This window comes from Cornus florida, unplaced genomic scaffold (genome assembly GCF_030987335.1).
Source record: "Cornus florida cultivar Cherokee Brave unplaced genomic scaffold, ASM3098733v1 CherokeeBrave_3.0.0_Hap2_Chr06, whole genome shotgun sequence".
NCBI lineage: Eukaryota > Viridiplantae > Streptophyta > Magnoliopsida > Cornales > Cornaceae > Cornus > Cornus florida.
The window spans coordinates 78,327,768-78,399,856 of NW_026775576.1; the positions used below are offsets into that span (position 1 = coordinate 78,327,768).

The 72,089-nt window shown below is 34.8% G+C and overlaps 1 protein-coding gene and 1 long non-coding RNA gene across 2 annotated transcripts; both read left to right on the top strand.

Annotated features, from left to right (window-relative positions):
• The first annotated feature begins 15,496 nt into the window (after positions 1-15,496).
• Positions 15,497-25,826, top strand: LOC132312225 (uncharacterized). The gene is made up of 2 exons (XR_009483222.1): positions 15,497-16,212; positions 25,608-25,826. It is a non-coding gene; the product is annotated as an uncharacterized LOC132312225 (long non-coding RNA).
• A 36,454-nt stretch (positions 25,827-62,280) lies between these two features.
• On the top strand, positions 62,281-66,433 carry LOC132312226 (zinc finger CCCH domain-containing protein 1-like). Its single transcript, XM_059810505.1, has 3 exons — positions 62,281-62,433; positions 62,538-63,379; positions 66,166-66,433. Exons 1-3 carry the CDS (start codon positions 62,397-62,399, stop codon positions 66,268-66,270), a joined length of 984 nt encoding a protein of 327 aa, XP_059666488.1. The 5' UTR covers positions 62,281-62,396; the 3' UTR covers positions 66,271-66,433.
• The last annotated feature ends 5,656 nt before the right edge of the window (positions 66,434-72,089 follow it).

Here is a 72,089-nt window from a genome sequence, read left to right on the forward strand (position 1 = left end):
TAACTTTTGAACTTCAAAGCTTCACTTCAAAACCCAACACATACTCCAAAAACCCATGTAATTTCACTGGAGTATTATGCAGAAACTCCAGAGTATCATCCATAGATCTAAGCTTTATTCATATAAATCTCGATTTTTAGTCTGTTTTTTCTTATCTGATTAAAGAGCACAAACATCACTGGTTCGCACTCTTTTTAGTAGAATTTTGTTGGGATTTTACTTATAACATAAGCATGAAATATAGTTAGTACTGCTTGGGATACAAAATACGTATTGTTTAGGTTGTTAAGTAGGATTATGCTGGGATGTTACGTATAACTTATACTGACTTAAATTACAAACTGTTAGGATGTTATGTACAAATAATCTATTAGGATTATGTTAAGATGTTGTGTACAACTTATATTGACTTAAATTACAAACTGTTTGAGATGCTGTGCAGTACACAAATAATTAAACAAAAAAACATACTAGTCCAGATGTTGCTCTGGTCCAATATTGGTATGTTAATTTGGAATAAAATGACCTCGTATACGAAGAAAAGGAAGTAAAAATTTATGGAAACAAATGAATGGAGAAATTTATGGAAACAAATGAATTGAGAAATATTAGAACAGAACATCTGGATTGGCATCCGAATTTATAGAAACAAATCTTTGGAATAAAATGACCTAGTATACGAAGAAATAAAAGTAAAAATTTATGGAAACAAATGAATGGAGAAATTTATGAAAACAAAGGAATTGAGAAATATTGGAACAGAGCAATATCCCAAACATCTGGACTGGCATCTGAATTTATGGAAACAAATCAATGGTCCTTCTCGCGTTCCAAATCTCCACGCAAACAGCAAAATCTGGGTTGCTGAAATATTTTGGAAAGAAATAATATTTTGGAAAGAAATCAAAATCTGAGTTGCTGAAATGGCGGGATTTTGTCAAAATCAATATTTTGGGAGAGAAGAAAATGGCGGGATTCGGATTGCTGAAATGGGTTGCTGAAAATAAGGGAGGGAAGAAGAAAGAGTATTTGTGAACAGTGTATACATATATATATATGAAAATTGTGTATAAAATAAAGAAAATGATAAGAGAACCGAACCAAACAACCGAATAAAAGGTCGAATTTAACATGGTTGAGCCACGTCAGATTATTTTCTAAAAAGATAACTCCTACCTCTTCCCTTCTCTCTCCTCTCTTCCGAATTTTCTTTTATATTCAATCTTATCTTTGATTTTGGTTTTGTCTCTCTTTTGCTTTCGTAAAATTGAAGATAAAATAAAAAAATTTAAATTTCTTCATGTTTTGCAAATACAAAATCACAAAACCAAAACAGAACAAAAAAGAAAAAGAAAAAGAAAATAAAAACTACAACTGTTGTTTCTCTCCTTCAGACTTTGTATCCATAAAAATCAAATAGAAACTTTGAGAAGATTCATCCGTTTCTCTTCTCTAGATTAATGACAACTCTTGTGTGGATATTTACTTACCCAAAAAAAAAAAAAAATTCTGCATAGTTTTCATCTGGAATTGGAAAGATTTATTCTTGAAAGATTTATGACTAGAGAAAAGTAGGTAATCTTGAAAAATGAGCTGAGGTAAAGAATTTTGGATCTTGTCTCTAGAATACTTCCGATATGTGTATTTCAAGAGAGGAGATCTATAAGAAGAATTGGTGAAGAACCAGACACAGATAGGAGAAAGAATGAAGAGGAAGAGAGAGAAAAAGGAAAAACTGGGAAAGAAAAGATCGATGATAAGGAGTTAGGTAATGAAATTATTTGACGTGGCGTTGTCCACGTAAGATTCGATGTTTATTTCAGTAGGAACGTTCGGTTTCTCTATCATTGTTCATAAAACAAATAAACATTTTTACCCATTCTAGTGACTACTGTTCATTGACACAAAAAGAAAGAAATGGGCTACTGTGAGACTGAAGGTGATCCTAGTCCATATATCCTCGTGTTATTAACAAAAACCAAGGGGAACCTCCACAAAATCTACCATGAATCCAAAAAAACTAAGGATCTAAATAAAAAGCCGAATCAAAAGGATCTCCTATTCCTTTTCTGCCAAAGGTCCCACCTCAAACAAAGATCGGCCACCCTCCAAGCATCTCGAGCTTGCTTCCCCACTATACAACTTTGGCAATCTTTGGGAAAAGGTATGACTCAACAAACACCAACACGGACGCAAATCCTAGCCCTCTCGAGCTACTGGACAATGGAAAAACAGATGATTGATGGACTCTTCATCTCTCTTGCACATGCAACATCAGTTAATGATGATTTGTCCTCTTCTCCTTAGGTTGTTTATCGTGAAGATCCTCACCAAGACTGTTCAAAAGGCGCCTCTGACTAATTCCCCCCTTCTTTAATAGTACTTTATCAAGTTTGGTCCATTGGATCAAAAGCTTACTCGAATAAAAAAACAAAGACTTGTTGGATCAAAAGCTAAACCAAATAAAAAATAGGAGGCTGAAAATGTGTTACTTTTTCTTGTTCTGTTCAAAAGACAAAAAAAAAGAAGAAAAACCCTACGATTACAGAGAGCTATGAACCATCACGTGATCATTAATTTTATGATCCTTTGACCTGGCCGGAACTGCATTCCCATCAAACTTAACCTTTAATTACATTCAATTCTCACCTGTAAATATCTTCAATATCTTCTAAATTCAAAATAAAATATTTTTATTGCTTGCAAACCAATGAACCATCACTTGATCATTAATTTTATGATCCTTTGACCTGACCGGACCTGCATTCCCATCAAACAACCTTTAATTCCATTCAATGCTCACCTGTAAATATCTTCAATATCTTCTAAATTCAAAATAAAATAATTTTATGTTTTATTTTTAGACAATCTCTATCAACACATTCTTTGTTATCCTTATATATTTGTTGCTTTATGGATCTCCATTGTTCATCTCCCACTCCCCTTTGCCTCCGCTAGTCTGCCTGAGAATTTGAGAAACTCTGTGCTTCTCCTCCTCCTCCTTCTCCTTCCGTCACCGCAAGCCCCTCGTTCTACGTCTCTCTCTTCCTGATACATGCTTAGGTGCACATCAACCTGAAAGATTTTATGATATATATATATATATCCTTTTGAAGTTAAGATTGGCTTTGATCTCTGTTCGAGGGGTCTGATTCTGAAGATGTCACCTCAGTCATCAGGTAACTCTATCTATTATCTTGCTTCTTCTTGCAAGAATGTTAGTTTGTATTGTTGGTTTGTCTAGATCTATATATGTTAACATGAGAATATATATATATATATATATATATATATATATATATATATATATATACACACACACACACACACACATTATTATATGTTAAACATCTTATTTTGTTCCCATGGCACATTATTTAAATTCATCTTGGTGGTAGAGTTCTAGGCCCACCATTTTCGAAATTGTTTTGGTTCCTTACAAACAAAGATATATATGCTATATATCCTTGGAGAGGGTACCAATGAGAGAGAGAGAGAGGAAAAAAAAAAAAAAAGGAAGAAGAAGAAGAAGAAGAAGAAGAAGAAGAAGCTTGGTAATAAGACTAATTAATGTTTCTTATTATTTTCCCCTTAATTGTATTACGGCAGGGTTGTTTATAAACATATAAAACAAATCCAGTTATCAGCTATGGTTTTTGGAGGTTACAAAACAAGATGTGACTCAAATGCACGAGATGTACGTGATCGGCTTCTACTTCTGAAGGAGCAAAAATAGATAAAAGGGTCTTTGGCCTAATGGTATAACCTCCTCATCTTCAAAGAAGAGGGGAGAAGAGGGGAGGGATTCGAGCCCGGTCGTGAAAGTGTGTGTTTGCATTACTATCCAAAACATATATATATATATATATATATATATATATATATATATATATATATATATTTGTTTGGATATAAAATTAGGGTTAATATTTTCTTATTTTAGGTTTTTATTTTTTGGTTAGGGTTTTATTCATTGCCTATATATGTAGTGCCTGGTTCATTGAATTGGAGATTTTTTGATGGTTGCTGATTAATGAACATATTGATTTAGTGGTTCTCTCTCTCTCTCTCTCTCTCTCTCTTCTGTCTTTACTCTCTTTTCCTCTTCCTCCTGGTTCTACATCAGAGCATTCCCCTATGACAAGTAGTGTCAAAACCTTTCTTGCCTTACATACGTCACTCCAACAACATTATACAGGTGGCGGTGTTGCGAGTGGTTGGCTAGGCCTCAAGTGCCCCCCACCCAATGCTCATAGGTTCGAATCCCCTTTCCTTAACCCCCACTAACTCTTAACTCTCTAACCATGGCCAGGTTAAAAAAAAATGAAGATCCATACTTGCGGCTATATAAATGTGGATCATTTGCTTCATGGGTTGTAATTTAGGAAATGCTCCGCTTTTTCTATTCTTTTCATTTTTCAATGTAAATTTTTTTGTTAATCTGTAAGAGATTTAACTCACTCCCTCCCAACTTTTAGTCTCTTGCTCATTTTATTCACTTTTGATCACTTTGACTATTTCAAGATCCAAGAGAGAAGATACTTTTGGCATTGGCTTCACTTTGACATTTGTTGCTTATTTTCGTCGGCTCAATGTTTTGGACTAACATTTGACGAATCAGCAGGGCCTGTTTTTTTGTGGTAATTTTAGATCTTACTTCATTTAATGTTCCCGGGCTTCTCAATTAAAGAAATGCCCTTTGTTGATGGTGAGAAGGGAATACATGTTATTTTCTATAATTTGCAGTCTTATAAATTGTTTCTACAATTCTACATTAATGATTTGCAAGACTCGGGTGACACCATTGTAAACTATAATTTATTCGTGTTAAGCCATTCAATCACAAATAAACATGAACCCTAAGATCTTTGAACTTCATTATTTTCACATTGCTATAATGCATAAATAAAGTACCTCGATCTCTAATTATAAATATCTTGTTGAGGTTAAGTCCAATGTCTAGATCCTTTAGCCACGAACTAATCTGCAACTCTGATCAACAGGCAAAGGTGGAAACTGGTTTCTCTCTCTTGGCCTTTTGTACACATAAAACTTTTATGTGTTGTATCATTAATTGTACATAATTGATGGAGTATATGCACTTTTACAAAGGCAGAGAGAAGACCAATTTTCCTTTTAGTAACATAATTTTACTTTCCATCAGAGTAAGGAATATGAAAGGAAAACACTACTCCAATAAGTAATTACCAAAAAGGTAATTATAAGTTGACCAAATAATATAATATAATATTAATCTGATATCTATTTACTTAGGCACCAAGTAATATGTCATATGTCCAAATCATGTGGGCCACAATTAAATAAATAATCTTACATTCTCCCACTTGGCACATATGATAATTTCTGTAGTGGTTTAGTAAAATAGTCATTAGTGTGCACCATAAATCAAATTAAGGTATTAAGTTGGTCATCATAAATACCATGGTAAACAAACTACTAATGTGAGTCATGGCGGTTGTATGTCCCTAAATGACACAGTCCCTTCCATGTACCACAACACCAGTAACCTATTTAACATAGTCTATAAATGAGAAGTTTCAATAATGATCTAACAATAATGTCTTTTCCAAGACTATTCATATTACCTCTTATTAAAGCAATACGTACGTGTACATTAATTAATAGGAAATATCAGAAACACATTTAATCAGCGCAAAATGTCAAATATATATAAGCACTATTTAAGCAATCCACAATTAAAAAATAATCATCATTGACTACATTTAAGACCCATTCTTTCAACATGTTCCATAAATGTCTTGGATGGTAGTCCATTCATTAATGGATTGCAATCATAAGTTTTGTACTTATAATTTCAATAGGCATTCATTGTTTCTAAATATCTTCTTTAATGATAAAGTATTTCAACTTTAGAATACCTATCATTTTTCATACAAGAAGATCAACAATTGCAGCATAAATTTTCAGCAATCTGAAAACGGTACCCATAGCTCCAAGTCCTGAAATAAATTCTGCAACCATAAATTATAACCTCAAAGCATGCTACAAATTAAAATTTCATAATAGACAAAGTAATCATAAATTACTTTGCGCTTTTTCATAATATTGTTCCTCCAACCAAATCTTCTAGAACTCTTTTAATATATGCTTTATGAGACAATTCTAAAAACAAATCAATGTGATCTATAATGAAATATTTCTATTCCTATCACATAGGATGCCTCATCCATATATTTCATTTCAAAGTTCTTAGAGATAACTTTTAGTTTCATATAATAAACTAAGATAACTACTAACAAATAAAATATCATCAATATATAGAATCAGAAATATAAACTTACTCCCACTAACCTTCTAGTATATACACTGATCAACAGTGTTTTTCTTAAAACTAAAAGAAATAATGGTATCATTAAACTTAATATACCATTGTTAGGAAGTTTGTTTAAATCCATATATTGACATCTTAAGTTTACGGACCATGAATTCTTTACCCTCTAATATGAAGTCTTCAAGTTGTTTCATATAGACTTCCTCTTATAAACTCCTATTCATAAAAATTGTATTCACATTCATTTGATGTAACTCTAAATCATAATAAGCTATTAATGCCATGATATTTTAAAAGATTCCTTCTTAAATACTAGAGAGAAGATTTCTTTATAATCTCTTCATTCATGACACTAATCCATTTAGTAAAATCATTACTGTTAATGGCTTGTGAATATGTAACCGGATCCGTATATATCTCACTATATATCAAAAATAGATTCTTGCAGATATATCACATAATCATCCGGAATAGCAGATCTCCTTTCTCTTTGAGATCGTCTTAATATTATTCCTTATAATTCTTCTACAATCTATTCATTGGTGACAATCTCATTATAGAGTTGTTGATCATTTAATTGTTCTTCATTGTTATACAATTCAACAACTGAAGGAACAATTATTTCCTTATAAGTTATGGGTAAATATATGTGTACCCTAACTTCTGAAATGATCAAATTCTTATTTTTATCACTCCCACTAATTTTACCATTCTTAATGAATCTGACATTACCGGTTTCAATAATTATCGTACTATGTTTCGGATAGTAAAACTTATACCCTTTAGATTACTTAATATCCACAGCATTATGGGTAACGAGGAATTACTTAACATACTCCTAATCAATTCCATAAGAATACGATTACGCCTTACAGCTACACCCTTCTGCTGTGGCATGTATAGCAAAGTGTATTGAACACAAATGGCATACATTTCAAGGAGTTTAACAAACGGTTAGAGTACTAACCTGTTTCATCATACTTTATATAATATTCACCACCTCTATATGACCTTATGATTTTCACTTTCTATCTAGTTGTTTTTCAACCTCATTTATGTATACTTCAAGAGTACTCACTGCTTGAGATTTTTCATACAACAAATAGATATATGCATAACATGAAAAATTAACTATAAAGGCGATAAAATACTTTTTTCCTCCAAAAGATGGAATATCAGAAGGTCTACAAATAATTTCAAGAAGCTATGTACTTATTGTGGCTCATTTCTTTGTGCGTTTAGTTTGTCTACCCTTAATACAATCTACACACACATCAAAATCAGTAAAGTTTAGATTCATAAGAATCACATCATTTACTAATTTTCCTAACCTTTCACTAGATATTGACCTAGTCTTTTATGCCAAAGATAAATTTTCTATTAATTGAGCTACGCTTAATTCTAACATTATGATACAAGATCAAAAGGATTTTAATAAATAAACCATTAAATTTGAATTTACAGAAATCAAAAACAATAATTCCATAACTCACAAACAATAATATCAAATTTAAATGAAAAACCATTAGCATAAAGTTTTGAAATAAAATCAAATTATGGGAAATTGAATAAACATAAAAAATTTTTAAAAAATTTAAATAAAATCCACGGTCTAACATTAAACATAATGTTACAATAGTTTCAACAAATTTTTTTTTTCCAATTATCATAAATAAGAAATTCTTATTTGAATTTGTAGTTTAGGCTATAAAAAATTCTTGCATCTATTAGAAACATAAATATTAGTACTTAAGTCAACCTATCATGTATTAAAAAAAATTTCAACAAGTAATTTGCAATATACAAAAGCCAAAAGCGTACTTTTCTTTTTCGAATCATTCTTTATATGTCATGTAATCTTTCTAAAAGTGTTCAATACATTAATGATACTTTTTCATTATTACATTACTTTCTTTTAGTAGATTGACCTAAATCTTTTAATTTTGGGTGTTGCTCACTTAATGCCTTTTCTGACTTATTCCCAAATTTCTTTTTAACTTCTTGAGTCATCAGATGAACATAATGATTACCTGCTGCTTAAGCTTTGTCTCCTCCTAAATTAACATAATGGTCAATTCTTTTACTTTCCACTTGTCTTAACAGTGTTAATTCGAAATGACCCATACCAAGTAGACAAAAATTGAGATAAATTGAATAAGAAAATTCCCATTCACAATCATTCAGAAGTTTCTCAATTTTGCAGCAACATTAGTCATCTAAAAATACGATCATACATGGTACGAGTACAACAAAAAATCCACAGTAGTTATATCAATTAATAATTTTCGTTTTAGATATTTATCTACAACACGAAAACATTCTTATAATCAAATATTCCTTAGCACTATCACTACGAGGAACAATTATTTGCATAACCATAATGCTTAATCTGTTCGATCTCTCTCCAAGCTTTATAAAGAATCTTTTCTTCCTCACTATTTTTATCAGTAATAACAGTAAGTTTCTCAATTTAAAATGTTAAATTAAGATTTAACACATTTAAATTTTAAACTTAACTTACTCATTTCATTATGAGAAGTTAGTCATATTGAGAATCAAAACAGATGTAGCATGCGCATTAAGGGATGTAATAAAACAAATATAATAAGATAAAATCTTAACAACAATAATGCTTTGAGTTAACAACACGTATGTATAACTCAAAAATATAAATACAATGTATAACTATAGTACCCCTTTGGGTGGCAACTATAAAATACTAATAATGATGCTTACATGTATTTATATGTATACCTTTATTGGTGATGCATTATTTAATTAAACAAATAAGTTACCTTTGAATATCCTATATTTACCTAATTAAAAAAAAAAACATACGACCCTTTAATTTTTATTTAATTACTTGAAAATCAATTCTCTTTGAGGAATTATTTCTCATAATTAAATAAAATCAATATTCATGAATATCACAAAAAATTATAAGCATCATAATTCATGAAATATCATGAAATATTGTAGTTATGTTTACTACTAAAATTAATATTTATCAACTATTATGGTTAGGCCACTTTGGTAGCTACCAACCTTTACATAATATGAATATTAGATTAGATAGTAACTAATTTATGATTAATACAAAAATTAATATTCATCCATCATTATTATTGGGCCACTTTAGTAGCTACCAATCTTCACATAATATGAATATTAAATTAGACAGTAATTAATTCATCATTAAGTTATATTTACTACTAAAATTAATATTCATCTACCATTATGGTTAGGCCACTTTGGTAACTACTAACCCACACATAATATGAATATTAAATTAACTAGTAATTAATTAATTATTAATTTACCCATTTAACATTATACACACATACTCATAATTGTCGATTAAAGTTTAAGCAACTTCGATATCAAAAACTTAATAGTCCGAAATTTCATAGAAAATATCTTTTTATTTTATATACATAATAAAATATATTATTTTATTTTCGGACTTAAAGATCATAATTGAATCAATTTAAAATTGATTCTACAATATGTATGTATGTTTGGGTACGAAACAACAAATTATTTGCATGTCTAATTTATTAGATTAAATTTCTAAACTCACAAATTATTCTAGAAATTCAAATTCCTAAAATAAATAAATCAATACATATATTTTATATATTCAATAACTTTAATTTTAATTTATTTTAAATTAAAATCAGAATATTCAAATCATTGGACAAATACTTAAAACAATAATTTAAACCTCTTTAATAAAATAAATAAATACACAAACTTTATGTATTTATTAATTTTTAAATAATAATAATAATGAGTCTTTGTAATCCTTTCACAACTGACTGTTTCTATAAAACAATAGCAAGACAAATGCTATTATTATTATTATTATTATTATTATTATTTTAATTCAATGTTCTTTATTAGTCATGCACGAAAATTAGTAACCTATAGCATTGAAGTTGTTTGTTTTACACACATTATGCATACGTTTGTACTATAACACATATGTAAACTATGTATCAGTAATCAACTTTCATAATTCAATTTTGGCTCGGAAATTGAGGTACCCAAACCCAAAAACCACACGGACTGATCTAAACATACGATTCTAAAAGAATGGATTATACAATCATTTAATTTTAAATTTATACATATTATTTATGCAACTTCAATGAAAAATAATGAGTTCCTAAACCGTTAACTCTGATACCACATGTAAACTATAATTTATTCGTGTTAAGCCATTCAATCACAAATAAACATAAACCCTAAGATCTTTGAACTTCATTATTTTCACATTGCTATAATGCATAAATAAAGTAGTCAGATATAAATACCTCGATCTCTAATTGTAAATATCTTGTTGAGATTAAGTCCAACGTCTAGATCCTTTAGTCACGAACTAATCTGCAACTCTAATCAACAGGCAAAGGTGGAAACTGGTTTCTCTCTCTTGGCCTTTTGCACACATAAAACTTTTATGTGTTATATCATTAATTGTACATAATTGATGGAGTATATGCACTTTTATAAAGGCAGAGAGAGGACCAATTTTCCTTTTAGTAACATAATTTTACTTTCCATCAAAGTAAGGAATATGAAAAGAAAACACTACTCCAATAAGTAATTGCCAAAAAGGTAATTATAAGTTGACCAAATAATATAATATAATATTAATCTGATATCTATTTACTTAGCCACCAAGTGATATGTCATATGTCCAAATCATGTGGGCCACAATTAAATAAATAATCTTACAACCATTGCAAAAGTTGTTTATGATTTTCTGTCTAAGAACCAAGCTAAATTTCAAACATCTTAACAAAAACCTTCATGCGGAGACATGTTATAAACAACTTTTTGCAATGGTGTCAAAGAAATTTGAGATAGGATTGTTTAGAGAAACAATTTATACGACTACAAATTGTCAGAAAGTAATCATGTATGCCCTTCTTGTCCATCAACAAATGGCTTTTTTTTAACTGAGAAGCCCGAGAACTTTAGAAGTAAGATCTAAAATTACCACAAAAAAAAAAAAAAAAAAAAAAAAAATTGTTTCAATAGAGTTGCCAAACTGCAGACGCTCGTAGCTCATTTGTGCGAGACTGTTGTAATTATAAATAGATTATTGACTGTTGTATAAAAACTTGAGTATAGTAGTCATATTGTAACATACAGATTGCATAGACCATACATATTGCATAGACCCTGGTGGTGGTGGTTCCGTTCTTATTTTCTTTTGTTTTCACTTAAGTCTTACTAAAATTAAAAATAAAATCTTTTATTTATAAGAGTTTTATATCGTGATTAAGTGAATGGAATTTAGATAATTTGAATTAATTTTAACTTAATGAATTTTATTTTATTTTGTTTTATTTTAAATTTCACAATAAATAGGAAAAGGAAGTGGAGAGTATACTTTTTTTATTATACCAAGTTGTTATATATTGGCTTGAAATTTCAAAATTATATATATATATATATATATATATATATATATATATATATATACATATAAAGTGAATTATAATTTCAGTTAACTTAATTATGAAACTGCAACGCACGGTTTTTATAGATTCTTTCGAACCAATGAATTAACAGACTAATTTCTTTACTATATTATGTTTGAATGAAATAAAAAATTCTTTGAAAATTATGGTTCAAGAGCGCTGAGTCTATGCAAAAGAATATATGCAAGCTGAAAAAAATACGAATTATTTTTAAATCTTTTTATAACAAAATTTGCACAATTGATCATGAAACAAACAAACATATAAGTATTTGCAAACAGAAGTCTATTCTAAAACTATTTTAGAATAAAGTTTATTTATTGGGGGACATGTAAGTTGTAAGGTGTGGATTAAAAGATGATTTGTCTTTAAATTTTGAGTTACATAAAAGCCATTTAGTTACTAAACCCTTTATCTCAAATATGATTTACGGTAAGCAATTGTTGTTATGAAGATATTCATCATCATTTTACCTTTATCGTGTAAGTTTTGGTTGGCTTATCTTTGGCACAAATTACTCTTTCACTTTTAATCAGTGTGTCCTCCGGTTTAAATTTAATGTGACCATATCACTTGATTCTACTTTCACTAATTTTATCATCTATTTCAATTTTTCTAGAAAATTTATATGATACTAAGCCTCTCTTTTTTTCACGTAATATATTTTTTTGAAAAATATATTTTTTTTCAAGTAATTTGTATATATATATTTTTGTTTTTTTTGTGTTCGGCAAAGGTCTAAGTCGATATTAAGGTCAAGTTTATTGAGCGGGGTGTGTAAAATAACTTGTCGAAAAGTAACAAATAAATTGACCTAGTAGTAAACTCAATTGATCTTTAGTGTCTTCACAACTATTTGGAACTACCCCTCTGCTGTCATACTCAACGACCTAGATTTTTGGGAATTAGAAGCCTAGAATATCCCGAATTAACTTCGTAAATATATTAGAAGAAGAACTCTCACTGATTTAGGCTTAACTCATTGATTTTGTTTTGTTTACTGACATAGTTGTAGACTAGCAAATGCTAAAGTGTAAGCATTATATACGTACTATTATAAAAGTGTACGCATTTTCTCTAATTTCTTAACATTTTTCACTATTTTTAAATAATCAATTATGAAATTTTAAAAATATATTTAATAAGAGTTCATACCTTTTAAACTAAATTTATGTTTAAGATACCAAGAGAAACAATTATACTCATTTCATTTCATGCATTACATTCATTTGATTTAAGCAATGAAGAGACAATCGTTTTATTCATATATTCATGCATTATATTAATTTGATTTAAGCAACGAAGAGACAACCGTTTTAGTATAAATATTTAGTGCTCTCATGGTTCAAGAGATGTATATATACACTACACATTTTATCAAAGCAAATACAAAAATGTTTTATGATTTAAGAACCAAGAGACAATAATTTTTGTTCATATCTTTAATGTTTTTATGGGTCAAGATTCAGCATATTTTGCAACTCTTCTATCCTGACAATTGGATTTTTTATTACGTAATTCCTATCAAAAAGGCAATTAGAAGGGCATGAGCAGAAGCAACAATGGGTGGTGGTGACTGCCATCAAGGACGGAGCCAATGAAGCCTTAGGGGGGCACGTGTCCCCCTGAGTTGGTCAGCAACCTATAATATATGTGGTAATTTTTTAAAAAAATTCTATATGTATGGAAAAATTTATATAGTGCCCCCCTCAAATTTGTAGTTCATAAAATTATATTCTTATTTTTTCTTTATTTTTTCTTTTACTTTTCATATTCCTTAGTAGAAAAAGTCAAATTTTTCTTCCTCAATTGAAACTTTTTAACTATTTCCTATTAAAGTTCTTTCATTTTTCTTTCCTTTTATATTTTAATAATTTTCTTCTTTTTTGTCTTTTTGAATTTTATAATTGTTATATATATATATGTGTGTGTGTATGTGTGTGCGCGTGTGTGTACTCCCCATCGAAGCCAATGAGTTTGTAGGGGACGACTCTATTTTTTTTATTATTATTTTTATTTTTTTTAATTGGGTACTTATACACACATGCCTCCACGGAGGCTCTAACCCCTGATCTCCCTTTCAAAAGTAGGGACTTGATACCGTTAGGCAACTGGCCTATTGGTTATGGGACGACTCTAAATCAGAGATTTGTAATTTATATTCTCATGAGTAAATCTTATTTTAATTATAGATGCATAATGATAGAAAGCATGTTAACAAGAAAGCCTCACGTATTTTAACAAAAAAAAAGAAAAGAAAGCCACACGTACATGGAAATTTTTTAAGAGCTGGGAGTTCTTGGAACCTTGTGTAGTTTATAAATTTATTTGAAGGTCTTATTATGTTAGTATGTTAATGGACAGATTTATTTAGTTAGGAGTATATATATTTACCAGATGTAGGTGTAGTATTTAATGGATTAAACAATATAGGATCATGTGTTCTTGAAATTTTGTTCAATAATATTACTTCTAAATATTTTATAATGTATCGAATAATTAAAATCACGTACATTTTGTAATGGGAATTTGCTGTTAATTTGGTTTTAAAAAAATGAATCAAGAGAAATTGAGTTGTGGGACACCAAATACTCAAAAGTTTTTCTATTTTATCTTTTTCATTTTATTTTGCAATGTTATTTTATTTTGTATTTTATTTATTATTGGTATTTATTGATTACCTCCCAAATTTTAAATATTCAATACAATTTTATATTATTTTACTAAAAAGGTTATAAATAGATATGGAGACTTAATTAAGCACAACTTTTATTATTATTATTATTTATAAATACAAATATTCATTAAACACCAACTCTTCATTTTAAAAATCTTCCATTAATGAATTCTTTATTTTATAGTCATTGCTGTAGACTTAATTATTATTATTGTGTTTATATATGTTGTATTTATCTTTATTTTAACTACTTAATATTTATTTTTTACGATTTTACATGATTTTTAATAGTGATCTACTATTATTAAAATATATATAATAGTTTTCAATTATACAATTTTATTTTAACTAAAATTCAACAAGTGTGATTATCCCATCACTACCATACTTATCTCTCCCTTTGTCTTTACTACATTCATTTCTATCTTTTACAAATAAACTAAAAGTCAATTATACAATTTTACTTCAAAGAAAATTTAATTCTATAATTTACTTCAATTAAAATTTACAATCTTAAAAATTCACATACAAAAGTATAAATAAATACGGATATTTAATATATACAGAATCCATTAACACTAAAAAAAAAAAAAAAAAAAAACAAAGAAGGAAGGAATAAATTCATTTAAAGACAATTAAAAAAATAAATAAAGAAAATGAAATAATACATTGATGGGCAATGGAAGGAGAAGAGACAATAATAGTCAAAAAAAAAAAAAAAAAAAAAGAAAAAAAGGGGTACTTTTATCTCATAAAATTAAATTTTAATACTCCATAAGAGCAATATATTAATTATATCTGTTTTTTTTTTTTTTAACCAATTACAACTGCAGCCGACACTAAAAAGATGAAGGGGTAGCTTAAGGCTAAAGCTTGTCGATAAGGTGCTAATTTGTTAGGATATCATTGGTCGTTAAGATTGCACTGGACAAGTCACCAGCAAGAAGCACAAAAACATTCAATAAATAAGTCAATTTGGTAATTTAATATGCTCTGTTGTCAGTCGTGACTTTTGATTTTCTCATTAAATTGCACATTTTTGAATAATTTAGGATTAAATTTAAAGAGTTTAATATTTTTTAAAAAAATTTAGGAGTTATTTTTTACACTTTATTCCAAAAAAGACAATTTTAAAAATTTATCTACCCAAGACAAGAAAGAGTGAAATTGTGAATAATTGAATTGAATAGCACTGTTTCAATAAATTTAGAATAAATCAGAGAAAAAAGAAAAAGAAAATAAAGAGGTAGGTGGGGGATTGTGGTTCACAAGGGTATGAATGTCCTTTGGACCTAGGTCAAACACACAAGACACCCTATATTAATCGTAAATGAGAGACTGGAGGCACAAAAGCCCTATTTTCCGACCGAGAAGAGGCCACCAAAAAACCATAATTTTCGATTAGAAGGAGCCACCGTTAGTATACTTTGGTAGATAATTATTGCTTGATTGCATGTGGTTTCAGCCTTTCTGCTGATGGTATCATGCAAACTATCAGCACTCCACAAGTAATTATGTGTCTGATGTATCCACCCGTGTAGTTTTGTTTATTTGGGAAATGGAACATTTTGTGTGGCCAGGAGTGAAATCTGTGAAAGAACTCCCGAAGTTCAAGACGTGGCCATCATCACCGTCGAAATTGATCAGATGGTCACGATGAGTTCATCTGTCTGCACCTTGAATAGGGAGGACCTCGGCCAGGCACAAATAAGAGCACTTTGTTTTGACTCCCAGTAAGTTTTTTTTGCCATTCTTTGTGTTGCTTATGCTTCCCTTGTTTTCATGGCTTGTTTGTCATATTCTATCATGGATGCTATGGTGAGTTTTTCAAACTTAACAAAGAGGTGGCTTTTTACTATAGTCCAGTTTATGCAGAGTAAAGAGAGAGTTATAAATAGACAGTTATTAAATGATTTTTTTGACCATTTACATCCTATTGTGAATGTATTGACCTTTGTCAACAACAAATTTACCTGATCTCAATGAGAAAAAATAAAAAAATAAATAAATAAATCAAGCTTTTGAAGCATCTAGACTTTCATTCAAATCCTCCTTAAACTCGAGCATCAATATCGTATAAGCCCATTGATTAGACTATAGCGAACTGAAGCTTTGTCCATCTTGACAAGCTAACTTCATCTTAGGACAATTTTTATACAGTATGCGAAAATATGATTCCTCTATTCAAGGAGCAATAAGCTTAAATAATAGAAGAATGATGTTTTAAGGGATAAGGAACTTGCGGTTGAGGACAACAGTCTTAGATGTTTGAAGAAATTGAGCGATTCTCCAATCAATTTATGTTTAATACCATCTAAAAAGAGTAAGTTTCAATTTTAAAAAGGTTGAAAGGAAAAATTTATTACTGATTGCTGAAGATGTTCAGCTGAAAGAGTCCAAAAGTTTTTATTGAAATGTTAATATACCCTAAAATTTGTTGTAATCTTATATCTCTCTCCTTCCTATACATTTGATCCTAGAGTTCTTTCCTGGCAACTTTTTCTCTCTGTGCCTAACCCCGTCACAGTGCCATTATATTCGAATTGATCATTTTCGTCGTGGTCAGATCTGAGATTGTTCAAGACTCATTGAAGAGGCCCTTAGCAAAGTGACTATTAATGGTCTCATTCTTAAAGTACTGCAAAGGTTCAGTCCTGATCAAGAATGTCCTTCAAAGTTTCCCATTTTTTAACAAGGGATTGAGGTCAGCAGTAATATCAAGTGGAGAGAATTTTTTTTGATAAGTCAGGACTTTCAAGTTGAGAAGAATTTTGAGCGGAACTTCAATTCAGATGTCTCTAAACCATACCCAAAGACCCAAATACCATACATTTCAATATGAATGCTAAACCATACCCAAAACTCCTTTTCAGCTGCATTCATTGACAGTGCAACAACGCTCTTGACCCTGCTCAAAATTCTTGCTGAGTGATGTCTTAGTTGACTCAATGGCAATGGCAACTGGTACTTTAAATGAAGAAAGGTGCTCAAGCGGGGAGTGTGTCCCATTTATGAAAAAGCAGTATATCCTCACGTTATTCACAAAAACCAAGGGGAACCTCCGCTGATTTACAAAATCTACCATGAATCCAAAAAAATAAGGATCTAAATAAAAACCCAATTAAAAGGATCTCCTATCCCTTTTCTGCCAAAGGTCCCACCTCAAAGAGGGGCCACCCTCCAAGCATCTCGAGCTTGCTTCCCCACTATACAACCTTGGCAATCTTTGGGAAAAGGTATGGACTCAACAAACACCAAATCCGGCAAGAATCAAATCCTAGCCCTCTCGAGCTACTGGACTATGGAAAAACAGATGATTGATGGACTCTTCATCTCTCTCGCACATGCAACATCAGTTAATGATGATTTGTCTTCTTCTCTTTAGGTTGTTTATCGTCAAGATCCTCACCAAGGCTGTTGTCCAAAAGGCGCCTCCGACTGATTCCCCCCCTTCATTAATAGTACTTTATCAAGTTTGGTCCATTGGATCAAAAGCTTACCTGAATAAAAAAAAAAGACTTGTTGTATCAAAAGCTAAACCAAATAAAAAATCGGAGGCTGAAAAAGTGTTACTTTGTCATGTTCTGTTCAAAGGACAAAAAAAGAAGAAGAAAAACCCTACTATTACAGAGAGCTAAACGAGATGACGTGAACAGTAAACAGTGAATGGGTTAGTTCTTCTTCTTTTCTCTCTCTTCGTCTTCTTCCTCTCTCTCTCTCTCTCTCTCCTCACCTCCCGTCCTATTCTTTTACCTCACATTCTTTTTTCTTCTTCTTCTGTCAGTCTCTATTGTCTTTATTGCTAATGTATTTTTTTTTAATAATATGTTTGTTATCTATACAGTTTCTGGATTTCTTGCTGTCGTTCTCTCTCTTTCTATGACTCTCTCTTTACGTTTTGTGTTTTCCTTGTTCTTAGGATTGTTTGGCTTTAGGAGGGAAAACTGATATGTATTGCTTTGGTTTAACGCAATAACTGGATGTATAAATGTTTTTTTATGGTTCTTGAATGCTTAAATGATAAGTTTTAGATTATTGATCATGAGATAAAAATTCTTTTATAATAATTTAATTTTTAAACTGCGCACCTTGCTTCACTCATGGGCGTGCCTCGCCCAGAAATGGATATTTCTTCCACTCTTTACTCTAATCGAATGTGTTCTGAGAACTCATCCTATCACTTTTGGATATTTTTCCACACCCCAACCCCTGCTGGAAGCTTGGAACCCTCCACTCCAAAGAGCACCATCCTTCCCTACATTCCCCAAACGTACATCTAATAACTCAATTCCATAGTTGTGCCTCTCAACCCCGAACCTCCATAGTCACTTTCCCAACAAAACCTTGTTGAACAATTCAAACCAGCCTCCTAATACCCAATCCCCCTGACTAGATTGGATTGCACACTTACTCCCAGTTAATGTCTTAATGAGATGATACTTGAATCTCCCCTAGCTGCTACTTCTCTGAAACTTCTCAATATTTTTCAAGAGAATCAAGACACAGAGTAATTTGTGCCCCTTTTGAAAGCTATTGCTTCTTTCAACCAACAAGTCTTCTCTCCACCCGCTTCACCACTTTATCCTATAAGGCCACCTTCCTCGAAGGAGCACCCACCAGTAATCCTAAATATATCCAATGGGAAGGGCCCAACTCCCCCCCCCCCCCCCCCCCCCCCCCCCCTTCTTACCTACTAGGACAATGCCACTCTTACCAAGATTGATCCTCAGCTTAGAGACAGCCAGGAAGCATATTAGAACACATCGTAGAAATCTCAGTTGGGTCTCGTCCGCCTCACAGGGAAAAAGGTGTTGTCGGCAAACAGAAGGTCAGATATCTCCATCTGACAAAGGGACCTAGAAGTTCCTGCCCACTATTTTTTTTTTTGATAAGTAAGGTCCCTGCCCAACTTTGAAGCCCCTCACATATCCCACATCGACTACTCGACTCCATCACAATAAGAAACAAAAGGGGAGATAAAGGGTCCCATATCTCAGCCCACACGAACTAATCTAGACGGAGCCCCGTTCACCAACATTGAGAATCTCAAAATAAAGAACCAAAACCATCTTCTCCACCTCTCCTCAAATCCCATCCTCTGTAGCATGTAAATCAGAAATTCTCGCCCTTCAACAAATGCATTCTCGAATTTCAAAATTGCTCACATAAGGCTAGGACTTTAGCTATAAGTTTGTACATACTACCCATCAAAGTAATGGGCCTAAAGTCCTTCACATCCACAACTCCGCCTTTCTGAGGGATATGTCAATAAACGCAGCTTTCATGCTTTTCTCAAAGCTGCCATGCATGTGGAAGAAGTGAATAGCTTCCATTAACTCATTCCTCACCATCTCCCATTTTTTATGAAAGAAGGCCATAGGAGTGTAATTTTAAAAATGAGCGAAGTCTAATTCTCCGTCTAGGTAGAAGATGGCGATCCGAAAGACTAGGCAGATGTGGTGAGAATTTTTTTGTTGCCAAGGAATGGAGCGGTTGAGATGGTTGATTATGGGTCGATTTGATCGTTGAGTTCAAAAATCCTTGATTGATTGAGTGATGGGTTACTAAGACTTGGAAGGTCTCCGGAGGGGTGTTAGTGTCTCTCTTGCAAGATACCTTATTGTTGTTCAGACTGCCTTCTCCTGTGGAAGCAATGAGGGTCTTGGCTAAGGGACAACGTTGGTGGGGGGGACATTGAACTGAGGTTGTCTGCTTGGTATCAATGGGCTGGGTCTTCGGGGATTTTGAAGAAGAAGAAAGAGAGGAGGATTCTGGTTTATGGGCTACCTCTTAACTTGTGGTGCTCGGAGCTCATTGAAATAATAGGTGATATGTGTGGAGGTTTTGGAGTGTTAGGGGGAGGAGAGACTCGGCGCCAGTCATGTTCATATCTGAGTGAACGACGATGGCGATATCCAGGAGTGGGTACTAATGGATGATGAAGATCTATGCCATAAGGTGTTCCTGGTTAAATAAAGGTCACTGGAGATCCTTTAATGACAAGGAGTCATCGCGGTAGAGAGGAGAAATCCTTTACTACAGAGGATGAGGCATCGGGTGCATTTGAGGAAAGGTAGGAAGTCCGACAGAAGTAGTGAAGTGAGGATGATGCAGTCGTCATCGGGAATGGATGGGAAGAAGATGGGTTGATCCGCGCGCGCTGGCAACACACAAGAAAGGTGGAGTGGTAGGTAGGCCTCGTGTCCCATGGTTGCGTGGTTCCATGTGCAAGTGCCCTACAACGGGATATAATTTGAATCAGAAGGAAAAGAAGAAGGGGGGGGGGGGGGGGCAGGTTTGGGTCGGGCAGGGGCGGAGCCAGAATCTTGAGGTTGGGGGGCCAAAATTATAAAACAACATTACCTAGCTAGAACTTTTGAAGAAAAGAAAATATTACGTAGGCAAAAATATTTTACTATTTATTATATTCATACAAAAATATATTTATCTAAACTTTTCCTAATTTATTTAAATAAAAAATAATAATAATAAAAAAAAAACTAGTTATTTAAAAAAAAAATTTTATCAAACTTTCTGAACAAACACAAATAAGATTTATGCCAAAATTATAAAAAAATTCAATTAAATAACTCTCTTTATTTACCTTTTTTGTTAAAAAAAAAAAAGTAAAAAATTGAAAATTTAACAAAACAATATCAATGAAAAAAAAAAAACACAAACAAATTAATAAAATAAGAATTTAGATTCTTAAATCATCGATTTTTGTTGATATTCAAAACTTCAAATGAAAATTTTGTTTTAGATTTTGTAAAAATTAATTTCTTATAGAATTCTTATAAAAACATTCCAATAAAAATAAATAAAAAGAAAAAAAAAAAAGTGATGGAAAGAATAATGTATGAGATGGAATTTTAGGATAATAAGGTTATGGAAAGAATCTTGCTTGAGTTGGAAGGATTTTAAGATAGTTACATTATGGAAAGAACGGTGTTTGAGTTGAAATTTTAAGATAGCCACAATCTAAGAAGCACGGATACGGGACACGGATACGACACGACACGGACACGGCGACACGACAAATTCAAAAAAATTAGGACACGGACACGGCGAATAGTATATATATATATATATATATATATATATATATATATATATCAGCATTAATAATTTAAAAAAAAAAACACTGATATGTTTAGGTTGGAATATATATATATATCATTGATATGTTAGTATATATATATATCAGCATCTTTAGGACACGGACACGGCGAATTGTGGCATCTTTAGGTTAGTATATATATATATCAGCATCTTTAGGGTAGTACAAAACAAAAAATAGAACATATCAGCATTAAAAACTTTAAAAAAAAAATTAACACATCAGCATTAAAAATTAAAAAAAAAAAAAAAAAAATTCCAAAAAAGTGTGTCCGAGCCGTGTCCGAGCTGTCCGAGCCGTGTCCGAAAATTAAAAAAAATAAAAAAATTCCAGACACGTTTTTTGGCGTGTCCGACACGTGTCGGGGCGTGTCCGTGTCCGACGCGTGTCGGACACGGATTCTTCGCCCATTTTGGAGTGTTCGTGCTTCCTAGGCCACAATAAATTTTTATCGGGGTTCTATAGTCGTCAATTAAATCACTTTCTTTTAGTTTATAAATAAACTATCTTTTGTTAAATGTTAATTAAAGAAAGAAATTTTTTTTACCTTAGGGGGCCAAGTATTTCGCCCCTGGGGCTGGGTGTAGGGGGCCAGTGACTTTTCTTGCATTGTGGGAGTGAATGGGTTGAGGAGGCACTTTGAGCACAAGCCAAGTGGGCTGGCCCAACAGTCATGCAGAGGTGAATCAAATGGAGTAATGTGATTTCGAGACCATGAACGACCCAACTTAATCAGGATTTGCTACACGACAATGGGCCACATGCTAATCTCAATAAAAAGCAGCAATGGGTCAACTCAAGAATCAAGAAACAACTGTGAAATGAAGAGTGGACTTTCAGCCCAAAATAGCAGGAGGCCCACACAACCCCAAGTGGGCCATGTGCGCAAGTGGGCTTGGGCTAAAAAGATGAGGTTGCCTGCAGGCCAAAATGGACATGTTTTGCATAAGCCTGGAAACTGAGCGACAACCTAGCTTATTCGAAACAGCCTCTCAGGTAAATCTCGATATTTTGTGGCTGCTACTTCTTCATATTCTCCTTCCCTGAGTTCGATTGGGGGGAAGGATAATGGGATTAGTTTGGGGAATAAGAACAGGTTGCCGCCGGTGCTCGAAGTGGTATGGAGGAAAATTTAGAGGTTGGGCATGATGGAAGCCAAAAAAGCTGGTTCAGAAGGGGACGTTTCTCTTTCTGGGGCTGAAACTGAACCGACATATTTTACTGTAAGGCTGAGCAAGTGACTCTTTATGTGGGATGTGACTGTCAAATTCGCCTAAGTTATGATGCAGCTGCTGTTCTGATTAGAGAGAATTGAGTGCCCATGAAGCAATGAGTGTGCTGGACGACAACACTAACCTGTGGGTGGATGAGGCTAGGGAAGTTGTGGCGGATGGGTTTTATACTCCCTTGGGGCTGGATTATGGTGTAGGTATCTGAAGACGAGGGTGGCTATGTCTATGTGTTACCATGCATTTCGTTTGAGTGTGATATGGGCTGGGTGAGGGAAAACATCAGGAGATGCGTAGTTGCTTGGGGGTGACTTGAGGGTGAGGATGATCAAGACAATGGTGATGTTCCAATCCGCTATAGAGCGTAGGAAAGTGGTAGGGAGGAAGAAAAATTCTTCATGGAAGGGGGCGAGAGTTGAGAACCTCATCTCGGATGTGAATTATGAAAGGTGGAGTGGAGGAGAGGGAGAATGGTAGAGGGAGTGATGTAGGACGAGAGCAGCCTTAAATAGCTAAAAACTTAAAAGAATTCAGAGGCTGAAAGTTCAGACAATCAAGGCTGAAATTTGTAGGTTTGATAGTAGAAATGTGGAAAAATCAAGGAGAAACGAAATAGAATTAGAGCAGCTTGGGATCAGACCAACAGGGTCTAGGCATCACACCTAGAGAAGGCCTCACACCCTCATTTGTTGTGAATCACTCGTCAAGAAATTTCACAAGAATTTTTTTTTCATTCATTCACCGAGTCACCAAGTTTACACCTTTCTTTTTTGTAGCAACTTATGACCCCTTGGATTACCCCATAATTGAGGTAATCAATAGTTGACTCTATACATAATATAATTATCAAATACTGACTGAAGCAATTTGACCATAAATGATGCAATTTACCATAACTATGCAAATTTGATTTGCTTAAGATTCTTATGTACACAATGAAGGCATGAAAAGAATGAAATACTATTGTTGTCCACGTGTTCGAATGGAGGATGAGGATATGACTGAGAGCTAGGAAATGGAATTTAAATATGGACTTGATGGGCTTTTTCCTTCTTGTTCGATCATTCATTTGTGCTAAACAGAGTAAGCTTAATACTCAAAATCGCTTGGTTGATTCTCTTGTAAGGTAATTGTGATGTTGACCCGTTTTTCTCTTGCTGGTCATGGGCCCTGTTTAGTACTGTTTTGTAGATCGGTATGTATGGGGGGTGTTTGGAGTGAGATAATGAGAAAACACTTAAATCGCAGGAAAGAGAGAGACTGCGAGTGTTAGGGTTTGGGGGTTGAAACTTGTAATAGCTTGTTTTTTTTGTGTAGTGCAGTCTCTTGTCGTATTCACCATGGATGTAGGTTTTACTGAACCACATAAATCTTTGTGCTCCTTGTGTGGCATGTTTACTTTTTTGTTGTGATTCTTGGTTTGTGGTGTTTGTCGTGAGAGTAATGACGAGTATGGTTTTGTTATGTATGGGTTTATGTAGACAGTTTTTGGGCAACAAGGCTTTAATACAAGAATAAGTTTCGGTGATAAAGAGCTTTAAATATTGGAAGGGTGAGTGTGATTGTTGATTATATCTGAGGCAAGTTTTAGTTGCACACTTGACCCTCGGAATAGTCTATTGAAAGTTTTTGGTTTGTTGCATTACCCAACCACAAAAATTTGTAATATGTGTTGGAAGGATTTACATATTTAAGTTACACCCTCTCTAACAGCTTAAATTTTTGGAGAAGATGGTTGTTAACATGGTATCAAAGCCAAAGGCCCCGAGTTCAAACCTCACCGTTACCCTAATTAAAAATTTGAAAAACACGTGCTAGATCAAAAGGCAGCCACACGTGAGGGGGCGTGTTGAAGAATTTATATATTTAAGTTACACCCTCTCTAACAGCTTAAGCTTTTGGATTAGATGGTTGTTAACAATATGCATAATTTGTTGAGAGGAATCTAAATTTATATTATTTAAGTATCAAGGGAAATGTTTTGCATTCAGTTTGTGTTTAATTGCAATGCGAAATACGAAACAGTGAAAGTAACAATGTTATACTATATGTCTGTGTGTATATAATATATATGTGGTTGCTGAGGGTTTTGAAGATGAAATAAAAACACGAATAAAGTTCAAGAAATTTTTTAAAACACGTGCAACTGGAAACATGTGATACCTTTTCCCCCATGAATCCTTATTAGGTCGTGTTATTGCAATGATTCATTGAAAGAAATTTAATTTTTTCTAGCAAATTACCAAATTTAGCTGTATAGTTGGTGTGTTCTCATTTAGGTATCATACATATTGCATTTGGCGTTCTAATAATCATGACATATTTATTTGAGGCATATGAATTTATATGAATTGAGTACTAGATACATGAATTATGCCTGTTCTACAGTTGTGAGCCTTTTAGTAATAACATATCTTGGATGTAGTCCCCTTTTTCAATTTTCATTCCCTAATCTTTGAGGTGGAGTGCCATTGTATATTGAAGCAGAGTCTTCTATCTTTTTTTTTCTTTTCTTTTTTCTTTTTCTTTTTCTTTTTCTTTTTCCTTTTTTGACACGATGTTTTTTGTTTTACAACAAGTCTGAATTCTGCACAAGTATGAATTGTTTGAGGTACAGTTGCATTCGTCTAAAGGCCTCAGCTTTACTTTTATTTGACTTGTATATATATATATATATATATGTCTAAGATTATATATAGCAATAATATATTGCAGCTTTTTGTACATAGCAGCTTGTATAGTTTTCTTAATTATATTTTACTTTGGGGCTTTAATGAAGGATTTCCAGCAAAGAACTCAAAGTGGAAAGGTTTTACTTCAGGTAAGGATCGATCCGAGTACTTTGAGGATCAACATTTGCAGCCAGTGGACACTGATTCACCAAAGCTGGAGTCAGTACCTGAGAGCAGTCAACCTGCTAGAAAAAGAGCCGTCAGCCCACTAGCAGTAACTGATTCCTTTTTTCTTTTTTTCTTTTTTTTTTTTTTTTTTTTGTTTTGTTTGTGGTAATTTTTAGAACTTCGTTTTTATATTTAATGTTCCCGGGCTTCTCAATTACAATGACCTTTGTTGATGGTGGATGACAAGGGCATACATGGTTACTTTCTGGCAATTTCTTCTGGCAATTTGCAGTTTTTTAAGTTGTTTCCCCAGACAATCCTATCTCAAACTTGGGTGACACCATTGCAAAAGCTGTTTATGATTTTTTGTCTAACAATCAAGCTAAACTTCATACACCACTGGCAGAAACGTTCATGCGGAGATATCTCCTTCTATAAGAGCGGGGAACAGTTGTCGCAACTCTCCGCATGAAGGTTTCTGCCCGTGGACCATTTTGTTGAGATGTTTGAAGTTTAGCTTGATTCGTAGACAGAAAATCATAGACAGCTTTTGCAATGGTGTCACCCGAGTCTTGCAAATCATTATTAATGTGCGAAAGAAATTTGAGATAGGATTGACTAGAGAAACAATTTATATGACAGCAAATTGCCAGAAAGTAACCATGTATGCCCTTGTCATCCACATCAACAAAGGGCATTTCTTTAATTGAGAAGCCCGAAACATTAAATATAAAAATAAAACAAGATCTAAAATTACCACAAAAGAGGAAAATATGCTTCAAGAGTTGCCAAATTGCAGACACTCATAGCACATTTGTGCGCAAAGCGGCAATGCGACTGTTGTAATTAAAAAATCATAGATTATTGACTGTTGTAATTAAAAAAATTATAGATCAAAGATAACTTACGGTAAATTACAACACATCGTAAAGATTTCTTCAAAATAAGTTCAATTGGCAGGTACTAACTCTGGGAATATTATATGATTCTTTAAAAACTTCCTAAAGTCATCCGGATCCTTCATTTTTTTTTTCTTGTCGGTGGTGGTGTTCCAGAAAAATCCATAAATGATATTCTCTCCATGAAGGTACTTTAGTCTCTAATCCATTGTTGTAAAATTGAAAACAAAAATAAAATATATTAGGAATATGGAACTTAAATATATCTAAAATCTAAATCACGTCACTTACCCCAAAAAAAACAAAAAAAAATCTAAATCACATTCAACGCCCTCTTTCATTGGGTTGGTTGCCATCCACCTCTTGAAGTATTCTTGAATGAGTACTACTTCTGTATTGGTCGAGTCTAATTTATTTGCGTCTTCTTTATAGAGTGTGTGGGCGCGTGGAGGGTGTGTTTTATATAAATTTGAATACAATAGTCATATTGTAACATAAATATTGCCAAGTTTGCAAAAGTGAATTACAGTGGTAGCTCTTGTTTTCTTTTGTTTACACCAGTAAGGTTAAAAGTTCAAGTAAAATTTTTTATTTATAAGAATTTGAATTTCATTATTAAGTGAAACATACTAATCGCATTTAAGATAATTTGAACTAATTAAATTAATTTAACTTAATGAAATTTCATTTAGATGAAAAAGCAAAATTTAAAATTCAAAATTCAAAAATACGAGTAACACCAAGAATACAAGTATTACAAATTAAAAAATACAAATTGGTGGACTCAGAAATATACATATAAACCTACTCAAACATATACACATAAAATCAAAACACAATACCTGATAACTAGATCTCAAACTCAATAAAATAACTCAAACTCCAAATGTCGTCCAAGAACCAGAGAGTATACAGATAGGGTAGTACTCACCTGAGATTGTGGATTATTGCACTATTTCACATGTTGATCTTCATGGGTCAAAGGTTTTTCTTCATGATAGAGAGAATGTGTGTGTGGAGGGTGTGTTTTATATAAGCTTAAGTAGAACAGTCATATTGTAACACACATATTGCACAAGTCTGTAAAAGTGAATTACAGACTCTCTTGTGATGGCTCTGTCTTTTTTTTTTTTTTCTTTTTTTTTCACCTATAAGGTTAAAAGTTCTAAGTCTCACCAAAATTAAAAATAAAATTTTTTATTTATAAGAGTTTGAATTTCATGATTAAGTGAAACATACTAAAAGAATTTAGATAATTTGAACTAATTAAACTAATTTCAACTTAATGAAATTCCTTTTAGATGAAAATGCAAAATCTAAAAATCTAAAATACAAGTAACACCAAGAACACAAGTATTACAAATTAAAAAATACAAATAGGTGGACTAAGACATATACATATAAACCTACTCAGACATGTACACATAAACCCAAAACACAATACTTGATAACTAGAGCTCAAACTCAATAAAACAACCCAAACTCCAAATGCCGTCCAAGAATCAGAGAGTATATAGATAGGGTAGTACTCACCTGAGATTGTGGATTACTGGACTATTTCAAATGCTGATCTTCATGGGTCAAAGGTTTTTCTTCATGTTAGAGAGACAGAGAGTGTGTGTGTGTGGAGGGTGTGTTCTATATAAGCTTGGGTAGAATAGTCATATTGTAGCACACACATTGCACAAGTCTGCAAAACTGAATTAAAGACTCTCTGGTGGTGGTTCTGTCCTTTTTTTCATTTGTTTTCACCTATAAGGTTGAATTTCTATTCTCACCAAAATTAAAAATAAAATCTTTTATTTATCAGAGTTTGAATTTCATGATTAAGTGAAACATATTAATGGAATTTAGATAATTTGAACTAATTAAACTAATTTCAACTTAATGAAATTCCTTTTAGATGAAAAAACAAAATCTAAAACCCAAAGATAAAAGTAACACCAAAAACACAAGTATTACAAATTAAAAAATACAAATCGGTGGACTGGACATATACATATAAACCTATTCATACATATACACATAAACCCAAGACACAATACCTGAAAACTAGAGCTCAAACTTGAAAAAAGAAAAAAAAAATCCAAACTCCAAATGTCGTCCAAGATTTTGGATAACTGGACTATTTCACATGCTGATCTTCATGGGTCAAAGGTTTTTCTTCATGTTAAAGAGAGAGAGAGTTTATGTGTGTGTTTATGGAGGGTGTGCTTTATATAAACTCGAGTAGAACAGTCATATTGTAACACACATATTGCACAAGTCAGCAAAAGTGAATTACAGACTCTCTGGTGGTGGCTCTGTCCTTTTTTTCTTTTGTTTTCACCTAGGTTAATATTTCAAGTCTCACCAAAATTAAAAATAAAATCTTTTATTTATAAGAGTATGAATTTAATGATAAAGTAAACATATTAATGAAATTTAGATAATTTGAACTAATTAAACTAATTTCAACTTAAAGAAATTCCTTTTAGATGAAAATGCAAAATCTAAAACCAAAAAATACAGATAATACCTAGAACACAAGTATTACCAATTTAAAAATACAAATCGGTGGACTCAGACATATACGCTAAAACCCAAAACACAATACCAGATAACTAGAGCTTAAACTCGATAAAACAACCGAAACTCCAAATGCCGTCCAAGAAACAGAGAGTATATACATAGGGTAGTACTCATCCGAGATTGTGGATTACTGGACTATTTCACATGCTGATCTTCATGGGTCAAAGTTTTTCTTCATGTTAAAGAGACAGAGAGTGTGAATGTGTGGAGGGTGTGTTCTATATAAGCTTGGGTAAAACAGTCATATTGTAGCACACACACATTGCACAAGTCTGCAAAACTGAATTAAAGACTCTCTGGTGGTGGCTCTATCCTGTTTTTTCATTTGTTTTCACCTATAAGGTTAGAATTTCTAGTCTCACCAAAATTAAAAATAAAATCTTTTATTTATCAGAGTTTGAATTTCTTGATTAAGTGAAACATATTAATGGAATTTAGATAATTTGAAGTAATTAAACTAATTTCAACTTAATGAAATTCCTTTTAGATGAAAATGCAAAATCTAAAACCCAAAAATACAAGTAACACCAAGAACATAAGTAGGCAAAAGTGCAAACAACCCCCCTGAACTATCACCAATTGGCATTTTACCCCCTGGACTACAAAAATGAACAAATCAGTACCACAACTATCCAAATCCGTGCAAATTAATCCCTAAAGCTCAATTCCGGCCACTTTTCGGCCGACTTCATTGTAAATTTACAAGATTACCCATTGTAATTAAGAAAAAAAAAATACGAAAATAATTAATCAGCATGAATCCGGTAAAGAACGATGATGGCAACAGCGAGACTGAATTGGCGGCAAGGACTGAATCAGCGATGTGCAATTTCAGGTAAGGATTCCTGGTACGGCTGGCTGGTGCAGCGATGGCGATGGCGGCATAGGCCGGCGATGGGATGTGAAAAGGATTGGTTCGACCGACTGGTGCAGCGATGACGATGGCGGCGTGGGCCGGCGATGGGCTGTAGACAGGTCGGTTGTGACCTTGCAGCACGGCACTGGCGAGTAAGGAAAACTCGGTTGTGAGCTTCTCGGTGGTGAGTTCGGCTGTAATGAACTCGCGGCGCGGGACCGGTGGACAAGAATTGGCCGGCTGGTTCTCCTGCACCCATGGCCGTGATTGAATTTGGCAGAAACACGGCGGCGAGGTGGAGTAATAGAATCGGTCTCGATAGGATTGGTATTAGCGATCAAGATGGTGCGAAACTCGTATTCGAGTCGAGCCATGGTGATCTGGATCGCCGTGTTGGCTTTGTTCTAGTCATCAGCGCTCGTCGCCGACTCAATAGAGCACTGAATCTCGTCAACGGCCTGCAAGTAGCGATCGATCTCGTGGCAGTCACCGTTGAAGATCATGCAATCTCTAGCGTCCTCCAACGCCGTAGAATTCCGCCAGAGGATGATCTACTCGGTCGATTCAAACGCGACGGCGAGGTTCTCCGGCGATTCCATAACTGGAAATATAGGAATTCAATCAATGACAGCTTTGAAAATTCAGAATCTAGAAAGGGAAAGGTAATTTTTATTTTCCTGTTTTTTTCTTTATCTAATATCTCTCTCTCTCTGTCTGTCTAAGATAATAACTAGTAATTTTTGTGCTTTGTGGCGGTGGGCCTTTGACTTGTTAGAATTACGGTTTCTCTTAATTGAGTGACGATGAAAATTAAACAAACCAAATTTGACCACAAGACCACTGTATCATCAAAGTCTACTCCTATCTTTTACTATAAGTACAGTGATGATCTTCCGGGTTTACCGGTTACTATGGCCGTAATTGAATTTGGCAGAAACACGGTGGCAAGGTGGAACAGCGGAATCAATAATGGAATGAACTGATAAGTGAGGAACATGATTATGAAGTTTCATTGAAAGATGGGTCTGTAATTGTTTGAGTCTGTAGTGATAATTCATGAACAACCCACAACATCTCTCTCACTCTAAATCTCATTCTCCCTCTGTAACCATCCATTTTTCTTTGCTTTTTCTTTGCTTTTCCTTTTTGATTGCTATTTGTTATTACCCTCTGCAAGTCTCCATTTTGATTTATTCTATTATACGGAGTAATTGGGATCTTCATTTGCTTTTTCTTTCTTGCATTCCTTGATTGAACCGACACTGGTCATCAGAGGCTTAAGACGACGAGGGTAAGAACAAATAAATAATAGTATTAATGAGTATTCCAGGGCAATTTTGGAATTAAAAGAAAATGACCGCACTTGTGGGCCGGAAAGTGGCCGGAATTGAGTTTCAGGGGTTAACTTGCACAGATTTGGATAGTTATGGTACTGATTTGTTCATTTTTGTAGTCCAGGGGGGTAAAATGCCGATTTGTGATAGTTCAGGGGGGTTGTTTGCACTTTTGCCACACAAGTATTACAAATTAAAAAATACAAATCGGTGCACTCAAACATATACATATAAACGTACTCAGACAAATAACCATAAACACAAAACACAATACCTGAAAACTAAAGCTCAAACTTGATAAAATAACCCAAACTCTAATTGTCGTCCAAGAATCAGAAAGTATACATTTAGGGTAGTACTCACATGGGATTGTGAATTATTGGACTATTTCACATGCTGATCTTCATAGGTCAAAGGTTTTTCTTCATGTTAGAGAAAAAGTGTGTGTGTAATGACCCGGTCATTTTTCTTCTTTTCCAATCTCTCAAATTTTACGGATAAATTTTTTCCGTTGATTTCTTTTTCCGAGTTTTCTTTTTCCGTCACTTTTTCACTATCTTTTCATTTTGCGTAACCTATCGGGTTATGCTTGGATTTGACCTTGCATGCATTCATTTTACTTGATTTTCATATGATCCACATTTTTACTTTTGTAGAAAAGCATGCTAGATGTTTACTTTTGCCCGTAGGGGTATAAACGCAAAGATTCTTAAAAATTATTTTCCCTACTTGGGGTATTTTTTGTAATTATATTTTGATAAAATTTTGTATTTAAGGTTTTTTTAATGTATCTTTTGAATGGCACTTCATTTTGGGTTTTCAGATAAATTCACTTTTTGAGTTGTTCAGTTGTGGGGCATTTGTGTAATTTTAAAAAGTTTTCAGAAAAGTTTCTCGTTTTAGGTTCAAACCTTCATGATGGGTTTTTTTTTCACTTTTTATGAACTTTGGCACTTCCGAAATATTTTTTGGATTTTTATTTCATTTATTTTGAATTTTCGAATCCTGTTAGTCGTCAATCTTGTTCATAGCATAACTTTTCGCTCGGGACTGGATTTTCAACTCCGTTTCTTCTGTTGAACTTAGAATTCCATTTCAAAACTTTTTCATTCATAGACCATCTACATTTGAGCGTGTATTCATAGATTTCACTTTTTGGACCCGGGCGGGAGCCGTTCGAACTGTTTGAGACACCTTTTTGACCTATTTAGGGTAGGTGGATGAGAGAGAAAGTCATTACACTTTTTCTTCCACGTAAAAGCAGACCCAGCCGCCATCGAAGGAGCTTGGAAGCTACCTCTTTATCTCTCCTCTTTTCATCTTCTTCCTCTATGATTTTGTAATGACCCGGTCATTTTCCTTTATTTTTTTTTTTCAATAAATTTCTTTTTTCGTCTGTTTCTTATTTCGTCCTTTAGTCGTTTTTCATTTTTCCTTGCATAACCTCACTTTTTGCACTCGGATTTGATTCCGCCTTTGCATACATCCATGATATTTAATTTCCATGATATCTACATTTTTACTTTTGTAGAAAAATATGCTAAATGTTTACTTTTCTTGTAAAGGGCATGAATGCATGACTTTTGGTAATTATTCTAAACTTGAGGGGTTTTGTGTAATTAAATAAAATAATTATTTTTCTTCTTAGGGACCATTTTGCAATTTAATTTGGAAAATATTTTCAAAAAGGACCTTTTGCAATTTTCAAAAAATGTGACAAGTGTCACATTCCTAAGGTGCCACTTGTTGACATTGTGGAGGAACCACTTGGAGGCTTAATCTCTTGACACATGGAGGGTGGGGATTCACCCATTTGTTAGCCTAGGATAGGAGTACTTGTTGGCATGGATGGTTGACAAGTGTAGGCTTAATATAAAGTCTTGGAAGTTTACTTAGATTAATGACAAGTGTAGGTCTCACATTTAGTCTTGCATTGTGTGTGTGAGAGAGGTAGTGCAAGAGCATCTAGTGAGTGGAGAATCCCACCATATTTAGCTTAGAATTTGCATTTCATTTTCATTCATCTCCTTCCTCTCAAGAACCCTAACTTAGCCACCATTGGAGCAAAGCTTAACTTAGAGCTTTGGCTTCATTTTTTGCCTCCTTCCACTCACCTAAAACCATTAAGCTTGGAATACTTTAGCTTCCTCTCATTCTCCTCTACAAAACCCTTGTTTGGTTTTCCATTTGTAAGCTTGGTTGCCTTGGATTATAGAGATTTTATTCTCTATTGAGGTAAGGGGTGTTATAATTTAATTTCCAAGTGATTTAATTGTTCTTGTAATGATATACAAGTTGTATGCATGTCCTATGTTAATTTAAGAAATAAATGACTAATGGTAGCTTGCATATAATTCACTTTAGACTTGATATATGGCATAGTCATGACTTGATCTTTCTTGTATATTAATTTGGCATGATTTAAACGAACTTTTATATCTAGAGAATTAATTAATTTAAATTGATTTAAATTCTACTTAATTGTACCATGCTTAAATTCCATTTTTTGACTTGATATATGGCATGTCCTTGAGTTACTCCTTGTTATACATTAAATTGGAATCTTTGGACAACTCTTGAAATCTAGATAAATTACTTAATTAGTTTAATTAATTTCTATCTTACTGTCCTAATGATTTAGTCATTCAATTTATGAAACTTATTGTGTTTTATCACATATCATGACTTGTTGCTCAACTTGTTGATTTTGGAAACTTGAGGTATTATCAAGAACTTGACTTGGCTATGACTTGGTTCTAGTACGGGAGATAGAGAGCTCCCTACACTATAATGCGCATTAGGGGAAGGTACCCATGGGTTAATAGCCCTAAAGTGATCCCAATAGTACGGTTTTAATCCAGGCAATAGCCAAGTATCCACTTTGGTTTGATTTGGCATTTAAATTCCAAGTTGTTAACTTTTTGAATTTGCATCTCATTATGCTATGTTGAAAGTTTTAATGTCACTTTAATAGCATGGATTGAATTATATTAAATTGCAAACTTTGTAATAAGTTAAACTTATGCATGCTCATTCCTTACGAGTAAACTTGTTTATTCACCCTGAAGTTACCGGGTGTTTTTCAAGTAAAGAAGCATCATTGTGGGATACACAACAATCTTAGACTTGCTAGACTACTTGAAGTATTTTTGTTATGTTAGAATATGCACTTGTTAGCATATCTTGTCTCATTTTGCTTATTATAACAAAATGTGTATTTATTGTTCAAACAACGTAATGTGCACTTAAGTGCACCTTTTGATACTCTTTGGATGTGTGTGTAACAAGGTCAATAGCCAAACATGTTTACTTTAGCACTTGTACACATTTAGTACCTCATTTTGCTTCAAAAGTGCATCTTAATCAACCTTGAAGGTTTAGCATATGAAATTCTTGAAATGGTCATGTACAAGGCTATAAGTTGTTGTAATACATTCATTTATTCATTTTAAGATAGTTGACATGCTCACGTACTCAAATCCCATTGAAAGTCAGTTTTAAACTTTTATTTTTGAACAAATCCATGAGGGGAATTGAAACATGGGTTAAACCTTTACACATTTGGCATATAACAGGTCGTTTAGCAGCTTTTCAAGGTGTTTTGGTCGACCGAAACACCAAATCGGTCGACCAATGTCTTTTTTAGAATTCTTTTGTACAGTAAATTATCCATTCCAGTAGCCTTTTTCACTGTTTAGGGTCATTTCGGTCGACCGAAACTCAATTTTGGTCGACCGAAACTTCCTCTTCTCAAAAACACATGTTTTCAGCAAATTTATGTCCAGTTCGATCGACCGAAACTCCAGTTTGGTCGACCAAAACAGCCCTCACACGCCAGCCTTCCAGATTAGGTTTCAGCACTGAAGTTTCAACTTTAAAGGGTCATATCTCCTTCATTTCTAACCCAAATAGGGTGATTCTTGAGCCTTAACTCAAGGATTTTGAGTCAGCTTTCCAATGGTACCAATTCCATTCTTAGATTCTAATCACAGTGGGAGATATTCATATTTTAGTAAGATAGGGTGACTTTTTACTTAAACTGGGAAATGGCGTTTTTTGGGAAATTATTGTCCAAAGTTCTTAGAACCTCTTGGAATGTTGTGAAATGATAAGATTAGGTTATATCCACCTTGTTTGATTTGTTTAGATTCAATTTTCTTCTTTTATTTGTGAATTGACCATTTTGCCCTTAATTGACGAATTTAGCCCGTTTTAACTCTCGTTTGCTCATTCGCTTTTCTTGAGTTCTATGACTTCATGGAAGGGCACATTAGTGTCTTAGGGATGACTTTTCTCCCTAGAGATTTTGGTTTATCTTTCGCTTCTGCATTTCGAATCCATTATCGAGTTAATTCTTGGTTCATCACTGACCCACCGGGTTGAATAAAACTCGGGTCGTTACAGATTTACCTCTTCGCGATTTAGACTTTTTTGATGTCCTCGATGACGGGGTGATTTCTATCAGATCGGTTTTCGATTTGCAGTATTTCGATTTTTGGGTTGTGAGTTCAAGCTTGGATTTGGGTCTTGTCACTTAAAGATTTCTTATTCTCCTTGTTGTCCCCGTCAAAATCCCAAAGTTTCATTGCATTTGGTAAAGTTTGATTTTGGTGTGATTTTAGATTTTTATTTTAAAGTGTGGTAGGGGGTGTTTCATGTTTATAATCTTAGTGTTTTACATATTTTTGAGGTTTATATAACTTATATGCATGTTTAAAGTTTAGATCTAGAAATGGTTTTATTTTAATTAAATGATAATTTAATTTCATAGTTAAAGCATGCTTGGATTTAATTAAGAATATGATATTTGGAGAGCCCGTGACTTGTAATTCATCATATATTATTTTTGAAATTTTTGGATGACTTTTGAAATCTAGAGATTTAAAATTAATTAAGTGTTTTAGTGACTTAATTAGACTTTTAATTTGATATTTGAGTTATTCATGGTATGTTGCTTGTTATGTGTTAATTTCATGTCATTTGGTGATATTTTGCAATCTAGAGAAATTAATTAATTTTTGTTTAATTAGTTTTCATTTAATTAATTTATGATTTATTTGCATCTTTGATATTTTCATGACCTATTATGTTACATGCCATGATAGTTGAGGACTTAGGGCATGTCTTATGTGCTCCCACATCTTGGTTGTGTGTGGTATTTGATTATGTGCATTTAGTATATGTGTATATACTTGTGGTGCATAACTTGTTGATTTTGGAAAGCTTGTAAGGACATGATTTATGTGATGCCTAAGACTCGGCACTAGTACAGGGACACGAGTCTTCCTTAGTCACAAAGTGCGCACTAGGTAGTTCCTTGAGGGTCTTAATTACCCAAAACAACTTGCTCGGTCTTGTGACCTCATGTCCTAGTCTTTCCACTTGTTTGATTTCGTATTTCAATTCCAAGTTGTTTACTTTGTGAATTTATATTTCATTACTTAGTATTTGAAGTTTCAATGTTACTTAATTGCTTATTTATTTGTGATTTATGATGTAGATGTTCTAATGTAGCTTAGGATGATCCCTTAGTCTCACCTTAGACATAAACGTTAGGTGGCAGGAACCACATGGATTGATTTATATCAACTTATAAAGACTTGTAAAACTTTAGGTTATACGCATGTTCATTTCCTACGAGTAACTTGTTTACTCACCCTCGTTGTTGGGACATTTTTCAGGTAGGGAACCATGTTTTAAGGATGCACAATATCCTTGAACTTGTTTGTGGTTTGATGAGTTTGACATATTTCCTTACATGCACTTACTAACATGATTTCGCCTTATTTTTGGTCAATTATGTCAAAACTCGTAATTTCTATTTGAGATTTGTATTAAGTGCTTAAATGCACCATTTGAAACATATTTGACATGTATGTGATGAGGCTAAGGGCTAATAACCTTATGCTTTACTTTTATGCAATTTGACTTTATGCCTAACTATGATAAAAATTGAAAAATTCGAAGCTTTAGCATGTCCATTTCATTTTGGTCGGTAGGAATTGCGTTTTATCACTTCCATTAGTGCTCTTTTTATTATATGCGACATGTGGCCAAGGGCCAAACGATTCTTTGAATGCATCTATGTTGATTGACTTCATAATTTGTTTAAAAAGGGCATTTTTCATGATTTTGGGGTTTGGACATGTCATATTTTGCATTGGGAGTATTTTGAGGTCATGGACCATTGGAACGCATTTTATTATGGATATTACGCTTGTGGGAATGATCACTTTGCACAAGATATCACGTTTGCATGATATGAATGCTATTAACTACAAGTTTTCCTTTTTAAGCCTATTTTCTTGCATTTTTTAGGTTTAATAGGTCGGATTTTGCATTGGGCATATTTGGAGGTCACGGACTATTCCCGCACACTTAAAAACACTTATTACGTTTGCGTGCATAATCGTTTTAGCGTACAACTTCATATTTGGTCATTTGAACACTTGGTGCAAACTTGTATTTTTTGATTTTTTTGTCAAAAACTAATCTTAAGAGTATTTTGGGAATTTCATGTCAAAAATAATTTTTTCTTTCGACATTGTCAGTTTGAAAAAATTATTTTAAAGGGGTTTCTTCTTTGTGTTTTTCCAAAAAGGTTGTTTCGAGGTCCAAAATCCCATTTCAAAATTTGATTTTCTGTGCAAAAGTAGTAGGGTAGCAGCACCAGGGCGCCGCGCGCATGGGGGCGTTGAGCCACCCCTTTTGGCCGTCGCAACGCCGTTTTTCGTTAGGCCTTTTCTCCCTTGTCCAGACTCCGAATTGGGTAAATTATTTTTTGAACTTCGTTAATTTTTCACCGTTTATCCAGTGGTGTGCTCGGTAGCACCCATAACTTTTTGGAAATTACAATTTTTCCCCTAAGGCTAAACTTGTCCATTTTTAAAACTTTGTTTTCACATTTTGTTCTCTTTTAAGTTCTGTGGCTTCATGAGAAGTCATGTTTGTGTCTTGGGGATGACATACATCTCTTAAGACTTTGTTTGCATATGAAATGACCATTTTGCCCTTGGGGATATACTTGGTCTATTTTCACCGTTTTGCTTCCGCATTTGTTTTCTTTTCACCGACTTTGTGTTTTGTTTTCGCTTTCAGATCCGTTATCGGATCAACTTTCGAGTCATATTGACTTATCCGAATTTGTGAAAATTTGAAACTTCACAGTGTGTGAGGAGTGTTTTATCCGGGTTTGTCATATTGCACAAGTCTACAAAAGTGAATTAAAGACTCTCTGGTGGTAGCTCTATCCTTTTTTTCTTTTGTTTTCACCTAAAAGGTTAAAAGTTCAACTCTCACCAAAATTAAAAATAAAATCTTTTATTTATAATAATTTGAATTTCATGATTAATTGAAACATAATAATGAAATTTAGATAATTTGAACTAATTAAATTAATTTCAACTTAATGAAATTTCTTTTAGATGAAAATACAAAATCTAAAATCTAAAAATACAAGTAACACCAAGAACACAAGCATTACAAATTAAAAATTACAAATCGATGGACTCAGACATATACATATAAATCTACTCAGACTTATACACATAAACCCAAAACACAATATTTGATAACTAGAGCTCAAACTCGATCAAACAACCCAAACTCCAAATGTCGTCTAAGAATCAGAGAGTATATAGATAGGGTATTACTCACCTAAGATTGTGGATTACTTGACTATTTCACATGCCGATCTTCACGGGTCAAAGGTTTTTCTTTATTTAAGAGAGAGAGTGTGTGTGTGTGTGTGTGTGTGGAGGGTGTGTTTTATATAAGCTTGGGTAAAACTGTTATATTATAGCACACATATTGTACAAGTCTGCAAAACTGAATTAAACACTCTCTGGTGGTGGCTCTGTCCTTTTTTTCATTTGTTTTCACCTATAAGGTTAAAAATTCTAATCTCACCAAAATTAAAAATAAAATCTTTTATTTCTAAGAGTTTGAATTTCATGATTAAGTGAAACATATTAATGGAATTTAGATAATTTGAACTAATTACACTAATTTCAACTTAAGGAAATTCTTTTAGATAAAAATGCAAAATCTAAAACCCAAAAATAAAAGTAACACCAAAAACACAAGTATTACAAAGTTAAAAAAATACAAATCGATGGACTCAGACATATACATATAAACTTACTCAAACATATACACATAAACCCAAAACACAATACCTGAAAACTAGAGCTCAAACTCGATTAAAAAAAAAAACTCCAAATGTCGTCCAAGATTGTGGATTACTGTACTATTTCACATGCAAATCTTCATGGGTCAAAGGTTTTTCTTCATGTCAGAGAGAGAGAGAGAGTGTGTGTGTGTGTGTGTGTGTGTGATGGGTGTGTTTTATATAAGCTTGTGTAAAATAGTCATATTGTAACACACATATTGCACTAATCAGCAAAAGTGAATTATAGACTCTCTGGTGGTGACTCTGTCATTTTTTTCTTTTGTTTTCACCTATAAGGTTAAAAGTTCAAGTCTCACCAAAATTAAAAATAAAATCTTTTATTTATAAGACTATCAATTTAATGATTAAGTGAAACAGATTAATGAAATTTAGATAATTTGAACTAATTAAACTAATTTCAACTTAAGGAAATTCTTTTTAGATGAAAATGCAAAATCTAAAATCCAAAAATACAATTAACACCAAGAACACAAGTATTATCATTAAAAAATACAAATCGGTGGACTCAGATATATACATATAAACCTACTCAGACATATACACAAAAACCCAAAACACAATACCTGATAACTAGAGCTCAAACTCGATAAAACAACCGAAACTCCAAATGTCATCTAAGAATTAGAGAGCATACAGATAGGGTAGTACTCACCTGAGATTGTCGATTACTGGATTATTTCACATGCTGATCTTCATGGGTCAAAGGTTTTTCTTCATATTAGAGAGAGAAAGAGAGAGTGTGTGTGTGTGTGTGGAGGGTGTGTTTTATATAAGCTTGAGTATAACAGTCATATTATAATACACATATTGCAGAAGTTTGCAAAAGCGAATTACAGAATCTTTGGTAGTGGTCTGTCCTTATTCTCCTTTGTTTTCACTTATAAGGTTAAACATTCAAGTATCAACATAATTAAAAAATAAAATCTTTTATTTATAAGAGTTTGAATTTAATGATTAAGTGAAACATATTAATGGAATTTAGATAATTTGAACTAATTAAACTAATTTCGGCTTAATTAAATTCTTTTTAGATGAAAATCCAAAGCCTAAAACCCAAAAATACAAGTAACATCAAGAACACAAGTATTACAAATTAAAAAATACAAACCGGTGCACTCAGACATATACACATAAATACAAAACACAATACCTGATAACTTAAGATCAAACTCGATAAAACAACCCAAACTCCAAATGTCGTCCAAGAATCAGAGAGTATATAGTCACCTGAGATTGTGGATTACTGGAATATTTCACATGCTGATATTCAAAGGATAAAGGTTTTTCTTCATGTCAGAGAGAAAATGTGTGTGTGAAGTGTTTTATATAACCTTGAGTAGAATAGTCATATTGTAACATACATATTGCACAAGTCTACAAAAGTGAATTAAAGACTCTCTGGTGGTGGCTCTGTCCTTTTTTTCTTATGTTTTCACCTAAAACGTTAAAAATTCATGTTTCACCAAAATTAAAAATAAAATCTTTTATTTATAAGAGTTTGAATTTCATGATTAATTGAAACATAATAATGAAATTTAGATAATTTAAACTAATTAAACTAATTTCAACTTCATGAAATTCCTTTTAGATGAAAATGCAAAACTTAAAACCCAAAAATACAAGTAACAACAAGAACATAAGTGTTACAAATTAAAAATTACCAATCAGTGGACTCAGATATTTACATTTAAACCTACTCAGACATATACACATAAATGCAAACCCCAATAAGTGATAACTAGAGCTCAAACTTGATAAAATAACCCAAACTCCAAATGCCGTCCAAGAATCAGAGAGTATACAGATAGGGTTGAGATTGTGGATTACTGCACTATTTCGCATGCTTAACTTAATGGGTCAAAGATTTTTCTTCATGTTAGAGAGAGATAGGGTGTATGCGTGTGTGTGTGGAGGGTGTATTTTATATGAGCTTGAGTAAAATAGTTATATTTTTAACACACATATTGCACAAGTCTGCAAAAGTGAATTACTGACTCTCTGGTGGTGGCTCTGTCTTTTTTTTTTTTTTTCACATATAAAGTTAAAAGTTCAAGTCTCACCAAAATTAAAAATAAAATCTTTTATTTATAAGAATTTGAATTTCATGATTAAGTGAAATATGTTAATGGAATTTAGATAATTTGAACTAGTAAAATTAATTTTAACTTAATGAAATTTCTTTTAGATAAAAATAGAAAATCTAAAACTCAAAAATACAAGTAACACCAAGAACACAAGTATTACAAATTAAAAAATATAAATCGTTGGATTAAGACATATACAGATAAACATACTCAGACATATACACATAAACCCAAAACACAATACCCGAAAACTAGAGTTCAAACTCGATAAAACAACCCTAACTCCAAATGTCGTCCAACATTAATTTTATTGGACTATTTCACATGCTGATCTTCACGGGTCAAATGTTTTTATTAATATTAGAGATAGATATAGAGTGTGTGTGTGTGTGCGCGCGCGTGGAGGGTGTGCTTTATATAAGCTTGAGTAGAACAATAATATTGTAGCACGCATATTGCACAAGTCTGCAAAAGTGAGTTACAGACTCTCTGGTGGTGGCTCTGACCTTTTTTTCTTTTGTTTTCACCTATAAGGTTAAAAGTTCAAGTCTCACCAAAATTAAAAATAAAATCTTTTATTTATAATAGTTTGAATTTAATGATTAAATGAAATATATTAATGGAATTTATATAATTTTAACTAATTAAACTAATACTCCATCTGTCCCAAATTTGGGAACTGTGACTCACATGGACATCCTTTTTGGAACAGAGGGAGTATCAACTTAATGAAATTCATTTTAGAAGAAAATGAAAAATCTAAAACCCAAAAATACTGGTAACACCAATAACACAAGTATTACAAATTAAAAAATACAAATCGGTGGACTTAGACATATACATATAAACCTACTCAGACATATACACATAAACACAAAACACAATACCTGATAACTAGAACTCAAACTCAGTAAAACAACCCAGACACCAAATGCCGTCCAAGAATCTCAGAGTATACAGATAGGGTAGTACTCACCTGAGATTGTGAATTATTGGACTATTTCACATGTTGATCTTCTTGGGCCAAAGATTTTTCTTCATGTTAGGGAGATGGAGAGTGTGTGTGTATGGAGGGTGTGTTTTATATAAGCTTGAGTAGAATAGTCATTTTGTAATACGCATATTGCACAAGTTTGCAAAAGTATATTACAACTCTTTGGTTGTGGCTTTTTCCTTTTTTTATTTTGTTTTCACCTATATGGTTAAAAGTTCAATTTTCACCAAAATTTTAAATAAAATCTTTTATTTATAAGAGTTTGAATTTAATGATTAAGTGAAACATATTGATGGAATTTAGATAATTTGAACTAATTAAACAAATTTCAACTTAATGAAATTACTTTTAGAGGAAAATGCAAAATCTAAAACCCAAAAATACAAGTAACACCAAGAACACAAGTATTACAAATTAAAAAATACAAATTGGTGGAATCAGACATATACATATAAACCTACTTATACCTATACACATAAACCCAATACACAATACCTGATAACTAGAGCTCAAACTTGATAAAACAACCCAAACTCCAAATGTCATCCGAGAATTAGAGAGTATACAGATAGGGTAATATTCACATGAGATTGTGGATTACTAGACTATTTCACATGCTGATCTTCTTGGGTCAAAGGATGTTAGAGTGAGAGTGTGTGTGCAGGGTGTGTTTTATATAAGCTTGAGTAAAACAATCATATTGTAACACACATATTGCATAAGTCTGCAAAAGTGAATTACAGACTCTCTGGTAGTGGTTCTGTCCTTTTTTTCTTTTGTTTTCACCTATAAGGATTAAAGTTCAAGCCTTACCAAAATTAAAAGTAAAATCTTTTATCTATAGGAGCTTGAATTTAATGATTAAATGAAACATATTAATGAAATTTAGATAATTTGAACTAATTAAACTATTTTGTTTTTCCAAGTTGGGACTCACACACACTGCCTGTTTATTGAAAGTCCTTTTAGATGAAAATTCAAAATCTAAAACCCAAAAAAACAAGTAACACCGAAAACACAAAAATTACAAATTAAAAAATACAAATCGGTGCACTCAGACATATACACATAAACCCAAAACACAATACCTGATAACTAAACCTCAAACTAGATAAAACAACCCAAACTCCAAATGCCGTTAAAGAATTAGAGAGTATACAGATATGGTATTATTCACCTGAGATTGTGAATTACTGAACTATTTTACATGCTGATCTTCATTGGTCAATAGTTTTTCTTCATGTTAAAAAGAGATAGAAAGAGTATGTGTGTGTGTGTGTGGATGGTGTGTTTTATATAAGCTTAAGTAGAACATTCATATTGTAACATACATGTTGCACAAATCTGCAAAAGTGAATTACAGACTCTCTGGTGGTAGCTCTGTTCTTTTTTTTCTTTTGCTTTCATCTATAAAGTTAAAAGTTCAAGTATAACCAAAATTAAAAATATAATCTTTTATTTATAAAAGTTTGAATTTCATGTTTAAGTGAAACATATTAATGGAATTTTGATAATTTGAACTAATTTCAACTTAATGAAATTTCTTTTAGATGAAAATGCAAAATCTAAAACCCAAAAATACAAGTAACACCTAGGGATAGCAAATTCCCCATCCCCGCCGCGGCCCCACCCCACCCCGCCCCGTTTATAGCGGGAATGGGGATCCTTTTAGCTAAACGGGGATGGGATGGGGGCAAATTAGGAATTCCCACAAGGGCTGGGGCCGGGATAAACCCGCCACGATTAAATGTGAAATTACTAATATATCCTTACATATAATAATTTATTACTAAATTAGATTTATTATATATATGAAAATAAGAAAACATGTGTTTTTTTTTTTAATAAAAAAATTATAAGGCCGGGGCGGGGAGGGGACGGGGATAAGGTGTCATGGGCAGGGGCGGGTATGGGGATTCTGGCAAAATTTTAAGCGGGGATGAGGAATGAAAAATGCATCGTGGATGGGGATGGGGAATGGAATCCCTGCCCCACCCGCCCCGTTGTCATCCCTAGTAACACCAAGAACACAAGTATTACAAATAAAAAAATGCAAATCGGTAGACTCATGCATATACATATAAACCTACTCAGACATGTACACATAAACAAAAAACACAATACCCGAAAACTAGAGCTCAAACACGATAAAACAACCTTAACTCCAAATGTCGTCCAAGAATCAGAGAGAATACAGATAGGGTAGTACTCACCTGAGATTTTGGATTACTGGACTATTTCACAAGCTGATCTTAATGGGTCAAAGGTTTTTCTTCATGTTAGAGATAGATATAGAGAGTGTGTGTGTGTGTATGTGTGTGTGAAGGGTGTGGTTTATATAAACTTGAGTAGAACAATCATATTGTAGCACACATATTGCACAAGTCGGCAAAAGTGAGTTACAGACTATCTGGTGGTGGCTTTGTCTTTTTTTTACTTTTGTTTTCATCTATAAGGTTAAAAGTTCAAGTCTCACCAAAATTAAAAATAAAATCTTTTATTTATAAAAGTTTGAATTTAATGATTAAGTGAAACATATTAATAGAATTTAGATAATTTGAACTAATTAAACTTATAATTTCTTTGTCCCAAGAAGGATGTCATGTTTGGGGAACCGTGAGTCACAAAAATGTGAGTCACGGTTCCGAAACAGGACATGTGAGTCACGGTTCCTCAAACAGGATATCTTTTTTGGGACAGAGAGAGTATCTGAAATTCGTTTTAGATGAAAATACAATAACTAAAACCCAAAAATACAAGTAACACCAAGAACACAAGTATTACAAATTAAAAAATACAAATCGGTGGACTTAGACATATACATATAAACCTACTCAGACATATACACATAAACCTTAAACATAATACCTAATAACTAGAGCTCAAACTCGGTAAAGCAACCCAGACTCCAAGTAACGTCCAAGAATCAGAGAGTATACTGATAGGGTAGTACTCACCTGAGATTTTGAATTACTGGAGTATTTCACATGTTAATCTTCTTGGGTCAAAGGTTTTTCTTCATGTTAGGGAGATTTAGAGTGCGTGTAGGGTGTGTTTTATATAAGCTTGAGTAGAATAGTCATTTTGTAACACACATGTTGCACAAGTCTGCAAAAGTGTATTACATACTCTCTGGTTGTGGCTCTGTCATTTTTTTCTTTTGTTTTCACCTATGTGGTTAAAAGTTCAATTCTCACCAAAATTTCAATTAAAATCTTTTATTTATAATAGTTTGAATTTCATGATTAAGTGAAACATATTAATGGAATTTAGATAATTTGAACTAATTAAATAAATTTCAACTTAGTGAAATTACTTTTAGGTGAAAATACAAAATCTAAAACCCAAAAATACAAGTAACACCAAGAACACAAGTATTATAAATTAAAAAATATAAATCGGAGGAATCAGACATATACATATAAATCTACTTATACATATACACATAAATTCAAAACACAATACCTGATAACTAGAGCTCAAACTCGATAAAACAACCCAAACTCCAAATGTCGTCCAAAAATCAGAGAGTATACAGATAGGGTAGTACTCACCTTTTCTTAAGTCAAAGGATGTTAGAGTGAGAGTGTGTGTTTGTGTGTGTAGAGGGTGTGTTTTATATAAGCTTGAGTAGAACAGTCATATTTTAACACACATATTGCACAAGTCAGCAAAAGTGAATTACAGACTCTCTGGTGGCCTGTCCTTTTTTTCTTTTGTTTTCACCTATAAGGTTAAAAGTTCAAGTCTCACCAAAATTAAAAGTAAAATCTTTTATTTATAGGAGTTTGTATTTAATGATTAAGTGAAACATATTAATGGAATTTAGATAATTTAAACTAATTAAACTAATTCCTACTTATTGAAATTTCTTTTAGATGAAAATGCAAAATATAAACCCAAAAAAACAAGTAACACCGAGAACACAAGTATTACAAATTAAAAAATACAAATCGGTGCACTTAGATATATACATATAAACTTACTCAGACATACACACATTAACCCAAAACACAATACCTGATAACTAGAGCTCAAACTCGATAAAACAACCCAAACTCCAAATGCCGTTCAAGAATCAGAGAGTATACAGATAGGGTAGTATTCACCTGAGATTGTGAATTACTGGACTATTTCACATGCTGACCATCATGGGTTCAATAGTTTTTCTTCATGTTGGAGAGAAAGAGAGAGAATGTGTGTGTGTGTGTGTGGATGGTGTGTTTTATATAAGCTTGAGTAGAACATTCATATTGTAACATATATGTTGCACAAGTCTACAAAAGTGAATTACACTCTTTTGTGGTGGCTCTGTCCTTTTTTATTATTATTATTATTATTTTTTCATCTATAAGATTAAAAGTTCAAGTATCACCAAAATTAAAAATATAATCTTTTATTTATAAGAGTTTGAATTTCATGATTAAGTGAAACATATTAATGGAATTTTGATAATTTGAACTAATTAAACTAATTTCAACTTAATGAAATTTCTTTTAAATGAAAATGCAAAATCTAAAACCCTAAAATACAAGTAACACCAAGAACACAAATATTACAAATTAAAAAATGCAAATCGGTGGACTCATGCATATACATATAAACATACTCAGACATATACACATAAACCAAAAACATAATACCTGATAACTAGTGCTCAAACTCGATAAAACACCCCAAACTCCAAATGCCGTCTAAGAATCAGAGAGTATACAGATAGGTTAGTACTCACCCGAGATTGTGGATTATTGGTCTATTTCACATGTTGATCTTCATGGGTCAAAGTTTTTTCTTCATGTTAGAGAGAGAGTGTATGTGTGGAGGATGTGTTTTATATAAGCTTGAGTAGAAGTGTAGAACAATCATTTTGTAGCACGCATATTGCACAAGTCTGCAAAAGTGAATTAAAGACTCTCGGGTGGTGGCTCTGTCCTTTTTTTTTTTTTTTTTTTTTTTCACCTAAAAGGTTAAAAGTTCAAGTCTCACTAAAATAAAAAATATAGTCTTTTATTTATAAGAGTTTGAATTTCATGATTAAGTGAAACATATTAATGAAATTTAGATAATTTGAACTAATTAAATTATTTTCAACTTAATGAAATTCCTTTTAGATAAAAATGCAAAACCTAAAACCCAAAAATACAAGTAACACCAAGAACATAACTATTACAAATTAAAAAATACAAATCGGTGAACTCAAACATATACATAGAAACCTAAAACACAATACCTGATTACTAGAGCTCAAACTCGATAAAACAACACAAACTCCAAATGTCGTCCAAGAATTAGAGAGTATACAAATAGGGTAGTACTCACCTGAGATTGTGGATTACAGGACTATTTTAGATTCTGATCTTCATGAGTCAAAGGTTTTTTTTCATGTTAGAGAGAGAGTGTGTGTGTGTGTGTCTGGAGGGTGTGTTTTATCTAAGCTTGAGTAGAACAATCATATTGTAATATACTTGTTGCACAGCAAAAGTGAATTATAGACTCTCTGGTGATGGCTCTGTCCTTTTTTTCTTTTTTTCACCTATGAGGTTAAAAGTTCAAGTCTCACCAAAATTAAAAATAAAATATATCTTTTATTTATACTATTTGATTATATGTTTGTAAAAATTTCTCAAAATTATGCAATGCTTTTAAAAGAGTTATAATTTCATAATTAAGTACTTGCAGTGAGACTAGTGTTTGAAACATATTAATAGAATTTAGATAATTTGAACTAATTAAAGTAATTTTAACTTAATGAAATTCTTTTTAGTTGTTTTTCAAAAATTTCACGCTAAATAGGAAAAGGAAGTGGAGAGTATACTTTTTTATTATACCGAGTTGTTTATTTATTGGCTTGAACTTTCAAAATTATATATATATATATATATATATATATATATAAAGTTAATTATGATTTCAATTAACTTAATTATGAACCTGCAATGCACGGTTTTAATAGATTCTTTCGGAAGGAACCAATGAATTAACAAACTAATTTCAGAAGTATATTCATCATCATTTTACCTTTATCATGTAAGTTTTGGTTGACTTAGCTTTGACACAAATTACTCTTTCACATTTAACCAGTGCGTCCTCCAGTTTAAATTTAATGTGACCATGTCACTTGACTCTACTTTCACTAATTTTGTCATGTATAGGCAAAAAAAATCGGAAAACTAACCAAAAAGAGCATGCGACGAGCAAATTGGTTACTGCAACAAAAAGGAAGGGTTGGAACTTGAATAGAAAGGGATAGACAGGTAGTCGACAGCTGTCTGTTGCTCTGTGTGTAAACAGTAATGCAGCAGTTGAACGGCTCCTAAATGTGTGGAACTCCTCCAATGATCAAGTGTAACTTTCAAGGTTTTTAACTGAAAAAAAAAAAAAAAAAAAAAATCTGTAACTTTCAAGGTAAGTCATCCAAAGAGATTCTGAACTTTTCAATTTCTGAATTTTTTTTTTTTTTTTTTTTTAAATTCTTTTGCATCAGCGTATGTTATTTAGTAAATTTGTTTGAATTCTACTTCAAATTTTTTAGAAAATTTATATGATAATAAGCCTCTTTTTGTTTTGACGTAAAATATTTTTTTGAAAAATATTTTTTTTTTCAAGTGATATGTATATATATATTTGTTTTTTTGTGTTCGACAAAGGTCTAAGTCGATGTTAAGGTTAAGTTTATTGGACAGGATATGTAAAATAACTTGTCGAAAAGTGATGAATAAATTGGCCTACTAATAAAATCACTTGTTCTTTAGTGTCTTCCTACTAGCAAGTTTGAGTTTCGATTTCCATAAGGAGCTTACACAACTACTTGGGACTATCCATCTGCTGTCATACTCAGCAACCTAGATCCTCGAGAATTAGAAGCCTCAAATATCCCGAATTAACTAACTTCGTAAATATATTGGAAGAAGAACTCACACTAATTTAGGCTTAACTCATTGATTTTGTTTTGTTTAGTGTCATAGTTGTAGACTAGCAAGTGCTAAAGTTCTAAGTACGTGGTTTGTATAAATAATATCAAAAATTATATTTGGAACAATGATATATATATTTCTTGGACAATGATACATTGGTCCTAAAACTATTTATAAGTTGAATTCTCTAACTACGAGAACTTCCATAAGAAACTGGTGGATAGAATATTTTTCCAATACAAATTTGTTTATTGGAGTGTCCTTTATACTTTGCTTGCTTAAATATGAATATCACCGGCAAAATAATAATAATAATAATGATAATAATAATAATAACAAACAAATAAATAATAAATAAAAATCACAGATTTTGGAACATGTCATCAGATCATGAATCTTGTGCATTAAATTACACGTTTTTAGCTTATATCTTACTACATAAGAGAATGTACCGAATTGGGCTCGGTTAGTTTGTTTTGGGGCTAATTATTTCAAAATGCCCTTAAGGCAAAATAAATAACACTAGCTTATATGCAATCACGGGAGAGAGAGTACATATCTCTCTCTCTATATAGTTATATATATTCTTCATCCATTTGTATGTCGTCTTTGTATACTTCTCTGTTCACTCCAAATAAGTTTTGACTGGATGGGTAGGGTTTGACGAAATCTTACCCGACCGGATGGCCTAATTCCAATTTTACATTACTTATGAGAAAATAGAAGGATAATTTTAAACTCTCAGCGTGTTTGATTGATTAAAGAAAGAAAATGATAATAATCATATTTGAAAAAATAAATGAAATGAAACTATTTTAATAAATTTACTATTATACCCTTTTATCTTTTAAAAAATAATTTTATAGATTTAACCATGCATGTAATATAAAAATAAATAATAATTTGATAAAAACATTATTGTTCTTTTGAATTCATGTTATACCTTTAACTTATATGCTAGATAGACAAAAGAAATGTATGGTACATAGGCAAAAGAAATGTTACTATTTTAATAATATTTATGTGACAAATGCATAAAAAATATGAAACAATTATTTCAGTAGTAAATTATATAAACTTCTCACAAATAGAATGCAGAAACAATTATTTATGGGGCCTCAAAATTTATAGGCCCATGGATGATGGGCCACCCATGGGTACTTTTAGGGCAAATTATTTCAGCCTATCTAGCATACATCTATCTATCTCAATTCTTGGGGCAAATTATTTTAGGGCAAATTATTTCAGCCCCTCCAATCCGCTCCATCTATCTCTATTCTCGTTCTCAACTCTGAACTTTCTCTCTCTCTCTCTCTCTCTCTCTCTCTCTCTCTCCAACTGTGAACTACAAAATCTACAAGAATCAGAAGTTCAAAACCCACATATTTCAGTTTATCTATCTGTCTGCAAGAATCAAAAGTTCAAAACCTATTACCTATATCAAAACCCATATCGGCCCATATCTTTCAGTTTCCATCGGCCGCTGTTTCAGTTCGGGTTCGCCGTTCGCAAGCTTCAGCTGCTGTCTCTCAACTCTCAAGCTTCCCCCCCTCTCTCTGCAACTGCTAACTTGTATGTATGTGTTTTGTTTTAAAAATATTTCTAAATCAACTAATCAAGATCTGTAATTCTTGTTTTGCAAACTAAATCCTATTTGGTGAAATTTTTTATTTCAGATTGTTTTAAAAAATCAAAACCCATATCTTTCAGTTTCCATTGCCCGCTGTTTCAGTTCGGGTTCACCGTTCGCAAGCTTCAGCCGCTGTCTCTCAACTCTCAAGCTTGCCCCCCTCTCTCTCTGCAACTGCTAACTTGTATGTATGTGAGGAGGCCCAGGATGACATGGGCCGAATATGACTTGCAAACACGACATCCGGTCCGTATAGCTGGGGCAGGCCCATAAAAAGACACTGCCATATGGGCCGAACGCGAATAAGCCCATCAAAGGTGACCAGGACTTATGGAGGAACAGGCCCAGATCCAGCAATCCGTCAACATTTGCAAATATCTATAAATAGGAGAAGTAATGGAAAGAAAAAGGGGGATATTTTTTGGTTGAAATGTAAGAATTCTAGAGAGAGAAATAGAGTATGAATTTCTTGCATCTTCAATTGGCGCCATTTGTGGGAAACGTTGAAGATTGATTGATCACTGATCAATATCGTGTGGATTCAGACCAATTCGTAGAAACGAAACTCAATCTTTGGGAGTTGGATCCAGATCTGAGCGATTGTGACCTACTCTGGAAGAATCTTAGTTCCTGCTGCTTTGGCGGAAGTGGCTTCGGAACAACGCAACAACGAGTTGTTCGATTGTGGCAGGATCTGACAGATTTAGAATTCGGACAATTCAGATTTCGTCAACCGTAAGCATAATTCGGAGAATTCGAAACCAGATCTGAAAAATTCGCACTCACGAAGCTCAGATCTACTCACGAATCTGAGATTAATGCCTTTACTCCGTTCAGGAATAATGATAGGTGAAAGCTCCAATCCGATCGAGGCTATCCAGCAAACGAAGCTTGAGGAGTTGATGAACTTGATCGAAGCTCTCAAAAAAGAGAATGCAGAAATTGAAAGCTGGAATGCAACATCAGCAAATACCTGCGGTTTCGCATCCACTTCCGGTCGGTGAAGGAGGTGTTCAATCTAATATCGCGCATCAGGGCGAGCAGGACGAGAACAATCAGTCAGCTCACCACCGTGATGAATGGATGATGGACAATTTGCCGCCAAATGTTCGTCGAGTTGAGGATCACGAAGGATCGACTCACGTTGATCCGCGACATGAGCAGATTAGACAGAATGAAGCCATGACCTTAGATCCACACCGGGAAAGGTTCAACCGAGAGGAGGTGATAGAGGTTGATCGCCGCCAAGTTGCGTCGCCTTGGCAAAGAGAGCTCATAGAGGAACGGTCGTTCGATCCGTCCTACCGGCATTCCATGGCTACAATCACTCATCGCGGTTCGGAGAGCAGAACCGTAACCCACAGAGCTACCACTGGGCGCCAAAGAGAGAATGAAGCGCTCCGATCCGCAGCTCGAACGGTTGATTCACCATTCACTGACGAGATCCTGAATGCCCCTCATCCAAGGAAGTTTGCTATGCCAGTGTTTATTCTGTTTGACGGAACAACCGATCCGATCGATCATGTGTACCATATCCAGTTGAAGATGGCCCTGAATACGGAAAACGATTCTTTAATGTGCAAATGTTTCCCTACAAGCCTAGCTGGACCGGCGCTCAGCTGGTTTAAGAACTTGCCTAAGAGCTCCATTGGTAGCTTCCGAGATCTGTGCGATCGGTTCATAAGTCAGTACTATGGGAACAAGCGCCCGCCAAAAGACATCTCAAGCCTATTCACAATGAGACAGCACAAAGATGAACGTCTCCAGGCTTTTCTCACCAGGTTTAATCTCACTAAGAGTATGGTGATCGAATGCCACCCTTCTACAGCGGTTCAAGCCTTCAAGTTAGCCATGACACGTGGCACTCCGTTCCATACCAGTCTGGTAGTGAACACGCCGACGACTATGGATGAACTTAATGAAAGAGCCGACGGCTTTGTGCGCCTAGAAGAAGAGGAGGCAGCCAATGCTCGGACAGCGTCGCTCGTGTCGACCGAGGAGAAGTCCAAGGCAAAGATCAGGCAGAAGCAAACTCAGCCGCAGCGTCAGACCTCCTGGAAGGCATAAAAGAGGTCCAGGGAGGAAGAGCTGATTACTCCGCTGAAGGTCGCTCTGGCGAGGCTATATCAGGAGAACAAAGATAAGTTTCATCCACCACTGCCAATTAGGCAACCCCTCGAACAGAGGGATCAGACTAAACATTGTGCTTTCCATTCCGATTTCGGTCATCAGACTAACGAATGCAGGAATTTGAGAAGGCAAGTGGAGATGTTGATAGCTAGAGGGGAGTTCGCGAGTTATGTTCAAGGCTCGGCGATAGAGCAGAATCGACCGGCGGAACAAATAAAAAGGAGTCATAAACAAAGCTCCCACAATTCACAACCAATTCGTATAATCAATGCTATCCACGGTCGACCCGAGCCTAGCGAAGAGTCAGATGAGCTACTCCGAGCGCGCCTACGGCAGGCGCAGATGAAGAAAAGGGTCAGCAATGTGAATACTCTACACCAGCAGATCACGTCGATGCAGATAAAGTTCGACAGGACAGACCTGCAGCGTGTTCAAGTCCCCCATGAAGACCCGTTGGTAGTCAGTTTGACAGTGGCGGACTGCTTGGTGCGCAGAGTTCTGATCGATCCCGGGAGTAGTGCGAATGTCATGCCGAGGGACACATTTGATAGGCTCGAGATTAAACCAGAGAGGCTCAAGCCCACTGGAAATCCCCTGTTAGGGTTCGATGGCAAGAGGGTGGAGCCCGTCGGGATGGTGGAAGTAGAAGTTCAAGCTGCAGAACGAGCTCTTATGGAAACTTTTGTGGTTGTAGAAATTCACCCCTCGTATAATCTCCTGATGGGAAGAGGATGGATTCACAGAGTCCAAGGTGTACCCTCAACTCTACACCAGGTCATGAGGTGCCTCGAACCCGATGGAGATAAAATGATAGACATTCGGGGGGATCAGGTTGCAGCCAAAGAGTGTTATTCCGTCACACTAAAGTATGCTGGGAAAGGGAAGGCGTCCGTCCGACCGGCAAGCCCCAGATAGCAATTACAGGAACCTCCGCCCAAGCAGAACAGGGTGGAGGAGTCGGTTGACTTGACCGAAGAGCCCTTTCTGGATGTGCAGATCGATCAGTCCAGGCCAGAACGAACTACCAGAGTAGGAATAAGACTGACCAGAGAAGAGCAGCAAGAGCTAGTGGACTTCTTGTCTCACAATGCCGATGTATTTGCATGGAGTCACCTAGACATGCCTGGAATTAATCCCTCCGTATCCTATCATTCCTTGAATGTCAATCCCAATTTCAAACCAGTGAAGCAGAAGCAACGAAGATTTGCTCCAGAACGCAATCAAATCATAGCGGAAGAAGTTGATAGGCTGCTTGATGCGGGATTTATCAGAGAAGTACACTACCCTGATTGGTTGTCCAACGTCGTTGTCGTGCAGAAGAAGAATGGGAAATGGCGAGTATGCATTGATTTCACCAATTTGAACAAAGCCTGTCCGAAGGATAGCTTCCCGCTGCCTAAGATTGATCAAATGGTGGATGCCACCACCGGGTATGAGCGTTTAACCTTTCTGGACGCTTATTCAGGTTATAATCAGATCCCTATGGACCCCGCAGATGAAGAAAAAACTTCTTTTGTAACCGAGCGAGGAACATACTGCTACAAAGTTATGCCTTTCGGACTAAAGAATGCGGGAGCAACTTATCAAAGACTTGTTAGCAAAATTTTCAAGGATCAAATAGGAAAGATTGTGGAAGCCTATATTGATGATATGGTGGTAAAGAGTAGGAAGAAGGATAATCATCTGAAACATCTGCAAGATGTATTTGATGTACTGAGGCGATATGGGATGAGGCTCAATCCAACCAAGTGCTCGTTCGGTGTGAGTTTCGGTCAGTTTTTGGGACACGTGGTCAACCGCAGAGGCATCGAAGTTAGCCCCGCTCAAGCAGAGGCTTTGATTAAGAATGCCGAGCCAAAGACAATCAGAGAGGTGCAAGCCCTCACAGGACGAATAGCTGCATTAAGTCGATTCATTTCAAAATTGTCAGATCGCTGCAAGCCGTTCTTTGACACGATTCGGAGTCATGGAAGACAGGTCTGGGGGGATGAGCAATGACAAGCATTGACCCATTTGAAGGAATATATGCAGAATCCACCAGTCCTGTCAGCCCCGGATCCAGAAGAAAAGTTATTTCTATACCTTGGAGTATCTGGTGTCGCGACAAGTGCCGTTCTGATTCGTTGCAAGGAAAGGGTGCAACACCCGGTATTTTATGTAAGCAAAACAATGACAGAGGCAGAACAAAGATACTCAAAGGCCGAACGGGTGATACTTGCACTTGTAAATGCAAAAAGAAAGTTGAGGCATTATTTCGAATCCCACCCTATAGCTGTTCTAACAACTTTTCCAATCAGAATGCTTATGCACAAGCCAGAGCTCTCGGGCAGAATGACAAAGTGGGCCATAGAGTTAAGTTCATTTGATATAACGTATGAGCCGAGAACAGCTGTCAAAGGGCAAGCGGTAGCTGATTTCCTGCTAGAATGTGATTCCGAGGATACGGAAGAAGACCTTAGATGCGGCTCTTGGAAACTTTATGTGGATGGCTCCTCTAACCAGATGGGGGCTGGAATTGGGGTTAAACTGCAAACCCCATAGGGTACTTCTTTGAGTTAAACACTCAGACTTGAGTTCCGAGCCACCAATAATGAAGCGGAATACGAGGCGTTGCTGAATGGGTTAAAGTTGGCCAAAGAGCTACAGGTCAAAAGTTTGACTGTTTATAGTGACTCGCAGTTGATTGTGCGGCAGGTAAACGGTGAGTACGCGACCAAGGATGACACGATGGAGGCATATCGTTCTGCCGTTCTGCATAAAGCCAAGGACTTTGCAAAGATTGAATTCATACAGTTACCGAGGGAACAGAACGCAGATGCGGACCGGTTAGCGTGTAGTGCTTCGAGTTCTGGCGAGACGTTGGCGAGGGTGATTCCAATAGGAATATTGACCCAGCCATCTATTTTCGAAGAACCTCTGGACTCTGACCCTTGGCAAGTCAATGTCATACCGTATGAACCAAGTTGGATTGACCCCATCATCACCTATATTCGAGATGGCGTTTTGCCTATGCAAAGGGATGAAGCTAGGAAAATCAAGAAGAATGCTGCAAAATACGCTATCGTGCGTAACCAGCTGTATAGAAGGTCCTACTCTGGCCCATACTTGAAGTGTGTCACCCCCGCAGAGTCGCAGCAGGTGCTGCGAGCTATTCATGAAGGTGTATGTGGCAATCATTCTGGGGGAAGATCGTTAGCGCATAAAGCAATGACCCAAGGGTATTTTTCGCCGAACATGTCAAGAGATGCGGAGGAGTTCTCTCGAAGGTGCGATAAATGCCAACGATATGGGCCATTGATCCACCAACCACCTGAGGAATTGCACGTAATGGCCTCACCATGGCCTTTTGCGCAATGGGGGATGGATGTGGTCGGTCCTCTGCCAACGGCAAGAGCTCAGAACAAGTATGTGCTACTAGCCACGGATTACTTCACTAAGTGGGTGGAAGCAGAACCATATCCAAGCGTGACTTAGACTCATGTGAGACGATTTATTTGGAGCAATATTATCTGCCGTTTTGGCGTTCCGAGGTCGATAGTCATGGATAATGGCACGAACCTCGACAGCAAGCAAGTAAGAGAGCTGCTGGAGGAATATGGAATTAATCAGAAGTTAGCTGCAGTAAGTCATCCCCAGGCCAATGGACAAGCAGAAATTACAAATAGAACAATTTTCGCCTGCATTAAGAAGAAGCTGGAGGACCATAAAGGGAAGTGGTTGGATGAGCTCCCGAACGTTCTATGGGCTTACAGAACCACCCCGAGGCGGCCGACTGGGGAGAGCCCGTTTGCAATGGCATATGGTACCGAGGCGGTTATACCGGTTGAGCACTTGGTCCCAACTAGCAGAAGCGTAGCATGGAGTCGAAACCAGAACGACAGAATGTTAAGATTGAACCTCGATCTGATAGACGAAAAGAGGGACGCTGCAGCAATAAGGTTAGCATCATACCAGCAAGTGTTGGCGAATAGTCACAACAAAAAAATGAAACACAGAGATTTTGCCCCTGGTGATCTGGTTCTGAAAAGAAAGGTGGGGATAATAAAAAAAATGATGCTATCCTGGGAAGGCCCATACAGAATTGCGGAGTTCATAGGGAAGGGGGCATATACATTAGAGACTATGGCGGGTAGGTTGGTCAACAAGCCCTGGAATGCAACATCTTTGAAGAGGTACTATCAATAAAAGCTAAGTTTCAGCTTTATTGGGTGTCGTATGTTTTCAATCAAGTACGTGTCAATGTGCAAATTCCTGAAATTTATAAAAATAAGCTTTCCTTTTTGAAAGGGTTTTTAAAAAAAAAAATAAAAAGCCAAGTGGCAAGTGGCATTCTAGCCGAGCGCCAGGCACTTGAGCAAGATAAGTGGCAGCTGGCACCATAAGCCGAACGCCAGACACTTGCTAAAAAATGAAAAGCCAAGTGGCAAGTGGCATTCTAGCCGAGCGCCAGGCACTTAAGCAAGATAAGTGGCAGCTGGCACCATAAGCCGAATGCCAGACACTTGCTAAAAAAAAATAAAAAGCCAAGTGGCAAGTGGCATTCTAGCCGAGCGCCAGGCACTTGAGCAAGATAAGTGGCAGCTGGCACCATAAGCCGAACGCCAAACACTTGCTAAAAAATGAAAAGCCAAGTGGCAAGTGGCATTCTAGCCGAGCGCCAGGCACTTGAGCAAGATAAGTGGCAGCTGGCACCATAAGCCGAACGCCAGACACTTGCTAAAAAATGAAAAGCCAAGTGGCAAGTGGCATTCTAGCCGAGCGCCAGGCACTTAAGCAAGATAAGTGGCAGCTGGCACCATAAGCCGAACGCCAGACACTTGCTAAAAAAAAAATAAATAAATAAAAAGCCAAGTGGCAAGTGGCATTCTAGCAGAGCGCCAGACACTTGAGCAAGACAAGTGGCAGCTGGTACCATAAGCCGAACGCCAGATACTTGCTAAAAAATAAAAAGCCAAGTGGCAAGTGGCATTCTAGCCGAACGCCAGGCACTTGAGCACGATAAGTGGCAGCTGGCACTGCTAGCCGAACGCCAAGCACTTGCCATAAACAAGCACACGACAAAGTTAATATAGAAAAAAAAAAGAGAGAAAACGTATATATATATTGAAAATGGGTTTGAACAGAGCGCAACACAAAGGAAAAAGAGAAAAAGAGTTCTGTCATCTCATTCATAATAAGCATTGAGTTTACAAAAAATGAAATATTCAAGTCACATTGTTACAAAAAAGTATGGAATCGAAGAGTCCGGAGGAGTCCTAGCTAGCTGCCTCAGTACCGATAGCATCCTGGTTGTGCCGACCCGCCTCCTCGGTCCCATCAGCCGTCTCACCCTCACGAGGTGGGGAATCAAGATGAATAACAGAGTCATTCTGCTGGGGGCCAACGTCAGCAGTGGCTATGGGAGGTACCACAGTTGACGATTGAGGAGCGGTTAGAGGCAGAGCGGTAGAAGGAGCTGTAGTGATCCTTGAGGAAACAATGTCCTGGCACTCATCAAATATGTGCTCCACTTTGGTGGGTTCTGGGTCAACATAGACCCCCAGAGGGTCAATCCCTAAATCCTTGTCGACCTCATCTGGAGTGGAGCTGGTCTGTCCCTCATCCGGAACTCGGTCGGAGAAACCTTCTCGGAATCCTTGAGCATATCTAAGAGTGCCGACCCTTGAGAACCGAGCATGAAGAGCCAGCATCCCACCGTTCACTCTGCTGATTGTATCAATCAGAGCAGTACGCTCGTCCAGAGCTCTCTTCTCAAAAGCCATCCGAGCAGACTGTTCATCAGCCAGAAGGCGCTGGAGCTCTGTCTTTTCGTCTCTGATTGAATCACGCTCAGTCTGCCAGACGCTTTTTTCAAGCTGGAGGGCATCCTTCTCATCCTGAAGAGAGTCGTTCTCCTTCTTCAAGACATCTCTTTCTTGTTCAGTTTTTTCAAGCCGAGCCAATACCTCGGCATTCTTGCTGGTGAGAAGGTCGTTTTCTTTATTGGCCACCTCCAGGCTATCAGAAAACTTACGAGCCCTGGCGTTCCCCATCTCTACCTGCTTCTGCATAGCCATCATTCCGAACAGAGTCTGCATAGATGTACATTAATAATGGTTAAACCGATAGTCTGGTCGGGCGAAGGCAAGACCAAATAATATGAGGGAATTCATGAGTTGAAAATAAAAGTCACCTCCATGGCAGATTGGGGAAAGCGGCTGAACACATCCTTCTGGGATAGGCCTTTCGCCGCCTCAAGGTCTTTCGGAGTCCACATGTTCCTATAATACGCCATGGCGGTCTGGCCATCCTTTAGCATGGTCTCGTTCGGCTTCATGAACGTCCCATCCGTTCGGGTGTACCGAGGAGCCCATGGTGGTAAAGTGGGAAGAGAAGGGGAGCCTGAAGCAGAAGCAGAGGCACCAGCTGCAACAGGCCCGGACGGGGCAGAAGCTCTGACCGGGCGATGCAAGAGAGCACCCGGCCCAGAGACCCGGGTCCTTCTTATGAGAGGTTCCTCCTCAGGGTCGACTCCACTGTCAGGATGAGGCCTTTTGCCTCGTTCTTTGTCCCGAGCGCCCCCAACGGCAGCAGGGGCTGTAGTGATTTGAGGAGACACGCTCGGGTTGGTAGCAGGGGTGCTGACAACAGAGTCAATAGCCACCGTGCTCGGGATGGTGTCAGAGATGGTGGCTGAGGAAGAGGCTGATGCAGGAGAGGAGGTTGCCCCAGCAGCAGAAGTGGCTGGGGGAGTATTTTTCTTCCTGCCAAAAGAGGGGATCTGAAGCCTGCTCATGTTATAGGCGAGGGATGAGAGCGTTAGGAGGTTGTCTGAAGCGAGGAGGTCTGAGCAGGAAGGAATATCGTTCAGAACGTATTTCTTCAAGTAATTACTCCTATCCCTGCAAACACTGTAGCTCAAGTCATCACAAGGTATTCCTAAGGAGCGGCATAAGAAAGTACAAAAGCGAGGAACGCATGTTTCGCAGGGGCAATCATTTTTGTGAGATTTGAATTTCTTATATGAGGAAACAAAACAGACGCCAAAGGCGCTCGGGATTGGATAATCCTCTGCAGCCGGCGAAGACCAAGCCCCACTAATACCCAAAATGTTATCCCTCCAACCCTTTTCAGATTTGATTGTGTCCGTGCATATGGACATCTTCTCGATCGGGTAGAGGTGGTAGAAGGGCTCGTTAATTCGGATCTTACTGACCTTATAACACAGGAGAAGATCTATGAGGTCAAGTTCTAGACTTCTGTCACGAATCAACAGTAGCATAACGGATATGATTCTAAAGAAATTGGGGTTTACCTGCAGGGGGGATATCCCTAGTCTATTGAAGACATAATTAAAGAAGGGATGCAGAGGGAACCTAACGACATTCAGTTGAAGGTTTGAAAATAAAACTTCGCCGGGGAGGAGGCCGGCACCGGTCATAATATTAACGTCCTTAGGGTAAACCCTAACTTGGATGTTGTCAGGAAGTCTAAGTCTCATACGAAGAACATCTAGATCTACAACCATAGTGGAAGTGATTGAAGGATCTAAAAGGGTAAAAAGAAGCCTGCCGAAAGTAAAAAGGAACAAAACTAACCTCTGAGGTAGAGAGCAACAAAGAGCACTGCAAGATCGCTGGAAGAATGACTCTTGAAGGATTTCACCAGAAAAAGCTTAGCACTGTTCTAAAAAGAGAGAGATTTGACTGATGATGGAGACGGTAAAAAGGCATGAAGTGGTATTCTAGAGCCTTATAAAGGCGAGGGGGACCCGAGGGCCGAAGCGTCAGGAAGGCGAGAAATTCATCGAGCCCCGGAACATTGATTCTGGATCTGACCGTCCGTTCCCCCACGTGGGTTTCTCGAGCCGTCAACGTCATGATGAGACGCCATCAATAATTACCCCCTTATTAAATAAGGGGTAATTATGGGGGCAGTTGAGGAGGCCCAGGATGACATGGGCCGAATATGACTTGCAAACATGACATCCGGTCCGTATAGCTGGGTCAGGCCCATAAAAAGACACTGCCATATGGGCCGAACGCGAATAAGCCCGTCAAAGGTGACCAGGACTTATGGAGGAACAGGCCCAGATCCAGCAATCCGTCAACATTTGCAAATATCTATAAATAGGAGAAGTAATGGAAAGAAAAAGGGGGATATTTTTTGGTTGAAATGTAAGAATTCTAGAGAGAGAAAGAGAGTATGAATTTCTTGCATCTTCAGTATGGGTTTTGTTTTTAATTTTTTTCTAAATCAACTAATCAAGGTCTGTAATTCTTGTTTTGCAAACTAAATCCTAAAATCAAGTGTAATCTTGATTTTGTGTAAGGGTAAATTTAGCATCAGAAATAATACATCAAGCCTCTACCTCTCTTTCCTTCCATTTTTGGGAGGATAAGAAAGTTGATATCCTTCCAAAACCATCCGTTTCATTTCCTTCCAACCATTTATGCCGAACACAAGTTTTTAATCATCCCCCATCATCTTTCCTTTCCTCCCTTTTCCATTGCACCAAACTGACCTAAGGCTATGTTTGGTAGGGTGGCTTTTTCATTGCACCAAACTGACCTAAGGCTATGTTTGGTAGGGTGGGTTTGAAGGGAGAGGATAACATTAGTTACGAGGAAAAGGGAAGGAAATGATAATTTTAATTTCCTATCGTGTTTGGTTGATTATTGAATAGAAAAGAAATGGAAGGATAATAATCATGTTTGGGAAAAGAAAGGAAAGGGTGATAAGCATGTTTGGGGAAAGAAAGGGAAGGAAAGGAAGGAGAATTATTTTAATAAATTTACTATTATGCCCTTTTATATTTTAAAATATAAATATATATATATATATATATATATATATATATATATATATTTGTCTCCTATATAAAGGCCCATGGATCGACCACCAGAAAATGAAATTTTTTTTAGGGCATAAGGTTTCAATACTAAATTTTGGAAACTGACCTTCCCTTTTCACCTTTTTTTTCATTATACCAAACTGACCTTAAAAGAGTTGCTTTTATTTATTTATTTATTTATTTAATAGCCAACTGTGAATAAATCATTACAACTTGGGATCTGAAATCAATTGAAGTCTATTTACTTCCACTTCTACAAGCTTCGAATTGAATCTCTGCTCCTGTTCTTCTTATGGCCGACTCAAACGAGCCTCAACCCTGTGAACAAGGTCTGATGATTTCTCTCCTTTATCTATCCTTCTGTTGTCTTTTATTGCATATATATCGATTTCATCTTTCAATTTTTATTTATTTGTGTTTTTGTATTTTACAGTCTGTAATTTCTTTCGAAAACCATCAAAGAACAAGAATATCAGAAAGCGAAAACTCAATGATGAAAACGAAGAAGAAGAGGATTCAAAAACTGAGACCTCGCTGTTTGTCAATAAGAAAAAGCCCCCAAAACCTGACAATAAGCTACACTTCTCTACCGGACCCTCCAAGCGCACAGTTTCATCTGAATCAGGCATAGACTCCAATGCCTCAATGTTTCAATTCGAGTCCTCGAAGGAAATTCGAGTTCAAGATGATAGTAGGGCAACAGCAACCCTTGAAACTGAGACTGATTTTTCGAGAGATGCTCGAGCAATCCGTGAGAGGGTTCTCAAGAAAGCAGAGGATGCTTTGAAGGGGAATGGGAAGGAAAAAAGCTCTGGCGATGAAAAGCTGTACAAAGGAATTCATGGGTATACTGACTACAAGGCTGGGTTCCGAAGAGAGCAAACAGTTGCGGCAGAGAAAGCCGGTGGGGCGCATGGGCCTCTTAGGGCTTCTGCTCACATAAGAGTGTCAGCAAGGTTTGATTACCAGCCAGACATTTGTAAGGATTACAAAGAGACCGGTTATTGTGGGTATGGAGATTCGTGTAAATTTATGCATGACCGGGGTGATTATAAGTCGGGGTGGCAGATGGAGAAGGAGTGGGAGGAAGCTGAGAAGGCAAGGAAAAGGAATTTGGCTATGGGTATGGATGACAGGGATGAAGGAGCAGCAGACCAGAGTGATGAAGATGATGATGGTTCATTGCCCTTTGCATGTTTTATTTGTAGGCAGCCTTTTCAAGACCCTGTTGTAACCAAGTGCAGGCACTACTTCTGTGAGCATTGTGCATTAAAGGTAAGCCTTCTCAAACCCTTATCTTATTTGATCATAATCATATTGTTGGTTTATCTACTATTGGTTATCTTATCAGGTCTTATTGTATGCCTTAATATTTATTACTTTTCACTGGACTATTTGAAATGAGAAATTTATTCTAGATGATGAAGAAATAAGAATAATTATATTACAGAACACGTAGACACATGTATAATTGTGGGAGTTCAAATAATTTTATTGCTCTTATTGTAAAGAAATAAACTTGTAAGATGCTGCTATAAGTAACTTTTCTTTGTCCGATGCAGTTGTAATTTTGAATTTCCACTACCATAAAATACAAGCATCTCCGTATCAAACAATGTTATGAAGATAATATCACGTAAAGAACCTTCTTGAATTACTAACCCCATTACAGATTAAATCTTAAGGGTTTGAATGTTTCTTCTTTAAAGGTCTAGTCTCACTACCAAAGCCTTGGCTTGAGTGGTATGTCCTCCACCTCTCAGAAAGGGGGGGTTGGGGTTTAGGGTTTAGGGTTCAACACCTTGTGGGGCATGTTTGTTAGAATATATCTATTTAAAAAGGGTATTAAGTGAAATTGGTTGTCTGCTTGTACTCCTCACTCAATGCACACAACTTCTTAGTTTAGGAGAATGAGACATGTTGTATCATAGGCATGGCAATTCTATCTAATTTTTTGTTGTCAGGTGTAGTAAATTTTGATTAAACAGATTTGAGTTTTTGAAATTCAATAGTCAAACAAAGTTCAGACTTGGCACACTCCTAACGTATTCACTCCCGCAGTAATGGATGTGATATTGGCTTATTCGGTGAGAACACTTTTGAAAATTACTGGTTTACCAATGGTAAGACAAAACAAGAAATGTTAGGATCGTATAAATGTTGTTGCAGGAGATAAAATGTATTCCTATCATTTCAATCAGGTGGGGATATGCATCTTGTTTATATGACATTAAGTGGTGCATTCTAGTGTCTGGGCTACTTAGAGGAGAATAAAAGTGATAATGACCATTCCTTGATATAATACTAGCTTCAAGGGTCCGTCTTATATTAATGGTTATATATAGGAAACAGCACAATACATTTGTCGAAGTTACATAGTATGTTGATAAGTGGAATTAAATGCTGGAATTGGGTGTGGGAGTTGGGGTCCACCTTTGATAATATTTGTTGATATTAGATTTGTACACAACATTGATATTGATATGAAGTGGAATTGGGATTATAACTAATGATCCATATGAAAAGACTTCCCGTTTTACGTGACATTGACTTTATTTTATCCTTACCAATTTCAATTGCCACACAAGTGTAGAAACTAAGCATCTGATGTCAAACTTGCTTTTCCTAGAAGGCATATGGGTGCTGTCTCCACAATTCTTGCTTGTTAGGTTTGGGTTCAAGTGATTTGGTTAGGTTTGGAATTAATCTTATTCAAGACAAGGGCCCAAGGCAGAAGTACTTAATGTTACAGAGATACTCATTTTAAGAATTAAATTGAGGTCCTATTCAGTAAGATTCACCCAACTCCTCTCATAGAAATATAAAATTTAAGGTGTTAATTATGTTGTTTTATGCATAAAATTTGTTCCGCATCTCGTTTGAGAAGGTGGATCCGTCCCAACCAATTTTTTTTATTTTATTTTAAACATTAATAGATTACCCGGAATTTTCTCTTCTTTAAGTCTTTACTTGGTTAAATTAAAATAGTAAAATTATGTCCTATATCGTTTTTCAGTGCAAAATGATAATACAATTTGATACCATCTTGATTCTGTGCCTTAAGAATAACTTTGTAGTCTTTTGACAACCTAAAACAATTATTTTGCTTCTCTTTTCTGGCAGAGAAGAAGTTTTGTTCCTAGTAGATATTTCACTTGTTACCTTCCCTCAAAGCAGTAGTTGCTACCTATGCACCACCATATTTATTACACCACCCTCATAGTTGATCCTTAATCCCAGCTCTTTGATTAAGGTCGCTAAGAATGCAAACAGTTAGAAATTTCAGTTGTAAGTTGCTACAAATCTCATAACAAATACGGGTGAGATTTTTGGTGGTTTTTTGTTGATGAAGATGAATCATATATGGTGAATCCTGATGTATAACCGGTAACTCCCTCATTGGATAAACATTAACAATCAGATTGGTGATTTTCATTGACTTCAGAATTATAATACTGCAGTCTCATTGTGAAATATTTTAGGGGAAGGAATTTTGGATGGTAAAGAAAAAACGATGTTCATAAAAGGAGTGTGGTTTAAATGTGGATATTAAAATGTATGCATTTTAAGACAAAAGGGATAAATTTAGAAACAATTTCATTTGTTATAGCATCCATAAAAAAGTTAAAATGAGAGATAATTGACCAAGACGGTTTCACCAAGATCAATAGCTATACCCATAAGGAGAGTAACATGGCTCGTATTAAAGATAACGTAAGAAAACTGAGACCAAAATTAGTATGAGTTGAGATAGTGATGAAAAATACAATAATGTGTTACTTAATTGATGTGACTGGCTTTAGATAAAACAGAATGTTGAAACAAGATTCACTTAACCGCCTCAAAGTAGTTGGTGTAATGTTTTATTAAATCGAATTGAGTTAACCAAGTTTGGTAGAATCTATTTTTTTTTTTTAACATTTAAATATATTTATTCTGTTACAGCATTGCATATCTTACTTCTCATTGGAAACTTAATCCGATTTTCTATTATAGCATCATTCTTGCCATATTTCACATCTTCTCTAATTAGGCTGTTACTTTCTAATCTTTTTGTCCAGCATCATTCAAAGAATAAAAAGTGCTTTGTTTGCAACCAGCCTACCCTTGGCATATTCAACACTGCTCATGAGATACGAAAGAAGATGGCTGCTGAGGGAAAATAGTAATGTTTGGTCGGTGCCATGCTTTGTAATTGCATATACTCGAGAAATATCTTCTTGACGTTGTAAATTTACCTTTTATCGAATTATTGTCGATCCATTAGTCTCATAATCTACACGAATTGTATGAATCATACATTATGCCAAAGTGGTTTAATTTTTACAACCATGAGCATTACATCAATCTATGTATTATATGTCCCACCTTTGCAAGGTGCTGGGAGGGGAAATCGTTATTTTTGTGCAAAGTGACTGTTCCGTAGATTAAACCCGTTCCATCACCACCTTTGTAAGCCTGGGTTTTACCATCAATTTAAGTGAATTTGTTATAAATCCTACATTGAGAAACAGTGGTTTCATTTTTATTGCCAGAAGCATTTGCTATGGATACAGGCATTTGAGTTGATTTTAAACCTTTTCCATTCTCAGAAATCATGCTTATGTTCTCTTCTGTCCTATCATGGTCAAGATATGGTCTTTTCTGTCCCCTCATGGTCAAGATATGGTCTTTTCTATCCCTCATGGTCAAGAAAATTATTTTAGCTCCTAATAATTGTATTTTGGTATTCGTCAAGGGTCATTACTCATCCAATAATACGTCCTTTGGAACTCCATCACCTTTGATTAATTGAATTCTATCAAATTATGTGAATTTTTGTAGGGAGAAATTAGCATTTGGGTCCAATTTGTAAATCTAAGGAAATTGGTTTACGTTAGTTGTTTCAACACTAGTAACCTTCTATGCTTCTCTTCACGAATTAAGTTTGCAATGAAAAACTGTGATTAGGCCACTTCACTCCTTATAACTATCTGTGTGAGGTTCTTTTTATTTTTTTGGATTAATTTATCTTGCAGTACTCTGGTTGATTAAAAAAAAACTTGGCCTTCAATATTTATGCTTTCATCATGATACAGTAGCACCTGAACCGAATGTCAGTCTCCAAAGATTTTAGATTTTCCCCAACTCAAGAGACAATTTCTGGATAACATTTTTACAAGTTACATGCACATTTTATTAACAATATTACCTACTGTACTGCTAAAAAAACATAAAAGTACAGTTACAAACTAAAAACCTAAAACAGAATGCACACGAAACAGGGACTCCCGAACTTTTACTCTTAGGTACCCTCTCTATGTTTTCTTTTGACTTTGGAAAGAACTTCAAGCGCTGGTCATTACCTCCTTGGTTACCCACTGTTCTAGAGGAAACCCCTAAAGGCAAACCCAAATACGGAATGGGAAAAGAACTCACCTTACACCCAAGGACTGCAGCTAAAGATGAGATATCCTGAACATCCCCAACTGGAACAATCACACTTTTAGCCACATTGATCTTCAGACCAGAAACAGCCTGAAAACAGGCCAAGATGCACCTCAAATATCTAAGCTGAGACACATTAGCGTTACAGAAAACCAGGGTGTCATTCGTAAAACACCATTTGCAATATTTAAAAGCTAATTACTCTTCTAACCAAATCAAAGTTGGTAAAGATTATAAGTGGTGTGACTTTTGAGTTTCTGCCTCTTGGTTAATACAAATCCAGTTATCAACTATTAGTGGTTTTTGGAGGCACTCTGTAAAAAGAACAAGATGTTACTCAAATGCACGAGGTGTACATGATCAGCATCTACTTCTGAAGGAGCAAAAATAGATAAAACTTGAGATTTGATAAAATTATATATATATATATATATGTATATATATCTGTTTGAATATAAAATTAGGGTTAATATTTTCTTATTTTAGGTTTTTATTTTTTGATTAGGGTTTTATTTATTGCCTATATATGTAGTGCCTGGTTCTTTGAATTGGAGATTTTTTGATGGTTGTTGATTAATGAACTTATTTATTTAGTGGTTTTCTCCCTCTATATGCTCTCTCTCTCTCCTATCTTTATTCTCTTCTCTTCCTCCTGGTTACTTTCTGGCATTTTGCAGTCATATAAATTGTTTCTCCAGACAATCCTACATTAATGATTTGCAAGAACACCATTGCAAAAGCTGTTTATGATTTTCTATCTAAAAATCAAGCTAAACTTCAAACATTTCAACAAAATGCTTCACTGGCAGAAACCTTCATGCGGAAACAGCTTTTGCAATGGTGCCGAAGAAATTTGAGATAGGATTGTCTGGAGAAACAATTTATACGCCTGCAAATTGCCAGAAAGTAACCATTTATGCCCTTCTCATCCATCAACAAAGAGCATTTCTTTAATTGAGAAGCTCGGGAACGTTAAATATAAAAACTAGGTAAGATCTAAGATTACCACCAATTAAAAAAAAAAAAAGGAAAATATGTTTCAATAGAGTTGCCAAATTGCAGACGCTCATAGTGCGATTCGCAAAGCGGCAATGTAACTGTTGTATCAATATTGTTGTTAAAAAAATCATTAATTATTGACTGTTGTAATTAAAAAAAATCATAGATTAAAGATAACTTACTCGTAAAGATTTTTTTCAAAATAAGTTCAATCGGTATGTACTAACTCTGGGAATGTTGTATGATTCTTTAAGAGCTTCCTAAAGTCATCAAGATCCTTCAGTTTTTTTCTTGTCTGGTGGTGTTGTTCCAAGCGGAATCAAATGTAAATCTCCTCCTTTATTTACATATGAAAAATTCATGAATGATATTCTCTCCATGAAGGTACTTTAGTGTCTCAAATATGTTGTTGTAAAATTGAAAACAAAAATAACATATATTAGGAATATGGAACTTAAATATATCTAAAATCTAAATCACATGACTTACCCAAAAAAAAAAAAAAATCTAAATCACATTCTTTTACCTGATTGACTTCTCCCAAAAATCAAACAATTTTTTGTTTACAAAATTGCTCCCTCTTACATTGGGATGGTCTGCCATCCACCTCTTGAAGTACTCGTCAAAATATTCGTGAATGAGTGCTACTTTTGTATTGGTGGTATCAAGACTAATTTAATTGCTTCTTCTTTATAGAGAGTGATTGTGTGTGTGGAGTGTGTGTTTTATATAAACTCGAGTAGAATAGTCATATTATAACTTACATATTGTACAAGTTTGCAAAAGTGAATTACAGATTTTCTGGTGGTTTTGTCCTTTTTTTTCTTTTGTTTTCACTTGTAAGTTAAAAGTTTAAGTCTCACCAAAATTAAAAATAAAATCTGTTATTTATACTACTTTTATATGTTTGTAAAAATTTCTCAAAATTATAGCAATGCTTTTATTAGAGTTTGAATTTCATGATTAAGTACTTGCAGTGAGACTAGTGCTTGAAACATATTAAAGGAATTTAGATAATTTGAACTCATTAAAGTAATTTCAACTTAATGAAATTCCTTTTAGTTTTTTTTTTTTTTTTTTTTTTTTTCAAAAATTTCAGGATAAACAGGAAAAGGAAGTGGAGAGTATACTTTTTTATCATTAAGTTTTGGTTGGCTTATATTTGACACAAATTACTCTATCACTTTTAACCAGTGCTTCCTCCAATTTAAATTAATGTGACCATATCACTTGACTCTACTTCCACTAATTTTATCATCTATATATATATATATATATATATATATTTGTTTTTTTGTGTTCGGTAAAGGTCTAAGTCGATGTTAAGGTCAAGTCCATTGGGCGAAGTGTGTAAAATAACTTGTCGAAAAGTGATGAATAAATTGGCCTATTAGTAAAATTACTTAGTCTTTAGTGTCTTCCTACCACCGGGTCTGAGTTTCGATTCCCATTAGGAGCGTATACAACTACTTGGGGTTACCCCTCCGCTATCATACTCAGCGTCCTAAATCCTCGAGAATTAGAAGCCTCAAATACCCTGAATTAACTATAAAAAATAATATATTTTTTTCTTAGTAAATATATTGGAAGAAGAACTCTCACTGATTCAGGCTTAACTCATTGATTTTGTTTTGTTTGGTTTGTATAAATAGTATCAAAAATTATATTTGGAACAATGATATATATATATATATATATATATATATATATATATATATTTTCTTGGAACAATGATACATTGGTCCTAAAACTATTTATAAGTTGAATTTTCTAACTATGAGAACTTCCATAAGAAACTGGTGGATAGAATATTTTTCCATTACATATTTGTTTATGGGAGTGTCCTTTATACTTTGCTTGCTTAATATGAATATCACCGGCAAAAATAATAATAATAATAACAAACAAATAAATAATAAATAAAAATCACAGATTTTGGAACATGTCATCAGATCATTATTGCCGATATCCAGGAATTTTTAGATAGAAATTAAGATTTTTCGATTGTCTCCGTGTCTCGTGAAGTTAATGGTGTTGCTCATCATTTAGCTGGGTGGGCTTTAAGGAGTAAACTAGAAAAGCTTTATATACTTTAAAGATTCCCTTGTGCATTCAAAGTTGTATTGCTGTGGGTTCGTCTATAAGCTGTTAATGTTTCTTGTTATCCTCCCTGATTTATCAATAAAATTTCTTGCCTTTTCGTCAAGAAAAAAAAAAAAAAAAAAACCAACCCAGATCATGAATCTTGGGCATTAAATTACACGTTTTTAGCTTATATCTTACTACATAAGAGAATGTACTGAATTGGGCACGGTTAGTTTGTTTTGGGGCTAATTATTTCAAAATGCCCTTAAAGCAAAATAAATAACAATTAAATGGAGTGACGGATCCAAAAAAAAAATTATTTGGGGAGGGGGGAAGATAGCTATTTTAATGAATAAATAACATTAATTGGTTGTTTTCACAAGTAAATAAAGCAACCAAGGCACTTTCTTTTGAGTAAGATCACAAATTTCTTTCACTATTAGAGTGTGCATCTACAGTATATGTGACTATTTTTGTGGGCAGGTGTGATGTGGATGGGTGCGAGACACAAGACAAGCTATCACATTGGCAAACTACTAAGTATCATAATCCCACATCGCCTGAAAAAGGTGAAATGTTATATGTAAGGTTCAACACTCTTATATGACACAACGTATTTTAAAGTAATGATGACCGTGAATCCATCCGAACTCTAAAGTTAATCGTGCTTACTCTAAGTGCATCCGCTCCCACTGAGCCCTTCTTGCATTGTGCTTGCTTATATGCACAAACTTTAGTAAGTTTATTTTGGAGTTTTTTATAAAATAATTTTGGTCAAAATTGACGATCAGGGGCAATTTGATACAAATTTTCAAATTATAGGGATTTATATGCACATACTAAATAATAGGATTGTTTCTTGCACATTTTTTATGTAGTAGTTTTTTTTTTTTTTTTTTTTTTTTATCCTTAACTTTATGCAGTGAATCGGTGCCGAAATTTAGTTTAAACTTTAGACTGAATTTCTTTTGATTTCAAATTAAAGACGTTGATTCAGTACTTTCAAATATCATTCATAAGGTGAAGAAAGAAAATGTGAGAGTAAATAACAAACTACATAAAGAAGTAAAGAACCAAGAGTATCAAGCATTTTCATTAAAGTGGTAATATTCAATCTAAAATCCAAAAATCTAAGGCCTAGTTTGGTACGCAATGAAATGAATTGGAATGGAATGATCTTCTTTGGTTGTAAATATGAAATGATAATCACAATTCTAAACATTCATTTCCTGTGCACAAAACTAGGCCTAAACATTTGTTTTATATGTCCAAAACTCTATACAAGAGAGTTTGACATTCAGATTACCCGCCCAAAATTTAATGTACCATTGGTTATACAAAAATAAAATAAAAACTAAGTTAAGAAAGAAATTGTTAAATGGTTATGGACCATTGCCCTTAGTGATCCAATTCAAACAAGAGTCCCTAAAAGAATAGTTATATTCTAATTGATTTGTGTTAACCCTCAAGCGTA

Excerpts from the sequence above, each read along its gene's own strand:
- LOC132312226 (XM_059810505.1), top strand. The coding sequence starts at position 62,397 with ATGGCCGACTCAAACGAGCCTCAACCCTGTGAACAAG. Across the intron at positions 62,434-62,537 it reads GCCTCAACCCTGTGAACAAG|TCTGTAATTTCTTTCGAAAA; the intron begins GTCTGATGATTT and ends TGTATTTTACAG. Across the intron at positions 63,380-66,165 it reads GTGAGCATTGTGCATTAAAG|CATCATTCAAAGAATAAAAA; the intron begins GTAAGCCTTCTC and ends CTTTTTGTCCAG.